The following is a 62,936-nucleotide window of genomic DNA, read 5'->3' on the forward strand; positions in this document are numbered from 1 at the left end:
CAACCCCGCCCTCCCCAACCCCACCCACCTCAACCTCCTCATGCTCTCTCAGGGACAGCATGTCCCAAATTCCAAGCTGCTGTTTTGAGGCATGTTAAAAAAAAATAATGCACTTTGTGACTTCAATAATAAATATGGCAGTGCCATGTTGGCATTTTTTTTCCATAACTTGAGTTGATTTATTTTGGAAAACCTTGTTACATTGTTTAATGCATCCAGCGGGGCATCACAACAAAATTAGGCATAATAATGTGTTAATTCCAGTTGACATCGGAATCGGTAATTAAGAGTTGGACAATATCGGGAAAAAAAGCCATTTTCGGACATCTCTACATAATATGTATCGCACTCAAACGTGGAGTTGGCCACATCGGCCTGTGAAGCCCTGGAGTTCAAACCCTAAGAGGAGCATCCGAGTGCAGTCAACATGCACGCATTCCCAGACCTGACCCTTCTAGTGATTCAGCTGAGAAGCCCGAGACCCCCCCCCCCCCACCCCACCCCCCACTTTTGCAAATGCACTGCCTGTGAGAAAAACAGACGAAGAGAAGGACACGAGCGAGAGAATAGTGGAGTGAAAACCACAGTGGAACTCGGTCACGGTCAGCCAGGCCCACCACGCCTCAGCCATGTGTTTGTCCAAACCTGTTATTTCTGGCACTGCACCGTCTCAAAGAGATCGGCGTATTCTCACAAAGGAATGCAGCCGCTTTAAATAGCACGCAGACGAAGGACGGGGAATCAGAGAATTTGTCTGCAAATTACAGAGCCCGAGTGGAACCCTTCTGTCAGGGTTCATTTTTCATCAACCTCTGTCTCCACCACTGTCTGACCAAGGTAAAAGGTTCAATTTCTCTGTGAGAAACGCACGGCTGGCTGAAAATGTGTCCCGTATTTCTCTCGTGTCTGTATTTTTTCAGACTTTAAAGCAGTCAGTCTCAAATAGTGGGGCTGGCCCCCCTCGGGGGGGTGCGTATGACCTCTGGGAACCTGCTTTATCAGTATCATGCTTTAAACAAAACGAATAGCTGTGCTCTGCAAAACATGCTCATTTTGATTGATTGATTGAAACTTTTATTAGTAGATTGCACAGTACAGTACATATTCCGTACAATTGACCACTAAATGGTAACACCCGAATAAGTTTTTCAACTTGTTTAAGTCGGGGTCCACGTTAATTAGACTTAGAGACTTAGACTTCCTTTTTATTGTCATTCAAATTTTGACTTTACAGTACAGATAAGAATGACATTTTGTTGCATTAGCTCATGGTAGTGCAGGATAAAAAAGCAATAAGGTGCATATATAAATAAATAAATAGATTACTGTACAGATAAATATATTGCACTTTTTCATATGCATCCACGTTTATGGATGTATGTTATATTGTCTTTTTATTCCAGCGAGTTAATCCATTTTGGGGGGAATTGTGGGGATTATTATGATGCGTTCAAGAGTCTTACGGCCTGAGGGAAGAAGCTGTTACAGAACCTGGAGGTTCTGCTTCGGAGGCTGCGGAATCTCTTTCTAGAGTCCAGCAGTGAAAACAGTCCTTGGTGGGGGTGGGAGGAGTCTTTGCAGATTTTCTGAGCCCTGGTCAGGCAGTGGCTTTTTGCGATCTCTTGGATAGGAGGAAGAGGAATCCTGATAATATTTTCCGCCGTCCTCACTAATCTCTGGAGAGACTTCCAGTCTGAGGCATTGCAGGCTCCAGTCCAGACAGAGATGCTGTTGGTCAGTAATCAATTCATTGTAGCTGTTAATCCTGACTTCCTCATTTGTATTTATATAAAATTGTTTTATTCATTGTTTTTTTGTTTTGTTTTAAGTTGGTTCTTACAGTACCAGTAAAATCAAGGGTTGGAATTGGGGGTTAAATCACCAAAATGATTCCCGAGCGCAGGCATCGCTGCTGCTCACTGCTCCCCTCATCTCCCAGGGGGTGGAACAAGGGGATGGGTCAAATGCAGAGGGTAATTTCACCACACCTAGTGTGTGTGTGTGACTATCAGTGGTACTTTACCTTTCACTTTCAAATGGAAAAACAAGTTGCCTCTATATTGAAGCTATTATCATATATATATCTGATTTATGACACCAAAAGACTTCCAAAGTTTATGATCAAGATAGCAGCAATATCCCGGAGATTCCCAAGCCATTTTGAGAAGATAATGAGCAAGTCAGCTACGTGATCCGTGACGCAGTGCTCGGAACCACAGATCCCTTCCCCATCAACAACAATGCTAATCAGGCAGACTTTGTGAGAGCCAAAAACGATTACTTTGGGAAAAATTATGATCAGAACCTTGTATTTTTGAGCCCGAACACAAGGAGGATGAGCAATAAGTTTTAGACTACTTAGACAAACGTTATTGATCCACAAGGGAAATTGTTCTTTTTAGAACCGTTTAGAAGCCGATTGCTAAACGGATGCAGCCTTATTGAAACATTATAGCATCAGCAGCATTTTTAGGTGCTAAACATACAAACCAACCATAATAAACCATAATAGACGAACACTTACTGTAACGTTTCCACTCACGCTGGGATGCTGACCGACGGGACACTCACATAATCATAAATGAATGATCAATAACAATCCTCACGAGGGGTTTAAAAAAATAGTTGTGACTGGTAAACAGCAAATTTATTTCCAATGTTTGTATATTTCTAGTACGACTAATCTGATAATATGGTCAGAGTGCAGAAGCAGAACCTCCAGTGACGTCATCTGACCTCTGACCTCGGAACTACGGAAATTGCCAAAAATATTCAGGACAGAAAATTCAAAATGAACGTCTGAAATTGTGGGTTTTTGTGATGTTTAGACCTTATTTTCAAATACTTTGCGAATTATATATGGCGGGGGTCGGCAGCATGCGGCTATTTAGCGCCGCCCTAGTGGTTCCATGGAGCTTTCTCAAAAATGTATGAAAATGAAAAAAGATGAGGGAAGAAAAATATATATTTTTGTTGTAATATGGTTTCTGTAGGTAGACAAACATGAAACAACCCTTCCTAATTATTAGAAATTAATCATGCTTCACTGATGAGAGTATTGGGCGGTCCTTGAACTCACCGTAGTTTGTTTACATGTACAACTTTCTCCGACGCTGCCACAGAAACACTTGTTTTATGCCACTCCTTCTTTGTCTCATTTTGTCCACCAAACGCTTTATCCTGTGCGTGAATGCACAAAGGTGACTTTTGTTGATTTTATTGACTTGTTGGAGTGCTAATCAGGCATATTTGGTCAGTGCAGGACTGCAAGCTAATCGATGCTAACATGCTATTTAGGCTAGCTGTATATACATATTGCATCATTATGCCTCATTTGTAGGTATATTTGAGCTCATTTAGTTTCCTTTACTTATATCCTCTGTGTATTTAATTTATATTTGTATGTCTTATGACACATTATATGTATGTTATATTAGCTGCATTTCTGATAGTTGTTTGTGTGCCATGTTGTTCCAGATCACAGCAAACATTACCCAGCTTGCAAAGATTGTAATAAATCCATTACAAAAAGACAGCTTGTCGTTTCCTTAAACTTGGACACACACATCTATACCTTTGGCCATTCTAAGACAGTAATTTCCAGGAGTTTTCTCACCCTTTGAGAAGCCTCTGTTTTACTAATGTTTTCCAATGTTGTAAAAATGTGTAGAATAAATATTACATTTCAACATTTCTGTCAGCGTAGATTTGTGTCAGCCTGTGACACACAGTAATTTTGATAGTAGGCTAATATAGACACTTACATCATGTGTTGCCTTCATTATAAAACTTATATAAGGCTTTTAATTTTTTGCGGCTCCAGACAGTTTTTTATTATTTTTTTTGTATTTATGGTTTGATGGACAGAGTAAAACACAATTAAGCATATAAAGTAAACTTGTTTTTCCATTCTACTGGTACTTTAACCTTTTTGACCTCGGCGCCCAATTTTTCCACTACAGAGGTGCCCGGGCCTAATCATATATTAACTTTGAATTAGTAATCTTAATTATATCTAACTTATATACAGTTTAACAGGGTTAACCTTGTCAAATGATATGAAAGCATTGTTAATCACAAACAATTTGATCAAGGCTTAGGTCAGGCTGATTACAAAAAACTGTAAATCAAATATACTGTATCAGAAGTGGCAAACTGATGAAAAATAATTTTACATACAAGTATGCAGTGCTAGAATAAATAAATTCTAACAAAATTAACAATAATAATAATAATAATAATATATGTTTCTTCAATAAACGGTCCATAAAATCAAAGTGCAAATAAAAATACAGCGTCACCAATTTAGTCATAATTTTGGCGCATAAGAAACTTCTCTATGACTTTAGCTCCAGACTTCTTCTGTTTGTTTGATATTGTCAATACTACCACATGTGGTGAGAAAGTGTATTACAACTTATTATGGCTGGAGTCCATACGGACCACAGCTGTAAAAACGGCAATCTAGGGGGCGCTGGCAGCCCAACTATGGGCCCCAACCCTACAGTTAAAAACACTGGGTGAGTGGTTTATACATTGTGTTCCTAAATTATTTTGCCAATCAATTTGAATTTATCATCATTTTTATTTTTATTTTTCAGTATCAAATGGTTCAAGTCTGTCAAAAATACTTACAGTTTTTTTTTTCCAGGCAAATCAAGGCACTTTAAATATTTTCTGTTACACACTTTAAACAATTCAATAAATGGATTATTTGTTATAAATTGATCTATATTACTTTTGTCTTTTTTTGTTTTCTTCAATTTTAATAAGGATACAAATGTTATGCAGAGGTGTACTTATACCAATTTTATAGACAAATGATTATGATATATAGTACATTTATAGAGTGGGGGGAGGGGGGGTGCAAACATGTGTTTTCTTCCTGGGGGGGTGTAACAAAGTAATTGGAAAGCACTGCTTTAAATTAACACACATGTTAGTGTTTGAGTAGTGTGTGGACAGGTGCAACTTAATCTACAGGGTTAGTGCTTCGAGGGTGCAAGTGGGATTTAAGATTATTATTAATTTTCTGTCATATGTACAGCCTTTAATTAAACTTTGCAAAGAAACTATTATTATGCCAGTTTACCTTCACATGAATAAATAGATAAACACACAAAGTTTTTTAATGGATCTTTCTCTCTGGGTTGTATTCTTTTTTTGTGTTAGCCCAAATATCCATTCATCCATGTTTTATTTACGTATTTGTTGTCAAATAATGCAAAAAGTGGCACACTATGTTAAAATTCGGGACCGGAAGTATGTAAGGAAGCTTGCGCTCTTATTTTGATATGAATTGGCCACACTATAGTGTTCACACCATTGATATAACGCACAGGCACATGTAATGTGATGTAAAGTAAAATAACGCCCCCGTGTGGCAATTTTGTGTAAATGTCACGTTCCCAAGCAACGCGCGCACACAGGATAGGAGGGAACTATACCTGCTTTTGAATGTTGTTTTGTGTGTTCCTCCGCTTTGTTGTCCGCCTTCGCGGTAATTTGATACATGTATGGCGAGTCAATTTAATCACTGGCGACTAATATAGGATGAAACATCCCAAAAATAAATGTAAAAGTTAACGCACACACATACAAACGCGCACGCACACACATCGGGATTGAAGTGCTGCGGTCGGAAATAGGACCCGAGATTCATGCGCCAACTTCCGTAATGGGTGCAGACTAGAAAAAAAAACTTTGCAACAGTCGCGAATTAATGTACAGAAATTGATCCAGATTTATTTGTCATTGTTATAAACCATTCATCAAAACGCCAGCTTTGAGGGATTGCAGCCATGGCGGACTACTGCCAAAACGTGAGTTTAAGCGCCACTTCTGTTTTTGTCTTAAGCCACTTGTTAGCATGTATGCTAACTGGTAACACGCTAATTAAAAAAATAATCGTAAAAATATTCTTTTTTTTATGTTTCCCTTCTAATATGCTGCCTTTTGACTAAAATTTGATTGTGCATTGTTTGTTAAAAATAAGCAAGCTACTATCTTTTAACTACATTTATTAACTGACCTATAAATATCTGTAAAAAAAAAATGTATGCAAATGTTGAACATTGGTTGTAAATATATTAACTAAGTAAATGCTGTTGGATAAACAACTTAACGACCTGTTTACAAGGAATGTGTTTAAAGTTAAACCCCAGACTGTCACAAACTCGCATGGCTGCAGTTGTGACCCCAAAATGCAGGAACCAGGAGGACGAATATCAGGTAAGAGGATTTTAATAGGATAAACAGAGAGGAAGCAGTCTTGCATGTAACAGTTCAAACATAAATCAATCCTCGAGCACTGAGGAGCGGGCGAGACCGGCATAAATAGGAACATGCTGATTGGCAGCAGGTGTGGACCGGCTGCCAATCAACAGCAGGTGAGGGGGAAAAACACAGCGCTCAGCGGGACAAGCAGGAAATGGAAACAAAATAAGAGCACTGATAGGAAGTAAATACAAAAAAAAAAAGAAGCACAAACAGAAATGAAGTGACAGATCGTCACAGGACCCCCCTTTAAAGACAGATTCCAGATGGCCCCAGGAAACAAAACGGAAAGAGTTCAAAAGTCATGGGAGGGCGGAGGGTCGCCAGGCCAAGTGTCCCTGCAGCCAGCGAGGGAGAGTCACGAGGCGGTGACAGGTTGAACGCCGGCGCATCTGGCGAGGCGGGCGACCACAGAACGGCCACATTAGTGGCCGACGAGGAGGAGAAGGTCCGTGTCAAAGCGGGAGGTCGAGAGCCAAGAGGCGGTCAGGGAAGCAGAGAGAATAAGGAAAAGACGAGACACACAGCTCATCACGCGGGAGCGGAGGTCTGTGTACAGGACAGGTAGCTACGTTCTGGCACGGGATAGCAGGTTGCGCAGGCTTATGAAGGCGGGCCTCTGATCAGCTTCAGGTGTGCTGATTGCCGGTGATTGATGGCAGCTGCCGGCTGCAGCAGGACTGGAAGTGCACTCTTGGAGGTGCGCTCATCGGAGCGCACAGATGAGTGCGCATTGACATGTGCCCGGGCCGTGACACAGACCCCTTAATTGAACTTAATATTTCTAAATCCTTGTCATCATTTCAATATTCACAATGATCAATTATTATATTAATATGATATAATTTCCTCTGCTTCAGTTGTCAGGTTCAGCTCCAGGTATCAGTGAGATCCAGGTACCCAGCCAGGACAGCTTCCCGGAGGGTACTGTCATCCCAAACCGGATTTTTATCGCAGGATTTGACAACAATGTGAGAATACAGAAACTCACACATTCAAGTCGCAGGAAACATTTGCAACACAAATACAGTTTCACATGTAATACTATAGAGCCAATACACACCATTCATTCATTTCCCCCTTGTGAATGTTTACAGGTGCACATTTTAAAATGTATCTCACATTTGTAATTGAACACATTCCAGCAAACTTTTTATCATATGCTATAAATATGACACTTGGATATACTTTAGAGTATTCAGTGTACAGCTTGGAAAGCAGTATACCTCAACACACAGCCATTATTGCCTCGATTACTTTATATCTGCTTTTAATCTTTATTACTGGAATCTTCCTCCATGATAATAATAATAATAAGCTTTATTGTCTCCGAGGAGAAATTTGTCTTGGACATCAAGACACATCGTTTTACATACATACATACATACATACATACATACAGTTCCCCTCAATTCCCCCCCAAAACAGATTAAACTCGCTGGAATATAAAGACAATACAACATACTTCCATGAACGTGGATGCATATGCAAAAGTGCAATATATTATCTGTACTGTAATCTATTTATCTATATCTGCACCTTATTGATCTTTTATCCCGCACTACAACGAGCTAATGAAACAACATTTCGTTCTTATCTGTACTCCATCCATCCATCCATCTTCTTCTGCTAATCCGAGGTCGGGTCTAAGCAGGGAAGCCCAGACTTCCCTCTCCCCAGCCACTTCCGGGGCATCCCGAGGCGTTCCCAGGCCAGCCGGGAGACATAGTCTTCCCAACGTGTCCTGGGTCTTCCCCGTGGCCTCCTACCGGTCAGACGTGCCCTAAACACCTCCCTAGGGAGGCGTTCGGGTGGCATCCTGACCAGATGCCCGAACCACCTCATCTGGCTCCTCTCGATCTGTACTGTAAAGTTCAAATTTGAATGACAAAAAAAGGAAGTCTGAGTGTAAAAAACAGTTAATCCGACAACACAGTGACGACAGTTAGTTATGATATCACACATTACACTCCCCCCGTATTGCACACGTCCCGTATTGCACTATCCCAATATTGCACTCCTTATTATTGCATGCGGTTATTACAGTAGTTTTCTGTTGTTAAGTGCTTTGATTTCCAGTGGGACAAAGGAAAATGTATACCTGTTGAGTTTGTACTGTTCTGTACCGTTTACCATTTGGCATCAACACAATTTCACTATGAAGTATGTGGCGTAAGTTACGGGTGATTTTAAGACCCTGCTTCCTCACGGTCTTGTCGAATATTTCTTGAAGGGAACAGTGATGACATCACTGGTGGACATCTCTAACTTCCGCTTGAGGATGCCCTTTAATTGGGTTCCAGTCTGGAACCCAACTTATTCACTCGATCACCCGCGCCTTCCTCAGCAAGGCACATTTGGAGGCGTGTTTGGGGTTGTTACTTCTGAATCGAGTGGACGATGCTGTGCTTCACACACTACATATTGAACCATAGCTCCTCGGTGCATGCATCCCCAGAACCTGATTCTACAGCACTCGTGCTTTACAGTCGGCAAGACACAATCATCTTGATACCCGTGTGTTGCCAACTATTTAGTCAGTAATGGCTGTGTTGAGTCACTTAGAAACTGTACCCTGACTACGCTAATGGAGTCTGTTTTCTCTCGCCCTGATTTTTGTCATTTTGACGTGAAATTGCACTTAGCAAACTAGTCCATTTGCCCTCATACCACTCAATCAAGTGCCAAAGCACAGAATCCCACGTGTTGGTGACTCGACTATGTGCTTTTTTAAATGAATACGACTGCAATATAAGCCATCATGGGGCCTAAGGAAGATGTTATTAAAAAAAAAAGGTGCGATACTAAGGGTGTAACGGTACACAAAAATTTCGGATTGGTACGTATCTGGGTTTAGAGGTCACGGTTCGGTTCATTTTCGGTACAGTAAGAAAACAACAAAATATACATTTTTTGGTTATTTATTTACCAAATTTGTAAACAATGGCTTTATCCTTTTTAACATTGGGAACACTATAATAATTCTGCCCACGTTAATCAACATTAAACTGCATCAAGTTGTTGCTCAGATTAAATAAAATGACAAAACTTTTCTTCTACATATAAAAAGTGCAACATTAAACAGTTTGTTAAGACTTTAGCTTAGGCGGCTACTTTATGTCATGTCTGTGTTGATCATGTTTTTGTTTGGCCATGTGCGGTTTGTTTTTTGGACGCTTTTTAGTTCCTGGTTTCACTCTCTTGTTTTGTCACCATAGCAACCATTAGTTTTCACCTGTCACGTCACGCACCTGTTTCACGTTTTGAGTCACGCACCTGTTTTCACTAATCATGTCACTATTATTTAAGCTTCGAGTTGCCAGGCTGTCTTTCTGGCAACATCACACTTTATGATCACTCTTCTTCATGCCATGTTCACAGTTCCATGCCAAGTAAGTTTATGTTTCTTGTTCATAGTCTTTTGCCTTTGTGCAAGTCTTTTGTTTTCATTAGCCAAGTTTTTTACCTCCGCCCTTGTGTGCGCCTTTCGTTTGTTCTTTTTTGATAGTGTTTAATAAATCAAGTACTCACATTCCCGTCTCGCCCGAGCCAACTTTCCGTTGCTTTCCGGAAAAACAAAGCCCAAGGACCAAGTCCTGACACTTTATATGTTTGTGTGGAAACACGTTCGGTACACCTCAGAACCGAACCGAATCCCCCTTACCGAAACGGTTCAATACAAATACACGTACTGTTACACCCCTATGAGAAACACTTTTTAATTCAAGACAGAACTTGCAACAACGTATGAACAAGAAAAAAGGGATTCAGTCAAGATCTCATTCATCATTTAAATGTATCTCACATTGTTTTCTGCATATATAACTATAATTATTCTCTATTGAATATGTTTTGTGTTATTGTGTTGGCCTTGCGATGAGGGGGAGACTTGTCCAGTGTGTACCCCGCCTTCCACCCGAATGCAGCTGGGCTCTAGGCTCCAGCCACCCCGAGAGGGACAAGTGTTAGAAAATGGAAAGATGGATGTTTTGTTTTTTAAATTAGATTTCTATTATTTCTTATGAGCCAAATTGCTTTGGTTTTTGTACCTTTCGGTCTTCATCTGGCCTTTTGGAACAGATTACTAACAAAAACCGTGAAACTGTGAATCTTTGGGCACCACACGATTCGATATAATTCTTGGGGGTAACGATTCGATTCAGAATCTATTCTCAATTCAAAATCTATACCTTTTTAATAAAATTGGACGCCAGTTCTATGATTAACTATGTTTCTCCTTAAAAATAGATAAACAGCTTTAAACAATATCTATATTACTTAAAATAAAAGTGGTTTTCCATCCATCCATCCATCTTCTTCCGCTTATCCGAGGTCGGGTCGCGGGGGCAGCAGCCTAAGCAGGGAAGCCCAGACTTCCCTCTCCCCAGCCACTTCGTCCAGCTCCTCCCGGGGGATCCCGAGGCGTTCCCAGGCCAGCCGGGAGACATAGTCTTCCCAACGTGTCCTGGGTCTTCCCCGTGGCCTCCTACCGGTCGGACGTGCCCTAAACACCTCCCGAGGGAGGCGATCGGGTGGCATCCTGACCAGATGCCCGAACCACCTCATCTGGCTCCTCTCGATGTGGAGGAGCAGCGGCTTTACTTTGAGCTCCCCCCGGATGACAGAGCTTCTCACCCTATCTCTAAGGGAGAGCCCTGCCACCCGGCGGAGGAAACTCATTTCGGCCGCTTGTACCCGTGATCTTGTCCTTTCGGTCATAACCCAAAGCTCATGACCATAGGTGAGGATGGGAACGTAGATTGACCGGTAAATTGAGAGTTTTGCCTTCCGGCTCAGCTCCTTCTTCACCACAACGGATCGATACAGCGTCCGCATTACTGAAGATGCCGCACCGATCCGCCTGTCGATCTCACGATCCACTCTTCCCTCACTCGTGAACAAGACTCCGAGGTACTTGAACTCCTCCACTTGGGGCAGGGTCTCCTCCCCAACCCGAAGATGGCATTCCACCCTTTTCCGGGCGAGAACCATGGACTCGGACTTGGAGGTGCTGATTCTCATCCCAGTCGCTTCACACTCGGCTGCGAACCGATCCAGCGAGAGCTGAAGATCCTGGCCAGATGAAGCCATCAGGACCACATCATCTGCAAAAAGCAGAGACCTAATCCTGCAGCCACCAAACCAGATCCCCTCAACGCCTTGACTGCGCCTAGAAATTCTGTCCATAAAAGTTATGAACAGAATCGGTGACAAAGGGCAGCCTTGGCGGAGTCCAACCCTCACTGGAAACGTGTCCGACTTACTGCCGGCAATGCGGACCAAGCTCTGACACTGATCATACAGGGAGCGGACCGCCAAAATCAGACAGTCCGATACCCCATACTCTCTGAGCACTCCCCACAGGACTTCCCGAGGGACACGGTCGAATGCCTTCTCTAAGTCCACAAAACACATGTAGACTGGTTGGGCAAACTCCCATGTGATCCCACGATAGTTAGAACACACCCTCTGGTTCCCCTTCTTAAAGAGAGGAACCACCACCCCGGTCTGCCAATCCAGAGGTACCGCCCCCGATGTCCACGCGATGCTGCAGAGTCTTGTCAACCAAGACAGCCCCACAGCATCCAGAGCCTTAAGGAACTCCGGGCGGATCTCATCCACCCCCCGGGCCTTGCCACCGAGGAGCTTTTTAACTACCTCAGCAACCTCAGCCCCAGAAATAGAAGAGCCCACCACAGATTCCCCAGACACTGCTTCCTCATAGGAAGACGTGTTGGTTTTGTTTAATAAAATGCTTCCCAAACATTTAATAAAGTCAAATACAAATAAGGCAACAGGAGAAGTATTCAACACTTCACGGGCATCTACATGAATATGATTTGCCTGAGTGGCTAGACAGGACAGATTGAAAAAAAAAAAAGATTTTTTATATTTTTGAATCGGTAAAGAATCCTGATTTTTTTTTTGACACCCCTAAAAACCGAGGCAGAATACAACTGTTTATTATTGACATTGTCTTGTCGCTTGAGAGTATATGGTGTAATAAAAGGGGTTGTACTTACTTAAATGAGACACAGTATGTTCGGTATTTAAAGGGTAACATTATCACCAGACCTATCTAAGCGTCAATATATACCTTGATGTTGCAGAAAAAAGACCATATATTTTTTTAACCGATTTCCGAACTCTAAATGGGTGAATTTTGGCGAATTAAACGCCTTTCTAATATTCGCTCTCGGAGCGATGACGTCACAACGTGACGTCACATCGGGAAGCAATCCGCCATTTTCTCAAACACCGAGTCAAATCAGCTCTGTTATTTTCCGTTTTTTCGACTGTTTTCCGTTCCTTGGAGACATGCCTCGTCGGTGTGTTGTCGGAGGGTGTAACAACACGAACAGGGACGGATTCAAGTTGCACCAGTGGCCCAAAGAAGCGAAAGTGGCAAGAAATTGGACGTTTGTTCCGCACACTTTACCGACGAAAGCTATGCTACGACAGAGATGGCAAGAATGTGTGGATATCCTGCGACACTCAAAGCAGATGCATTTCCAACGATAAAGTCAAAGAAATCTGCCGCTAGACCCCCATTGAATCTGCCGGAGTGTGTGAGCAATTCAGGGACAAAGGCCCTCGGTAGCACGGCAAGCAATGGCGGCAGTTTGTTCCCGCAGACGAGCGAGCTAAACCCCCTGGATGTCTTGGCTCACACCGTCCCTTATGCCACCGAAGATGATCAAGAGAAGAATATCGACCCTAGCTTCCCTGGCCTGCTGACATCAACTCCAAAACTGGACAGATCAGCTTTCAGGAAAAGAGCGCGGATGAGGGTATGTCTACAGAATATATTAATTGATGAAAATTGGGCTGTCTGCACTCTCAAAGTGCATGTTGTTGCCAAATGTATTTCATATGCTGTAAACCTAGTTCATAGTTGTTAGTTTCCTTTAATGCCAAACAAACACATACCAATCGTTGGTTAGAAGGCGATCGCCGAATTCGTCCTCGCTTTCTCCCGTGTCGCTGGCTGTCGTGTCGTTTTCGTCGGTTTCGCTTGCATACGGTTCAAACCGATATGGCTCAATAGTTTCAGTTTCTTCTTCAATTTCGTTTTCGCTACCTGCCTCCACACTACAACCATCCGTTTCAATACATGCGTAATCTGTTGAATCGCTTAAGCCGCTGAAATCCGAGTCTGAATCCGAGCTAATGTCGCTATAGCTTGCTGTTCTATGCGCCATGTTTGTTTGTGTTGGCATCACTATGTGACGTCACAGGAAAATGGACGGGTGTATATAACGATGGTTAAAATCAGGCACTTTGAAGCTTTTTTTAGGGATATTGCGTGATGGGTAAAATTTTGAAAAAAACTCAGAAAAATAAAATAAGCCACTGGGAACTGATTTTTAATGGTTTTAACCCTTCTGAAATTGTGATAATGTTCCCCTTTAAACAGTAGCAATACATTACCTGAAGCAAATCAATCTAAAGCCAATCCTGTGTGTGTGAAGGTGAGTGCGGAGGACCTCCAACGCGTCTTCTCCCAGCATGGCACTGTAACAGAGGTGAAATTCAAAGTAGATTTTACAGGACTGTCAAGGGGGTGAGTTTCTTTGCAATAAACGGATTGTTCCCCTGAGTATGTCCGTTCTTCAATCTTTTGAGCTCTTTGCACAGGTATGGCTTTGTTACATTTGAGCACAAAGAAGAAGCTGTGAAGGCCCTTCATGATGTAAGTGTGCGTCTTTTTTTAACACGTTGCTGGCCAGCTGCTGGATGAGTCTTCTCTTTAGGAGAACGGAATCAACGTGAACGACAGAAAGCTCACCATCGCGCCAGCTGTTCTCAAATACGGTAAGTGACACTATCTTTATGTCGGGGGCTGGAAAATGTTTACAGTTTTGTTCTTCTGTCAGCGTGTTCTACTAAACTCAAGCGACAAAGCGTGATCTGCCCAAGAAACCTCCACAAGAACTACAACAGTGTGGCCTACCTCCAACCTCACCCATATCAGGTTGGTTCTTATAGCAGGTTCACTTCAACCATTTCTACACCAGAGGTGATCATAGGGACTACATTTTATATATATTTTAGGGGTGTCCTGATCTGATATTTATATTGGATATAGGCTCAGTATCAGCAAAATAAATAAGTATCAAATGGTATCGGCTTGCATTGTTATCCCATTTGGTTGAGTTTTTTCTTGCCCTGATGTGGGCTCTGAGCCGAGGATGTCGTTGTGGCTTGTGCAGCCCTTTGAGACACTCGTGATTTAGGGCTATATAAGTAAACATTGATTGATTGATTGATTGATTGATCATTTAAAGTACCAGTAGAGTGGAAAAACAATTTGACTTTATATGCTTAACTGTGTTTCATTGTATCCATTAAACCATGTTCGATTGTACAAATCCCGTTTCCATATGAGTTGGGAAATTGTGTTAGATGTAAATATAAACGGAATACAATGATTTGCAAATCCTTTTCAACCCATATTCAATTGAATGCACTACAAAGACAACATATTTGATGTTCAAACTCATAAACTTTTTTTTTTTTTTTTGCAAATAATAATTAACTTAGAATTTCATGGCTGCAACACATGCCAAAGTAGTTGGGAAAGGGCATGTTCACCACTGTGTTACATGGCCTTTCCTTTTAACAACACTCAGTAAACGTTTGGGAACTGAGGAGACACATTTTTTAAGCTTCTCAGGTGGAATTCTTTCCCATTCTTGCTTGATGTACAGCTTAAGTTGTTCAACAGTCCGGGGTCTCCGTTGTGGTATTTTAGGCTTCATAATGCGCCACACATTTTCAATGGGAGACAGGTCTGGACTACAGGCAGGCCAGTCTAGTACCCACACTCTTTTACTATGAAGCCACATTGATGTAACACGTGGCTTGGCATTGTCTTGCTGAAATAAGCAGGGGCGTCCATGGTAACGTTGCTTGGATGGCAACGTATGTTGCTCCAAAACCTGTATGTACCTTTCAGCATTAATGGTGCCTTCACAGATGTGTAAGTTACCCATGTCTTGGGCACTAATACACCCCCATACCATCACAGATGCTGCCTTTTCAACTTTGCGCCTATAACAATCCGGATGGTTCTTTTCCTCTTTGGTCCGGAGGACACGACGTCCACAGTTTCCAAAAACAATTTGAAATGTGGACTCGTCAGACCACAGAACACTTTTCCACTTTGTATCAGTCCATCTTAGATGAGCTCAGGCCCAGCGAAGCCGACGGCGTTTCTGGGTGTTGTTGATAAACGGTTTTCGCCTTGCATAGGAGAGTTTTAACTTGCACTTACAGATGTAGCGACCAACTCTAGTTACTGACAGTGGGTTTCTGAAGTGTTCCTGAGCCCATGTGGTGATATCCTTTACACACTGATGTCGCTTGTTGATGCAGTACAGCCCGAGGGATCGAAGGTCACGGGCTTAGCTGCTTACGTATAGTGATTTCTCCAGATTCTCTGAACCCTTTGATGATATTACGGACCGTAGATGTTGAAATCCCTAAATTCCTTGCAATAGCTGGTTGAGAAAGGTTTTTCTTAAACTGTTCAACAATTTGCTCAGGCATTTGTTGACAAAGTGGTGACCCTCACCCCATCCTTGTTTGTGAATGACTGAGCATTTCATGGAATCTACTTTTATACCCAATCATGGCACCCACCTGTTCCCAATTAGCCTGCACACCTGTGGGATGTTCCAAATAAGTGTTTGATGAGCATTCCTCAACTTTATCAGTAGTTATTGCCACCTTTCCCAATTTCTTTGTCATGTGTTGCTGGCATCAAATTCTAAAGTTAATTATTATTTGCAAAAAAAAATGTTTATCAGTTTGAACATCAAATATGTTGTCTTTGTAGCATATTCAACTGAATATGGGTTGAAAATGATTTGCAAATCATTGTATTCCGTTTGTATTTACATCTAACACAATTTCCCAACTCGTATGGAAACGGGGTTTGTATTTACAATCCGCAAAGTATGTGAAAATACTAGGGGTGTAACGGTACACAAAAATTTCGGTTCGGTACGTACCTCGGTTTAGAGGTCACGGTTCGGTTAATTTTCAGTACAGTAAGAAAACAACAAAATGCAAATTTTTGGGTTATTTATTTACCAAATTTGTAAACAATGGCTTTATCCTTTTAACATTGGGAACACTATAATAATTCTGCCCACGTTAATCAACATTAAACTGCCTCAAGTTGTTGCTCAGATTAAATAAAATGACAAAAAGTGCAACATTAAACAGTTTCAAGTCAACTCATCATGCTTAATTTATTACAGCATTTGGGAAGCCTGTAGTTTATTTATTATGTAAATGTTATATTTTTATCAACATGTGATAGCAGTGACCCTGCCATTTAAAACTAGGTTGCTGCATTACTTATGATTAATGTAACTATAGCTGAAAAAATGGTACAATAGCAATAGGAGAGACTATTCATCCCTGAACACCATGGAGTTCATGTAGGCTTAATGATGCAGTTACATTATTATATCAACTATCAGAGACAGAAACTCTTCATTTAACATAATATCCTTTTTTTGCTGCTTCAACACAGCTCAATCAACACAGAAAAAGGTCAAGTGAAATAACAGACAGACAGGGCTTTGTTGTCCGTAACACACGCACACACACACACACCGCAAAATGAGCTAACGTTACGCTAAATGCGAATTAGCCTTCACCTCAAGCCAGGACTGCGAGCGAGCTGAGCTGCCTTTTATATTTCTAGAAGGTCAACGGGCTCATAGTGATGTTACTAGTAGTTGACTGGGAGGTGTTTATTATAATTTGGGGAGAGTCACCAGATCAAGGGTCCTCCATTGCGCCCATAAACCCTCCATTGTTGTAACACTGAGCCGGCGGTTGCTTTTGTTGTGCTTCAAACTTGCTAAAAGTTAATTGTAGATTATAATTTATGCATCTCTCACCTGGTAGTAGACACATTTGGCCATGTACGGATAGGCTGGTCGACTTAGACATCCCCCAAGATGGCAAAAAAGAGGCAGTTGTGGCAACTTATTTTTAACCCTTAGTGAGGATTGCGATTGAATCTTCATCTACACGGAATTATGTGAGCGCCCCGTCGTTCGACATCCCAGCGAGAGTAAAAACAGTACAGTAAGTGTTTGTTTAATTATGGTTAGTTTGTATGTTTAGTACCTAGCAATGCTGCTGATGCTATAATGTTTCAATAAAGCTGCATTCGTTTAGCACTCGGCTTCTAAAACGTATTGCTCATCCTCTTTGTGTTTGGGCTCAAAAATATAAGGTTCTGGATCATAATTTTTTCCAAAATAATCGCCGTTGGCTCTCACAAAGTCTGCCTGCCTGCTATGGTTGTTGATGGGGAAAGGATCTGTGGTTCCTAACGCTACGTCACGGATCATGATACTATTTTGATCATATCAATTTATTTTCAAACTTTGGAAGTCTTATGGTGTCATACATCACATAAGTATGTTAATTGATATTTCCACTCTAGTGGTACTTAAAAATTTCGATATGATATCCAGTACAGGCAGTCATGCCCCGCGTTTACTTGTCTAAATGTCCTCCAATAAACACACAAAGTTTTAGTCAAGTCATTTTAAAAGGTGAAGATGGTAGGCTATAGGCTACTAGGAGTAAGCAGCTACACAACAGCTAAACACACAAGCTAGACTTACGTAACAAGTCTCCTTAATTTAACAAAACTGCAGTCCAAAACACAACATTCGTTAATAAAAGTATCAAATAGTTATAGTTTTCTATTACTCAGCCAACTCTGAAAAGCCAAAATACTGATCGTTGTCTTGTGAGTGCGACCACAGCTGAAGGGGAACAAGTGTATATTGACATGACCGTGATCATTTAATTATGTGACTATTCCATAGTAAATACACATAATGTAGTGTCTGTAGTGTGATTGGATTGATTTTTTTGACAGTTAATGTTAAACTGGCAGCTGTCATTCTTCAACAAATACAAACACATAAATTGCTGTCTAAGCCCCTGTGAAGTATTTTTACTAGACAGAACTCTTAACATCACAAATAACACCAGGGCGGTTATAATAAAGCGGATCAGGCCCGCGAACAGGTTCAATCCGGCCCGCGAGAGGAGTCTTCTAAGTGTAAAATTGAGCTGCATTTTTAAATTAAAGAAACTGCTGTTTTAAATGTGTCCACATCGCAATAGCAATTCTGTTAGGCAAGCAAATAGTTTATATCGGGGCGAGCAAGAATACCAAGCAAGAGGTACACAGTAAAGCGGGGCTGCAACTCCTCCCCCTCGACCCAATGTGAAACAAACAGGAGTAAAATAAACAATTGTTAACCCTACTTAAAATGCAGCATGAGACACTCCACATTGATATAGTTCTGTGAAAATGTATGTCTTCTGTGCAAATTTAAAGAAAGTGAACAATGGAAATGACAAACGAGGTAATAGAAGCGTTTTTATTTATGCTTTATGATATAGATAAATGGACATTTAAGATCACTTTTACCTTTATTAAAGACAATGATCTTCCTTGAATTCAGTCAAAGTGCATGTTTTTGCATGCAAACTTGCATGTTTTTTTGGCCCCACTATGTATTATTTTCCAGCAGAACTCAATAAAATGCTCAAAGTCTGAGTCACTAATGCGAGGGATTCTTTGGGAACTCAAGGAATGATATGCGGGCAGAAAGACTACTTTGTAACAATAACGGACTTATGTCAAAAATGTGTGTTGAAAATTGAGTCCTACGAAAACTTGAGTGTAGGAAAACCGATATACTTAAAGTCATTCTGCCCCCCATCGAGACTTTAAATGTCATTGTTAAATTGTTAAACTGCTTGGTGAAAAAGTGGAGGAGTTCAAGTACCTCGGAGTCTTGTTCACGAGTGAGGGAAGAGTGGATCGTGAGATCGACAGGCGGATCGGTGCGGCGTCTTCAGTAATGCGGACGCTGTATCGATCCGTTGTGGTGAAGTAGCTGAGCCGGAAGGCAAAGCTCTCAATTTACCGGTCGATCTACGTTCCCATCCTCACCTATGGTCATGAGCTTTGGGTTATGACCGAAAGGACAAGATCACGGGTACAAGCGGCCGAAATGAGTTTCCTCCGCCGGGTGGCGGGGCTCTCCCTTAGAGATAGGGTGAGAAGCTCTGCCATCCGGGGGGAGCTCAAAGTAAAGCCGCTGCTCCTCCACATCGAGAGAAGCCAGATGAGGTGGTTCGGGCATCTGGTCAGGATGCCACCCGAACGCCTCCCTAGGGAGGTGTTTAGGGCACGTCCGACCGGTAGGAGGCCGCGGGGAAGACCCAGGACACGTTGGGAAGACTATGTCTCCCGGCTGGCCTGGGAACGTCTCTGGGTCCCACAGGAAGAGCTGGACGAAGTGGCTGGGGAGAGGGAAGTCTGGGCTTCCCTGCTTAGGCTGCTGCCCCCGCGACCCGACCTCGGATAAGCGGAAGAAGATGGATGGATGGATGGATGCTTGGTGAAAATGTGGACAATTCAAAGAGCATATCTTTTCTTGCAGCCTCCCCCAATGATGATGCCTACGCTGTGTGACTGCTGTGGTTACTATCACTGTTACCCTTACCACTACATGGTCAGTTCATTCATCTTTTCTCCGAGTGTAGCACATGTTTTAACATTGCCTCACATTCTCAGCCGCCTCTTAAACACATAGATCCCATACAACTGCAGTGAGGGAGGGGACTTTTGCCTTTTAACCACCAGAACACAGCCAAGCGGGGTTGTGTGCACTTTCTCACAATAAGATAATGCGATGTGTGACATAAGCCCATCGGCTGGTGTGGCTTATGAAATACTGAAGAAAAATCCGCAAATAACTTCAGCTGAAATACAGGACTATCTGAAAAATTGTGGTGTGGCTGTTTCAAGATGCACAATAAGGAGGCACTTGAAGAAAAATGGGCTGCATGGTCGAGTTGCCAGAAGAAAGCCATTTCTGTGCAAATGTTGCAAAGTATCCCGCTTACATTACGCCAAACAGCACAGAGACAAGCCTCAAAACTTCTGGAACAAAGTAATTTGGAGTGATGACTTTCTTCTGGCGACTCTACCATGCATCCCATTTTTCTTCAAGTGCCTCCTTATTGTGCATCTTGAAACAGCCACACCACAATTTTTCAGAGAGTCCTGTATTTCAGCTGAAGTTATTTGTGGATATTTCTTTGCATCTCGAACAATTTTCCTGGCAGTTGTGGCTGAAATCTTTGCTGGTCAACCTGAATCCCTCATTTCCCACTTCTTAATCAATGTTTGGTGCTGATTGGCATTCCTAATTTCTTGGATATCTTTTTATACCCCTTTCCTCTTTTATGCAGTTCAATTACCTTTTCTCGCAGATCCTTTGACAATTATTATGCCTTCCCCATGACTCAGAATCCAGAAACATCTGTGTAGCACTGGATGAAAGATGCAATGGTCTGTCAGAAGCCCAGAAACTCACTGACCTTTTATACACACACATTAATTACAAACAAACAGGTCACAGGTGAGGATTGGAACCTTGATTAGCCATTCACACCTGTTTGCGTCAACTTTTGTGCATGTTATCAGATCAAAGTCACTGGGGTATGTAAACTTTTGATCAGGGTCATTTGGGTACTTTCTTTTGTCATTTTGATTTAAAAAGAGTAAACACAGTTGTTTGCCAATGAATAGCTTCACACAACCATTAAGCATGAGTGGAAGAAAGGTTTTTGTGTTATCATTCATATGACCAAGAAATCATAAATTTTCCCAGGGTATGTAAACTTATGAGCCCAACTGTATATGTATATATGTACTTCAGTTATATAACACTGGTTGCTGTATTTACACGGGACTTTTGTTTCCATAAACATGCACACATATTTTCATGCACTGTACACTGGCGTTGCGAGTGTTCTTTTTTTAACAAACTAAAGATCTGTGATATTTTTGTTTGGTCATAATTGTCTAAATAAATGGTAGACCTGCATGATAAAATGTACAAATTACATTTTAATGATGGGACGGAAAATAGTTACGATGTTATTGAACATAATAGTTCGAATATGATTTCACTCCAAATTGCCAACAGTTCATGTATACAACTATGTGCATGTAAATCATGTAACACTGTACTATAGCAGTTCTCATTACATTCTTAATGTTAAGATTTAAGCTTTAAAAAAATGTGTATGTTCCGTTTCCATTATTTCCTGTTAAATAAATACAATTATTTTAATACAAATGCGCATAATTTCCTCACACACTCCGCTTAGACTATCTGTTTCGTTGGATACTACACTCTATTGAATGCACGTTCGGAAATTAACAGAAAAACATTCTGAGGCTTTAATGAGTTTCTTAGTCTTAGTTCTTATTCAGATTTATTCAAATGCATCTGCATATGCTAAGTTATGCAGTGTTGATTTATTACATCTTACAGTAATTGTAATAACCTTAATCAACGTGGTATCAACACAACTTAAAAGATGCGTTACCCTTTATACTTTATATATTAGTCGACAGAATTTACTGTGATTTTAGTCGGCTAAATGTTGAGCAATTTAGTCGACGAAAACGAGACTAAAATTAAAATACTCTTTCTTCAAAAGACTATGACTAAAACTAAATAAAAAACGGCTGTCACAATGAACACTGCTATTGAGGAAGCTGAACTATGAACTGCTCCACAGGTGCCTTCGCCTCTGTCCACTCCCATGCAGACTTCTGTGAATCTGTCTCATGCCACTGATTGCGGCCCGGTCCATAACTTCATGAAGGAGGTATCGCCCCTTTTCCACCACACAATGTATATACTCTTTACCAGGGCTGTGCTCACTATTGACACTAGGGCTGGGCGATATATCGATACACCCGATATATCGCGGGGTTGTCTCTCTGCGATATAGAAAATGACTATATCGTGATATCGAGTATACGTTCTCACCCAGTTGCTTTTAGCTGCGGGCATTACACTACATGCTCTCCTCACTCTTTCCTGATGGGTGCTGGTTAGCGCCTTGCATGGCAGCTCCCTCCATCAGTGTGTGAATGTGGGTGTGAATGGGTAAATGTGGAAGTAGTGTCAAAGCGCTTTGAGTACCTTGAAGGTAGAAAAGCGCTATACAAGTACAAGTACAACCCATTTCCTGTCTCTCCTTCTCACAGACAGCAAGCGCACCTTCTTACACACGTCACATACTGTCACGTCATAAGTCACATACGTATACGCCCTCCCCAAGCAGAGAGGTAGCAGCATGGCTAACGTTAGCTGTGATGCTAGCGGTAATACGAGAGAAAGAAGGTGCGAATCTGGTAACAAATGAAGGAATAATTAATTCCTAAGAAAAACAGTAGAGGGTCCATCGTCTGGCGGTGGTTTGTCTTCAAGTGGGAATATGTCGAACAGGCAACCGTAATTTGTCAAGTGTGGGGCGAAAGCGTTGCTATAAAAAGTAGCATTACTGCGGTAACAAACAGTTCAGGGTGTTGTTAAGGAGGAGGAGTTTTGTCCCTCCAGAGTTGCTGCCGTAGGGCTGTGACGTAGGGTGTGTGTGGTTGTGGAAGGAGGTATGTGATGTTGACATTAAAGAAGCGGTGGCTACCGAACCTGCTCTAATGTCTCCCGTTTATTATTTCATTAGATAAGTACACTGTATAGGCGAACCCAGGACACTCGGCTACACTGCTAATATGTAGCATCAGTTGAAAAGTCACCCGCTAGACAATGAAGAGTGCTCACTCCGCACGTAAACATCGTTCGGTGCCACACGTCCACACCATCAGAATGCAGAGGCAAACATTTCCAGATCAACACCGTATGAAAAAAATAGTGATTTTTTTAGTTGTGATTTCCTTCTCTGCATGAAAGTTTAAAAGTAGCATATATTAATGCAGTATGAAGAAGAATGTTTTAAAGTAGACACATAGAATCATCATACTGCTGTAATTATATACATCAAGTGTTCATTCAAGGCTAAGGCAAAATATCGGGATATATATCGTGTATCGCGATATGGCCTTAAAATATCGCGATATTAAAAAAAGGCAATATCGCCCAGCCCTAATTGACACATTTCCATAATCAAATCCATGTACTACCCATTAGATTTGGTACTACCTGGTTATCTGGGGTTCCGAGCCAAGCTGGTCGCTCGTCAAGCAAATTCGTAATGGCCACATACGCATAAGGGTAACATTAACGCATTTAAAAATGACAATAAACACACAAGGTGTAAATAGCTTACCCTGTCGGCTTTAGTGTTGTAACGATACCACAATTTTGGTACCGTTACCGGTACTAAAATTATTTTGGTACTTTTCTAAAAAAAGGGGACCACAAAAAAATTGCATTATTGGCTTTATTTTAACAAAAAATCTTAGGGTACATTAAACATATGTTTCTTATTGCAGTTAAGTCCTTAAATAAAATAGTGAACATACTACACAACTTGTCTTTTAGTAGTAAGTAAACAAACAAAGGCTCCTAATTAGTCTACTGACGTATGCAGAAACATATTGTGTTATTTATCATTATGTTATTTTGTCAACATTATTAAGGACAAGTGGTAGAAAATGTATTAATAATCTACTTGTTCATTTACTATTAATATCTGCTTACTTTCTCTTTCAACATGTTCTATCTACACTTCTGTTAAATTGTAATAATCACTTATTCTTCTGTTGTTTGATACTTTACATTAGTTTTGGATGATATCACAAATTTGGGTATCAATCCGATACCAAGTCGTTACAGGATCATACATTGGTCATATTCAAAGTCCTCATGTGTCCAGGGACATATTTCCTGAGTTTATAAACATAATATACATTTTAAAAAAACAAAAGATGTTGTGATGCCAAAATACAAACCCCGTTTCCATATGTGTTGGGAATTTGTGATAGATGTAAATATAAACGGAATACAATGATTTGCAAATCATTTTCAACCCATATACATTTGAATGTGCTACAAAGACAACATATTTGATGTTCAAACTGATAAACATTTTTTTTTTGCAAATAATCATAAACTTTAGAATTTGATGCCAGCTTCACGTGACAAAGAAGTTGGGAAAGGTGGCAATAAATACTGATAAAGTTGAGGAATGTTCATCAAACACTTATTTGGAACATCCCACAGGTGTGCAGGCTAATTGGGAACAGGTGGGGGCCATGATTGGGTATAAAAACAGCTTCCCAAAAAATGCTCAGTCTTTCACAAGAAAGGATGGGGCGAGGTACACCCCTTTGTCCACAACTGCGTGAGCAAATAGTCAAACAGTTTAAGAGCAACGTTTATCAAAGTGCAATTGCAAGAAATTTAGGGATTTCAACATCTACGGTCCATAATATCATCAAAAGGTTCAGAGAATCTGGAGAAATCACTCCACGTAAGCGGCATGGCCGGAAACCAACATTGAATGACCGTGACCTTCGATCCCTCAGATGGCAATGTATCAAAAACCGATATCAATCTCTAAAGGATATCACCACATGGGCTCAGGAACACTTCAGAAAACCACTGTCACTAAATACAGTTTGTTGCTACATCTGTAAGTGCAAGTTAAAGCTCTTCTATGCAAAGCGAAAGCCATTTATCAACAACATCCAGAAACGCTGCCGGCTTCTCTGGACCCGAGATCATCTAAGATGGACTCATGCAAAGTGGAAAAGTGTTCTGTGGTCTGACGAGTTCACATTTCAAATTGTTTTTGGAAATATTCGACATCGTGTCATCCGGACCAAAGGGGAAGCGAACCATCCAGACTGTTATCGACGCAAAGTTCAAAAGCCAGCATCTGTGATGGTATGGGGGTGCATTAGTGCCCAAGGCATGGGTAACTTACACATCTGTGAAGGCACCATTAATGCTGAAAGGTACATACAGGTTGTGGAACAACATATGTTGCCATCTAAGCGCCGTCTTTTTCATGGAAGCCCCTGCTTATTTCAGCAAGACAATGCCAAGCCACATTCAGCACGTGTTACAACAGCGTGGCTTCGTAGAAAAAGAGTGCGGGTACTTTCCTGGCCCGCCTGCAGTCCAGACCTGTCTCCCATCAAAATGTGTGGCGCATAATGAAGCGTAAAATACGACAGCCGAGACCCCGGACTGTTGAACAACTGAAGCTCTATATAAAACAAGAATGGGAAAGAATTCCACTTTCAAAGCTTCAACAATTAGTTTCCTCAGTTCCCAATCGCTTATTGAGTGTTGTTAAAAGAAAAGGTGATGTAACACAGTGGTGAACATGCCCTTTCCCAACTACTTTGGCACGGGTTGCAAGCCATGAAATTCTAAGTTAATTATTATTTGCAAAAAAAAAAAAAAGTTTATGAGTTTGAACATCAAATATCTTGTCTTTGTAGTGGATTCAATTGAATATGGGTTGAAAAGGATTTGCAAATCATTGTATTCCGTTTATATTTACATCTAACACAATTTCCCAACTCATATGGAAACGGGGTTTGTATATCGACGTAATCATAGTAAAAAAGGAAGTTATCCTTAACACAGAAACAGAAGCCCCGCTTTGTGAATATCTATTGTTTGTCAGCACAACTTAATGATAGAAGATAAGACATGTAATGTACCGCAATACATATGACTTAATTTAGCCCCAAATTCGCAAAAGTTGCTCCTAAAAGCCTCATTTAAAGTGCAACATGGCGAGGGATGTCTGTAGTCTGTCCTGTGTCAGTATCGCCATACGCTCAAGTGGGGATGTGGTAAATGTGCTGCGTTTTTCCCGTAACATAATTCAAAAGGGCTAAGATTCTGCTTTGTGTCATTTACTGTATGTACAGTTTGCAGACCCTACAGTGCCACACGTTTGTGCTGCATATCCACCAAGTCCTGCAGGAGTGCCACCCGGTTTCCAACAACATAACCCTTAAGAGGCAGTATTCACCCATCAGTCGCATCGACAAGCATTGAAAACTAAACTACTTCCTGCCAGATGTTCCAAGTCATTATACAAATGTCCTCACATGCTAATTGTGTGTATTTGGAGGACATTGTTGACTGAGATTATGTTGAGTTGCAATGGATTAGTTAAATTAGCAAGTGTTAAATTTTTGCAATGTAAGATTCCTTACATTGGTTGCTCAACATCATGTTTGTTTTATGTCGGTGCAGTTCTTTGCTACGTTTTACTCCATTTTGTTACTCTGCTGAAGTAAGATTTTAGTAGAATGTGTGTTGTACTTGATAATTACAAAAGTTCAATTGAGTAGAACTAATTTGTTGCTTACTCAAATCAAGTGTAAAACTCTCATTCTTTTAGGAACAAAATAAATAATTACAGCACAGCGCAAGTCTACTGTCAACAACACTGTACATCCATCCATCATATAACATAAATTAATAATAACTAGATGAGGCAATTACTGAAGGAATTGCGTGTGAATGCTCCAATGCTGAAGTCGAACTGAAATCCTGGAAAAAAAATTTTGAATTGTTGAAGTAGAGCACACAATTCCCAAACAGGCGGAATATTTTGAAGTTGGAACAGTTTTTGAATCGGATGAAAAATGTGGTAATTGTGGAACTTTTAAGAATGTCCCATTGATTTAAATGGGAATTTCCCAAAAATTTGGAAATTTCGGGAAAAGCGGGAATTTTTTAAAAATGGTATTAAAACTTGAATGGTCTGAATAAAATGGTTGGTGTTGGAATTTAAAAAATCGGTTGAGAAATGTTGAAGAAGTAACATTTGAATTGAGAAATATTATTACGGAATTCCTGGAATTTAGGGAAAACCGGGAATTTTTCCAGTTCAAAAAACAACTTCATTTTTTTCCCTAATTAAGAGGAATGTTTTGACGGTGGAACAGTTGAAGTGGGTTAAAAAATGTGGAAGGAGTAGTCCCAGAAAAAAGGGTGGAAATAGGGCTTTGGAAAACCAGGAATTCTGGAAAATCCTGGAATTTTTTTGAACTTGGAAAAAGGGTAGTTTAAATTTCCAGAATGGTGGAGTGTGTTGAAGGTGGAATGGTTTGAATTGGTTGAAAAATGTGGAAATGGTGAAAATGTCCCGGAAAGCCCGGAATTCTGGGAAATCTGGGAATTTTTGGAATTTGTCAAGGGAAAGCCAGCGATTCCCGAATAGGCTGAACAGTTTGAAGTTGGAACGGTTTGAATCGGATGAAAAATGTAAAAGGTAGAGCGCGCCAAAACTGGAAAAGAAGAAGAAGAAAGAAAACCATATGTGTGAATGCTTTGGAGCATTCAAGATTCAAGATGATTTATTGTCAATTCTTAACATGCACAAGACACATAAGAACTGAAAAGTATATCTTCGGCACAGTCCCACTAAGAGCAGACATACATTACAGGGAGACAAGACGAGATCGCCGACGGCGCAGCCATTTTTACGGCGCTCCTTAAAAAAATAATAATAATAATAATTAAGTAATTAATGTGCCACGTTAAGCATTCGGACCCACAGGTTTTAGACTTGCCTCAATGAACATGCCGGAGTACCCTAAACATTGGTGCATTTTATTGTGTGTTGGCTGTAACGAGCGAAAACATTGAAATGTTTTGTGTGTGCCTGAATGCCATGCTAATTCGGCAGTACAAAGGTGTTTTATTAAATCATTAAGTATTCTGATAGTTAATTACTGTACTGAATAAGAATGCTTTGTACGAGAGAAAAATCAACTGAAAGTTGTATTTTCAGTGGAAATAATTTGCAGCTTCAAATTTCAACAAAAATATTTTTTTAACAATTTGTTGTCGAGTAATATGTTCATATTATGTGTACACAAAGGTTGTAATGGCCCACTGTCTGAGAAAACAGACATTGTGGAGCTGGGATATCATGAGTGGCCACAGGGTGGTGCCATCCAGTCAACAATTTGTGAACATGCTGAGTTGTACCGACTTTGAAGAGAAACCATATTATGCCATATCATTCATATTAGCCATTCCTGATAGCTTGAAGCAGTAGGTCGTGTTGCATATTTTGGTTTTGATTTGATGCCAAGTAAATACAGGACCAGTTTTGCTGATGCCAATGTCACAATAGCGCATGGTAGATGATGACATGACTGCAGGATGCAGGGATGTTAGGCGACGTGCAAGTAAAAATATCTTTTAATGAATAAAACTCAGGTAGCACCAGAGTGGTCGCAGTAGCGCACCAAGGGTGAGTACTTAAAACTCTCAAAATGAACATATTGCCTGAATGTTTTCAACTTTAAATCTGGCTAAAACACATATTGAACAAGTCCAAATGTGTATTGGCTTATCTCAGGCAATCCTTTTTATTTTTTTAAAAGCATCCTAAGATGAAGATGACTAATTCGAGTAACAGGATTGAAAATAAGAGAAATCCTGAATCCTGGAGGTTTTGTTACGGATGGGTTGCAGCTTACTGCGCGGTTCGTTCTCCCGGGATGCAAACGGACGACTCCGGACAGGACTTGCAGGTAGGAACATGATTTAATCTTGAAAAACTGTACAAAAACAGAAAACAACCTGATGGGACAAGGTGTCGATCGCACTTGAAGCTAAGTACTTAGCATGGGCTAGGAGGCAAGCAAAACTTACGTAACAGTAGCGTGAAGCAAACAAAGAAGCCAGACCGACTGACTGTCAAAGGCAGGCTTAAATAATGTCTCTGATTAGGAACAGGTGAGCGTCCCGAACACAAAAGGCAAGTGAAAATAATACGTAGCCATGGTAACAAACTCAGAGGTGCACAAACAAGAACTAAAGAAGTCCAAAACTAACAGAAAACACAAAACATGATCCGGACCACGGATCATGACAGGTTTTTGCAATCCAAGCATAGGTAAGGGTCAATAAAACCATTCTACTGGTAGCTGAATCTCTTCTTGCTCTGACCCAATGGGTCACAATATCTTCCTCCAGCATTTACAGTTCAAGTTTGTAGTGGTACTGCTCAAAAATTATTTTATATATCTTGCCGACAGAACCTTTTGCGTACATTTTGCTGAATCCTCCTCTTCTACTCTGACCTGGGGTGCCTCAAGGCTCCGTTTTAGGTCCAATGTTTTCCTGCTTTATTTACCTCCTCTGAGTTGTATATGACATATAAAGTAAAAGGATGTATATAGTGTTTCTTTGTCTAGTGACTCAAAGCGTGTTACACTGAGAGCTAGGGATGTATACCGAGTACCAGTATTTTTAGGTACCGGTTCCTAATTGAGTCGGTCGAAACGGCCAGTAACAATTCTAGACTAATGATACTGTTATCTGTACTTTTTTTATCCAGCTAACTGAGGTAGATATGAGACGCGCGCTGAAACATTCATTCAGGTGCCGCTGCAAAGCATAGAAAAAGACACGGCAGAACAGCCAATCGGGGTCGACCTTTTACCGTCCCACTTCCGGGTAAACGGACGTAAACAGAATTATAGGTTTACGTGTCTTCGGAATTGCCGATGGATTCAATGTTTGCCAAATATATAATCTAAATGTGGAAAGTGGCGGAAATGGCCAAAATGTGACTGGGATGATCTAATTGAGAGAAAAAGTGGAAATCATGCTGTCAGGTTCAAACGCTGATGACATTTATTAAACAAGACAAGAAGCAAGAAATTAAACCGAGACAGAATTAAATTTGGCTCAATTGAGGAGAGACGTCTAGACCTGTACCCTTGTACAGTGTCTCACCGCGCTCTGACGTAAGATTGTACGTCTCCTCTTTTATTTGGACTTTCCCTGATTACATGGCAACAGCTGTTTCTAATCTTTCTGTGGATTACAATACATCAAAGAAACAGAACACCTTCATGTTGCTTCCCATCCTACACAGTGGAGTTTTACAAGCCTTCTTCTTGGTAGGATCAAAGACAGCTTTTGTCTTCTCGCCGGGAACTCATGGCAACAAAAAGTTTTGTGATAACTTAGATTCAAATATTATAACACATGCATTTTTAAAATCTTTATTCACACCAAATACATATATTATCGATAAATACCGGTATCGATAAGGGTATTGTATCAATAAAATCCTAACGACATACATCCATACTGAGAACCCATCATTCATTCACTTCACATTCAACCTAACGAACTGAGATGACATCATAACGGTCTATACACTGCAAAAAGTCAGTGTTCAAAAACAAGGGAAAAAAATACAAAAAGGAGGGGTATTTTACTTGAACTAAGGAAAATTATCCGCCAATAGAACAAGAAAATTGGGCTTGTCAAGACTTTCCAAAACAAGTCAAATTAGCTAACCTCAATGAACCCAAAAATAGCTTAAAATAAGTATATTCTCACTAATAACAAGTGCACTTTTCTTGATAGAAAAAAAAAAAGACCTTTTTGCTCAATATGTTGAAAAATATTCTTAAATGAAGTAAATGCTAGTGCCATTATCTTGACATAATGATATGCGCTTGGCATTACATTTCTTGAAACCAGCAAACTTATACTAAAAACTAGTTTATTGTTTTTAATGGAAAGGCAACCGCCTGTTACTCTCGGGGTCTCCTAGCCGCTCAGGCAAATCATATGGTCTAAAAATGCATTTTTCCATCGATAACACGACATCATCGCGCCAAGTGCGTGCTCTTTCAATCAATTAAGTGCGCATATATACAGCCCGGCCCCCGGCCAAAAAATGTTTTATTGTAATTTTGAAGAATTCATCTGCATGTGCATGAACTATTTCTGTTCAAAATAGTTTGAAATGTCACATGTTAAATGTTTAAATATTAACTGTCTGTTTACTGTACTGTGCCAAGTGTACTACTATATGAGTACGTACGTTCTATTGTTTCATTGAAAATATGAGACACAATTGTGTCAAAGTCATGATTTTTTTTTTCATGCTTGAAGTAAGAAATTATTACTTTAAAAAGGTAGTTTTATACTTGTGAGTGTTGATGACACAGCTTTGCAACACTTGATATTCTCGTTTCAAGCATGTTTTACTCAATATAGGTCAGTGTTTTTCCACCTTTTTTGAGCCAAGGCACATTTTTTTCATAAATAAAATACGGAGGCTCACCACCAGCAGAAAAGGTTAAAAAATGAAACTCCAGCAAGTTGTCGTGCCTTATTTTGAGTTTGTTGTTGTTTCCTGTGTGTAGTGCTTTAGTTCCTGTCTTGCGCTGTTATTTTGGTAAGACCCTTCCTGTTTTGTTGGTGTTCTCCTGTAGCAGCTTCACGCTTTCCTTTAAGTGCTATTGCACGGACCTGCTTTGTTTTCGCAATCAAGACTATTTAAGTTGTGCGTACGCTATCTTTCTTTGTGGGGACATTGTTGATTGTCATGTACGGATGTGCTTTGCGGACGCCGTCTTTGCTCCACACGCTGTAAGTTTTTGCTGTCGTCCAGCATTCTGTTTTTGTTGACTTTGTAGCCAGTTCAGTTTTACTTTTGTTTTACATAGCCATCCCTCTGCTTCAGTGCCTTTTCCTAGCGGGACTTGCCTTTTGTATTAATTTTTGGTTTAAGCGTTACATACCTTTTTACCTGTCTCCCGCTGTGCTCTGCATATTGGGATTGCCAAGCTCTACACAGTGCAGGCACTAGACAGCGGCACATTATTATGATTATTGATTTGCAAAAAATATTTTTTGGACCAATTAGGTGAAGTGGCATAATTAAGAATCAGCACCTCCAAGTCCGAGTCCATGGTTCTCGCCCGGAAAAGGGTGGAGTGCCATCTCCGGGTTGGGGAGGAGACCCTGCCCCAAGTGGAGGAGTTCAAGTACCTCGGAGTCTTGTTCACGAGTGAGGGAAGAGTGGATCGTGAGATCGACAGGCGGATCGGTGCGGCATCTTCAGTAATGCGGACGCTGTATCGATCCGTTGTGGTGAAGAAGGAGCTGAGCCGGAAGGCAAAGCTCTCAATTTACCGGTCGATCTACGTTCCCATCCTCACCTATGGTCATGAGCTTTGGGTTATGACCGAAAGGACAAGATCACGGGTACAAGCGGCCGAAATGAGTTTCCTCCGCCGGGTGGCAGGGCTCTCCCTTAGAGATAGGGTGAGAAGCTCTGTCATCCGGGGGGAGCTCAAAGTAAAGCCGCTGCTCCTCCACATCGAGAGGAGCCAGATGAGGTGGTTCTGGCATCTGGTCAGGATGCCACCCGATCGCCTCCCTCGGGAGGTGTTTAGGGCACGTCCGACCGGTAGGAGGCCACGGGGAAGACCCAGGACACGTTGGGAAGACTATGTCTCCCGGCTGGCCTGGGAACACCTCGGGATCCCCCGGGAGGAGCTGGACGAAGTGGCTGGGGAGAGGGAAGTCTGGGCTTCCCTGCTTAGGCTGCTGCCCCCGCGACCCGACCTCGGATAAGCGGAAGAAGATGGATGGATGGATGGATGGCATAATTTCCCACGGCACACCAGACAATATCTCAGGGCACACTAGTGTGCCGCGGCACAGTGGTTGAAAATCACTGATATAGGTCATAACATCTCAGCAACAAGCTGTAATATCTTACTGAGATCATTTAGGACCAAAACCCTTAAAACAAGTACAACACTAACATAAAATCTGCTTAGTGAGAAGAATGATCTTATCAGACAGAAAATAAGCAAATATCTCCCTTATTTGAGATATTTAATCTTACTTAGATTTCAGTTTTTGCAGTGTAAGAACTGCTTCCCGGGAAAGAGCAATACCATTTGGACAGATTCTCCCCAAAAGTATACGTATTGCTGGAGCTGCTGTGGTGCCCGCTTGTCAATAAAGTAAGCTTTGTTCAACGATCATTACCTGCGTCTTCCTTGATCTTTTCACACACCCACGCCGGGAGAAGGTGGTAAGGCCAGAGACAAACAATAGTATTTAACATGTTATCAAAAAGAAAATATGTTTACGTTAGTGGCTTAAGCTTGTTAAGTGGATTAAAAATACTTTATTAACTGATGTTAAAGGTCTTTTTCACGTTCGCTAGCAGTATTTAGGATCTTTGTGAATGAAAAGGCAGGGCATAAAGGCCGCTGTTGTTTTGCTGATACCGGGAGCGCTGCCCCGCACTCTGCTGTTTTGATCAATAGTGATGAACATGTCAAAACGGGACAACAATAAAGTGACCATCACACTTGGGTGATAAAACCAATTTGTATGACAATACATTGTGCTGTGCCATCATACAGCTAGTTAATATAAAAGGACAACACAAACCAAGAGCTCCCACTGAGCATCAGTCGGGCCCCCACCAAGAGGACAATGGGAAAGGTAAGTTCAATACGCGCTTGCGAACCGAACCGTTGTGTGAGCTGTGCGTGTCCCGACATTTTGCAGATCATTTTCTATGAAGACAGAAACTTCCAAGGTCGGCACCATGAGTGCATGAGCGACTGCGCCAACCTGCACCCCTACTTCAACCGCTGCAACTCCATCCGGGTGGAGAGCGGCTGCTTCATGGTGTACGAGAGGCCCCACTACCTGGGCCACCAGTACTTCCTCCGCAGAGGGGAGTACTCGGACAACCAGCGTATGATCGGCATTAACGACTGCATCCGCTCGTGCCGCATGATTCCGGTGGTAAGTGCGGCGGGGTCTGAGCAGAAGTTGGGTCGTAGGGAAGCAGCGATAAACGGCATTAATAACGACCGTGGTAAAACTAGTGATCGATAGAGTCTGGCGCCAGCTTGCTACCTTAAATGCCAACATGAAAACAAGACATTACCATCTTTCCCCATTAAGAAACAACATTTCCTAATCTAAACATTATAGAAAGTCACTGCTCTCTAAGCCAGCGTTTTTCAACCTTTTTTGAACCAAGGCACATTTTTTGGGTTGAAAAAATGCGGAGGCACACCACCAGCAGAAAAAAAAAAAAAAACGAAACTCAGTTGACAGTAAAAAGTCGCAATTGTTGGATATGACTTTAAAGCATAACCAAGCATGCATCAATATAGCTCTTGTCTCAAAGTAGGTGTACTGTCACCACCTGTCTCATCACACCCTGACTTATTTGGACTTTTTTTGCTGTTTTGTGTAGTGTTTTACTTCTTATCTTGCGCTCCTATTTTGGTGGCTTTTTCTCTTTTTATGGTATTTTCCAGTAGCAGTTTCATGTCTTCCTTTGAGCGATATTTCCTGCATCTACTATGTTTTAGCAATCAAGAATATTTCATTTTTTATCCTTCTTTGTGAGGACATTGTTGATTGTCATGTCATGTTTGGATGTACGTTGTCTTTGCTCCACAGTAAGTCTTTGCTGTCATCCAGCATTCTGTTTTTGTTTACTGTGTAGCCCAGGGGTCGGCAACCCGCGGCTCTTTGATCAGTCTGATGCGGCTCAGCCGCATACTGGGTATTTGTTCTGTTGTGTTTATGTTGTGTTACGGTGCGGATGTTCTCCCGAAATGTGTTTGTCATTCTTGTTTGATGTGGGTTCACAGTGTGGCGCATTATTAGTAAGAGTGTTAAAGTTTTTTATACAGCCACCGTCACTGTAACCTGTGTGGTTGTTGACCAAGTATGCCTTGCTGTCACTTACGTGTGCAAGCAGAAGCTCCATACAACGTGTGGCTGGGCCGGCACGCTGATTTTAGTGGGCGCTAAATGCTGTACCATCACGGCAAGTTCGAGAGAACAGTTGCCTTGACAATCATAGTCTGCCGGAAAAATCGGGAGGGTTGACAAGTATGACGCTGTCACGCGCCATTCATATAAAACCCGCGGGCCGCACTAACATTCAATATTCATATTAAGGTGTGGGCCGCGTGTCTGAGACTCTTGGTTTATACATAGCACAAAGCAAGAAAAAAACTTTGTATGCAGTGTTATTTCATTTTAAATTTCAAAATAATTGTGTGGCTCCCATTGTTTTCTTTAATTTGTGAAACTGGTCAAAATGTCTCTTTGACTGGTAAAGGTTGCCGACCCCTGGTGTAGCCAGTTCAGTTTTAGTTTCGTTCTGCATAGCCTTCCCTAAGCTTCCATGCCTTTTCTTAGGGGCACTCACCTTTTGTTTATTTTTGGTTTAAGCATTACACCTTTTTACCTGCACACTGCCTCCCGGTGTTTCCGTCATCTACAAAGCAATTAGCTACCTGCTGCCACCTACTGATATGGAAGAGTATTACACGGTTACTAGTGGTTGAAAAACACTGCTCTAAGCAACTATGCTTTCCCACTAGGCACAAGACATTGATACAACCAACGTTGATTATTAGACTTAGACTTCCTTTTTATTGTCTTTCAAATTTGAACTTTACAGTACAGATAAGAACGACATTTCATTTCATTAGCTCATGGTAGTGCAGGATAAAAAAGCAATAAGGTGCATATATAAATAAATAAATAGGTTTTTGATTGATTGATTGAGACTTTTATTAGTAGGTTGCACAGTGAAGTACATATTCCGTACAATTGACCACTAAATGGTAACACCCGAATAAGTTTTTCAACTTGTTTAAGTCGGGGTCCACTTAAATTGATTCATGATACAGATATATACTATCATATATACTATCATCATAATACAGTTATCACACAAGATAATCATCAGGGTGTATACATTGAATTATTTACATTATTTACAATCCGGGATGTGGAGGGGGGGAATGGTAGGTTTGGTTGTTATCAACAATTGACAACAGAGAAATTGATATTGAAACAGTGTAGGTCTGACTTGGTAGGATATGTACAGCAAGTAGTGGACATAGAGAGAGAGAGAGAGATCAGAAGGCATAAGAAAAACTATCTACATTTGATTGTTTACATTTGATTCTTAACAATCCGGGGAGGGTGTTAGCTTAGGGTTGAAGTTGCCTGGAGGTGTACCTTTATTGCGGTTTTGAAGGAGGATAGGGATGCCCTTTCTTTTACATCTGTTGGGAGTGCATTCCACATTGATGTGGCATAGAAAGAGAATGAGTTAAGACCTCTGTTAGATCGGAATCTGGGTTTAACGTGGTTAGTAGAGCTCCCCCTGGTGTTGTGGTTATGGCGGTCATTTACGTTAAGGAAGTAGTTTGACATGTACTTCTGTATCAGGGAGGTGTAGCGGATTTTATAGACTAGGCTCAGTGCAAGTTGTTTTACTCTGTCCTCCACCCTGAGCCAGCCCACTTTGGAGAAGTGGGTAGGAGTGAGGTGGGATCTGGGGTGGAGGTCTAGAAGTAATCTGACTAGCTTGTTCTGGGATGTTTGGAGTTTAGATTTGAGGGTTTTGGGGGTGCTAGGGTACCAGGAGGGGCATGCGTAATCGAAAAAGGGTTGAACGAGAATTCCCGCCAGAATCCTCATGGTGCTTTTGTTGACCAGAGAGGAGATTCTATAGAGAAATCTCGTTCGTTGGTTGACCTTTTTGATTACCTTGGTTGCCATTTTATCACAGGAAAGATTAGCCTCTAGAATGGAACCTAGGTAGGTGACCTCATCTTTCCTGGTGATAACAATGTCACCCACTGTTATAGTGAAGTCACTGACTTTCTTAAGGTTGATGTGGGACCCAAACAGGATGGATTCCGTTTTACCCAAGTGTATGGATAGCTTGTTGTCAGCGAGCCAGGTGCAAGTTCTACAAGTTACTGTACAGATAAATATATTGCACTTTTTCACATGCGTTCACGTTTATGGATGTATGTTATATTGTCTTTTCTATTACAGCGAGTTAATCCATTTTGGGGGGAGTTGAGGGGATTTTTACGATGCGTTCAAGAGTCTTACGGCCTGAGGGAAGAAGCTGTTACAGAACCTGGAGATTCTGCTTCGGAGGCTGCGGAACCTCTTTCTAGAGTCCAGCAGTGAAAACAGTCTTTGGTGGGGGGTGGGAGGAGTCTTTGCAGATTTTCTGAGCCCTGGTCAGGCAGCGGCTTTTTGCGAGCTCCTGGATAGGAGGAAGAGTTGCATCTGTAAATCGAGATGTCTAACGTTGGATCCACGTTGTTGGCTGAGATATGACGAGATTTCAATGGTCAAATCAACGTTGCCAGAAAACATGTTGTTTCAACGTTGTGTTTGTGTTGTAAAAATATTGGTGGCGAAATGACCAAAATTTCAGTGGTCAAATCAACGTCAGAACCCAACATTGACTGAACGTCGTCAGAAAGCATGTTGTTCCAACGTTGTGTTTGAGTTGCTCAACCTAAGGACCTGATTCAACAGGTTCTCAAGGTTGTTTTAATGTCTTGTGCCTGCTGGGATTCTATTTTGCACATTGAACCAACAAACAGTGCTCTCTTAAAGGGGAACTGCACTTTTTTATCGTTCACAATCGACGGATGGATTTTAAAAAATGCATTCTAAATATTAAATTAACGTAAAGCCAATGGGAGTTCCACTATTTCGCCCATAAAATCCAATAAATAACCATTCAAAAAGCGCCAACAATTCTCCATTTACATTTCGGGATTAGAATATTGACCGATTATTAGTGATATTGTTATTATAAGAACTAACAGATAATCACGACTAGTCCCTATGTTTAAATAATCAACTGATCTGCTGCTTTCTCGCTTCCTTGGCCCCTCTAAGTTGATTGTAGATCATAAATCATGCATCTCACCTGGACAGAAGGTGGCTGCAGTGGCCTAGTGGTTAGAGTGTCCGCCCTGAGATCGGTAGGTCGTGAGTTCAAACCCCGGCCGAGTCATACCAAAGACTATAAAAATGGGACCCATTACCTCCCTGCTTGGCACTCAGCATCAAGAGTTGGAATTGGGGATTAAATCATCAAAAATGATTCCTGGGCGTGGCACCGCTGCTGCCCACTGCTCCCCTCACCTCCCAGGGGGTGAACAAGTGCACATTTCACAACACCTCATATGTGTGTGACAATCATTGGTACTTTAACTTTAACTTAAGTTGGGACTCTTTGACAGCCACTTAGGACCTGGAACTGGCGAAAAGCTTGCCTCCCAAACCTTGTTTCATTGCGAGGATTATGAGACAGTTTTCATCTAAATGGGAATATATGAACTTTCTGAGCACGTTCAACACCCTCTGCAATATTTTTGGTAATGATAACCTTGATATGGATTTTTTATATCATCACATCTGCAGTTGGGTTCAAGTTTTTTAGTTTTGTCCAAAAAACTTTTTGTTGACAAAGCAGTGTTTTTTCGCTCACTCCCTTCACTGCAAAAAACTGAAATCTAAGTAAGATTAAATATCTCAAATAAGGGTTATATTTGCTTATTTTCTGTCTGATAAGATAATTCTTCTCACTAAGCAGATTTTATGTTAGAGTGTTTTACTTGTTTTTAAGGGTTTTGGTCCTAAATGATCTCAGTAAGATATTGCAGCTTGTTGCTGAGATTTTATGGCCTATATTGAGTAAAACATGCTTGAAACTAGAATATCAACTGTTGCAAAGCTGTGTCATCAACACTCACAAGTATAAAACTACTTTTTTAAACTAATAATTTCTTATTTCAAGCATGAAAAAAAAAATCAACAATTTTGAACAGAAATAGTTCATGCACATTCAGATAAATTCTTCAAAATTACAATTAAAACGAATTTGGCCGGGGGCCGGGCTGTATATATGCGCACTAATTGACTGAAAGAGAACGCACTTGGCGCTATGATGTCATGTTATCGATGGAAAAAAGCATTTTTAGAGCATATGATTTGCCTGAGCGGCTAGGAGACCCCGAGAGTAACAAGCGGTTGCCTTGTTGCCTTTCCATTAAGAACAATTAATTAGTTTTTAGTATAAGTTTGCTGGTTTCAAGAAATGTAATGCCGAGCTCATATCATTATGTCAAGATAATGGCACTAGCATTTACTTTATTTAAGAATATTTTTCAACATATTGAGCAAAAAGGTAAAAATTTTCTCTACCAAGAAAAGTGCACTTGTTATTAGTGAGAATTTACTTATTTTAAGGTATTTTTGGGTTCATTGAGGTTATGTAAGCCAAATTTTCTTGTTCTATCGGCAGATAATTTTGCTTAGTTCATATAAAATATCCCTAATTTTTTTTTGTTTTTTTCTTGTTTTTGAACACTGACTTTTCGCAGTGTTGACTGCTGAGTATTGAAAGAGTTTTGTTTCTTCTCCAGCACCGCGGCTCCTTCAAAATCCGCTTGTACGAGCGGCCGGACATGAGCGGCCAAATGCAGGAGGTGAGCGACGACTGCCCCAACGTCCAGGACCGCCTGCGTATGTCTGACATTAACTCGTGCAACGTGGTCGATGGCCACTGGCTGCTGTACGAGCAGCCCAACTACAAAGGCCGGACCTACTACCTGAGACCCGGCGAGTACCGCAGATTCAGCGACTGGGGCGGCGCCAGTCCCAGGATCGGCTCCCTCAGGCGGATCGTTGATTCCATCTAGGACCTTCTTCCTCTCTCTCTGTTCACAATAAAGATGCTTGGCTTAATAAAGGGTGTGTTTTCCTTTTTAATAATAATTTCTCCTCACTTTCTGTCAGAGTTTGTTGGTGACGAACCCCAAGATGCAGAGATGACGGCAGGCATTGAGCGAGAAAACATGATTTAATTAAACACTATGGCAAAAAAACAAACAAAAGGGTAACAACAAAAGGTGCGCACAAGGCGGAGAACAAACTTGGCTATGAACTAAAATAGCAAAAATGCTAACTGTGGACAAGAAACAAAAACACTTACTGTGACACGAAGGAACTATGACATGAGCAGAGTGAACAAAAGTAGACAGAGCTACAACGACAAGTATTATGACAACAGGTATTAGCGACAATGACAATGACAATAATCCAGCACTGACTGGAGGGGAAGGCAGGTTTAAATAGCAGCTGGCTGATTGACACCAGGTGTGGCCAGGTGCCAATCAGCCACAGCTGAGGGGAAGCAGCACTCAGGGAGACAATCAGGAAATGAAGACAAAATAAAAGCGCTGACAGAAAACTACGACAAATGCAGAGGAAAAACTAAAACACAGTCAAACTGTCAGGGACAAGCCTGACACTTTCAAAGCCATCCATAACCTCTCCCCATCATATCTCTCTGACCTGATCCATGTCGCCACGCCCTCACGTTCCCTAAGATCCTCTTCATCCATCCATCTCACTGTCCCTTTATTTAAACTGTCCACCATGGGTGCCCGAGCTTTCAGCCGCTCTGCCCCACATCTTTGGAACTCTCTGCCACCAGACCTTCGCAACTTAGATTCAATATCCCTCTTCAAATCAAGACTCAAAACACACCTATTCCTGACTGCTTATCCATTGTAATCATCTTTTCTTTCCTCTTTGTTGTTGTTGTTTTTATCCAATTTGATTTTATCGTTGTGATTTTTTCCGGGGTATCGGACTGTCTGATTTTGGCGGTCCGCTCCCTGTATGATCAGTGTCAGAGCTTGGTCCGCATTGCCGGCAGTAAGTCGGACACGTTTCCAGTGAGGGTTGGACTCCGCCAAGGCTGCCCTTTGTCACCGATTCTGTTCATAACTTTTATGGACAGAATTTCTAGGCGCAGTCAAGGCGTTGAGGGGATCCGGTTTGGTGGCTGCAGGATTAGGTCTCTGCTTTTTGCAGATGATGTGGTCCTGATGGCTTCATCTGGCCAGGATCTTCAGCTCTCGCTGGATCGGTTCGCAGCCGAGTGTGAAGCGACTGGGATGAGAATCAGCACCTCCAAGTCCGAGTCCATGGTTCTCGCCCGTAAAAGGGTGGAGTGCCATCTCCGGGTTGGGGAGGAGACCCTGCCCCAAGTGGAGGAGTTCAAGTACCTCAGAGTCTTGTTCACGAGTGAGGGAAGAGTGGATCGTGAGATCGACAGGCGGATCGGTGCGGCATCTTCAGTAATGCGGACGCTGTATCGATCCGTTGTGGTGAAGAAGGAGCTGAGCCGGAAGGCAAAGCTCTCAATTTACCGGTCGATCTACGTTCCCATCCTCACCTATGGTCATGAGCTTTGGGTTATGACCGAAAGGACAAGATAACGGGTACAAGCGGCCGAAATGAGTTTCCTCCGCCGGGTGGCAGGGCTCTCCCTTAGAGATAGGGTGAGAAGCTCTGTCATCCGCGGGGAGCTCAAAGTAAAGCCGCTGCTCCTCCACATCGAGAGGAGCCAGATGAGGTGGTTCAGGCATCTGGTCAGGATGCCACCCGATCGCCTCCCTCGGGAGGTGTTTAGGGCACGTCCGACCGGTAGGAGGCCACGGGGAAGACCCAGGACACGTTGGGAAGACTATGTCTCCCGGCTGGCCTGGGAACGCCTCGGGATCCCCCGGGAGGAGCTGGACGAAGTGGCTGGGGAGAGGGAGGTCTGGGCTTCCCTGCTTAGGCTGCTTCCCCCGCGACCCGACCTCGGATAAGCGGAAGAAGATGGATGGATGGATGGATGTGATTTTGTACGGTGTCCTTGAGTGCCCAGAAAGGCGCCTTATAAATAAAATGTATTATTATTCTTATTAAGTAAAAAACATGAAAGATCTTTCAGCACAAACAAAAACACTCATAGGTCGGTTTTCAGGGTGTTTATTAACAGTCATGTGAAGACGTGTTTCTTACAAAGTGATCCTTTTGATGGAACCCACCCTTGGACTCAAGCTCCCCCATTGGTTAAAAAGCCCGTATTTCCCAGGGCGTACCAGATACTGGCGACCTCTGTAGTGGGGATGCTCGAAGAGAATCCAGTGACCCTCAATCGCGTTGCAAGAGTGGATGTCATTGAGACGGAAGCGTTCATACAGAGAAGGGCAGTCGTCACTGAGCTCCATTGTCTGGCCTCTGAACTCAGGGCGCTCGTAGATGACAAGTCTGTGAGAACCTTGATGCTGAGGAAGGAGGTCATGTGTTAGGACTAGTGAGGGATGAAGACAAGACACAGATCACAAGATCTACCTTAGGGATCATGCGGCAGGACCGCACGCAGTCGTTAAATCCCATCCAGCGTTGGTAGTCCGAATAATCGCCTTTCCTCAGGAAGTACTGGTACCCGGAAAACTCCGGCTTCTCGTAGACCATCCATTCCCCGCTGTCCACCCTGATGGAGTTGCAGCGACTGAAGTGCGAATGCAGGTCAGGGCATTCGCCGCTGCACTCGTAGGCGCGACCCTGGAAGTTTCTGTCCTCGTAAAAGACGATCTAGAAGCAGAGAGAGTTAGGGTGAAGTCCAGAATGAGGTTCCAGACTGGATGGTATTGCATTGACTGGTGGGTGACCCACAGAGACGGGACATGTGGTCTCACCTTGCCCATTGTGTTGGCTAACCCTGGTCACGCTGCTTGCAGGCGCTTCTGGCCTTTATAACCCGCAAATGACCCGAGGCTTTGTAGGACAGAACAATGAGCCGAACGGTCAGCACTTTTTCTCCGACAATGCATATTTTTTCGGTTTTGTGAGGCTGTAGATTTGGTTTTGTTTTCCTGTCAGCAAAGCACTGACCGTATACCTCAACGTATACAGCGCATACTTTATTTTACTTAGTATGGATTACAATTTTGATACCAAGGGTGGTGGGTTTTTACAAAAATGTACAACAATTATGTGAAATTATTTGTAACAAAAGATGATAAAAAATACAGTTGAGCCTTTTTGCATTACATGTACAATAACAATATAATATACCTACAGTACAGGCCAAAAGTTTGGACACACCTTCTCATTTCAGTGCGTTTTCTTTATTTTCATGACTATTGGAGATTGTCACTGAATGCATCACAACTATGACACCTGTGAAGTGAAAACCCTTTCAGGTGACTCCATCTTGAAGCTCATTGAGAGAATGCCAAGAGTGTGCAAAAAAGTACAAACCCTGTTTCCATATGAGTTGGGAAATTGTGTTAGATGTAAATATAAACGGAATACAATGATTTGCATATAATTTTCAACCCATATTCAATTGAATGCACTACAAAGACAACATATTTGATGTTCAAACTCATAAACTTTTTTTTTTTTGTGCAAATAATAATTAACTTATAATTTCATGGCTGCAATACGTGCCAAAGTAGTTGGGAAAGGGCATGATCACCACTGTGTTACATGGCCTTTCCTTTTAACAACACTCAGTAAACGTTTGGGAACTGAGGAGACACATTTTTTAAGCTTCTCAGGTGGAATTCTTTCCCATTCTTGCTTGATGTACAGCTTAAGTTGTTCAACAGTCCGGGGTCTCCGTTGTGGTATTTTAGGCTTCATAATGCGCCACACATTTTCAATGGGAGACAGGTCTGGACTACAGGCAGGCCAGTCTAGTACCCGCACTCTTTTACTATGAAGCCACGTTGATGTAACACGTGGCTTGGCATTGTCTTGCTGAAATAAGCAGGGGCGTCCATGGTTACGTTGCTTGGATGGCAACATATGTTGCTCCAAAACCTGCATGTACCTTTCAGCATGAATGGCACCTTCACAGATGTGTAAGTTACCCATGTCTTGGGCACTAATACACCCCCATACCATCACAGATGCTGCCTTTTCAACTTTGTGCCTATATATAACAATCTGGATGGTTCTTTTCCTCTTTGGTCCGGAGGACACGACGTCCACAGTTTCCAAAAACAATTTGAAATGTGGACTCATCAGACCACAGAACACTTTTCCACTTTGTATCAGTCCATCTTAGATGAGTTCAGGCCCAGCAAAGCCGACAGCGTTTCTGGATGTTGTTGATAAACGGTTTTCGCCTTGCATAGGAGAGTTTTAACTTGCACTTACAGATGTAGCGACCAACTGTGGTTACTGACAGTGGGTTTCTGAAGTGTTCCTGATCACATGTGGTGATATCCTTTACACACTGATGTCGCTTGTTGATGCGGTACAGCCTGAGGGATCGAAGGTCACAGGCTTAGCCGCTTACGTGCAGTGATTTCTCCAGATTCTCTGAACCCTTTGATGATATTACGGACCGTAGATGGTGAAATCCCTAAATTCCTTGCAATAGCTGGTTGAGAAAGGTTTTTCTTAAACTGTTCAACAATTTGCTCACGCATTTGTTGACAAAGTGGTGACCCTCGCCCCATCCTTGTTTGTGAATGACTGAGCATTTCATGGAATCTACTTTTATACCCAATCATGGCACCCACCTGTTCCCAATTTGCCTGTTCACCTGTGGGATGTTCCAAATAAGTGTTTGATGAGCATTCCTCAACTTTATCAGTATTTATTGCCACCTTTCCCAACTTCTTTGTCACGTGTTGCTGGCATCAAATTCTAAAGTTAAAGATTATTTGCAAAAAAAAATAAAAAATTATCAGTTTGAACATCAAATATGTTGTCTTTGTAGCATATTCAACTGAATATGGGTTGAAAAGGATTTACAAATCATTGTATTCCGTTTATATTTACATCTAACACAATTTCCCAACTCATATGGAAACGAGGTTTGTAATCAGAGCAAAGGGTGGCTATTTTAAGGAGCTAGAATATAAAACATGTTTTTAGTTATTTCACCTTTTCTTTGTTAAGTACATAACTCCACATGTGTTCATTCATAGTTGTGATGCCTTCAGTGACAACCTACAATGTAAATAGTCATGAAAATAAAGAAAACGCATTGAATGAGGAGAAGGTGTGTCCAAACTTTTGGCCTGTACTGTACATGCATGCCAACATAAACAAAAGCTACATACTACACTTTTGTATTTGCACTGTTATGGGTATACTTTTAACATTTGAAACAAAAAAACTACCAATTCCCAATACCTGCAAATCGATTGAACTCAACTGTACCATTTTTTTGGTGCTTCCGTGTGTGTTCATGTGGTAATAAATCTTGATGCGTTTAATAATAAGATCTCTTTTTTATAATTTGACATTTCACACTGATCTGATAATGACAACTGTGCTGTCCATCTTGTTTTTTTACACTTCTGAGTCTCGTTTGCAAGTATGCATTCATTTCAGTTTGTCAACGCTGCAGTCAGGGAGTAGTCTTTGCCATTAAGTTGAAGTTAGGAAGTGAAGTCCTACAAAGTGTTGATACTGCAAGTGTATTCCAGCTGTTTAATTGCATCTTAGTTGTTGTTTACATGACCAAATTTGGAGGTGGAGCTCGTCAGGTAAACTCGCTAATACTGATGAAAAACATGTATATAGCATATCCAATATACTGTAAATTAGCATCAAGCTAACACATTCTGTCACACATGTCATGCCTTGTTTTGGTTCTGTCCAGTTCTCCTATTTACTCGGTTCTATGGCTGTCTATCTTTGGGCACCAGACGATTTAATTCGGTTTTTGGGGGTAACGATTCAATTCGGAACCGATTCTGGATTTAAATTCAATACTTTTTGAATACTATTTGGTGCCAGTTCTATGATTAACTACATTCCTCCATAAAATAGATAACAGCTCTGATACATTTTGTTATAAAAAGTGTATCTAAGTTATCACAAAAACTTTGTGTTGCCATGAGTTCACGGCGAGAAGACCAAAAGCTGTCTTTGAACCTACCAAGAAGAAGGCTTGGAAAACTCCACTGTGTAGGATGGAAAGCAACATGAAGGGGTTTCTGTTTCTTTCATGTATTGTAATCAACAGAAAGATATTGTCTGACCCAAGAACTACAAAGCGGAGAGGAAGCAGGACCAGACTCCCCTCCAGGCACCGCTTATTTGAACTCTTTTACGAACCTCTTTTTGAACTCTTTGACGACCTCTTTTTTGAACTCTTTAAGAACCTCTTTTTTGAACCGACCTTTTCTTTTGAACGGTTTTGTAATCAAAGGCGATGGCTGTTTACGACCCCGTCCCTTTGGAAGCAGCTGTTGCCATGTGGTCAGGGAAAGTCCAAATAAAAGAAGGAAGCGTACAATCTTTTGGCAGAGCGTGCTGAGACACTGTGCTAGGGTACAGTGTCCAGGCGTCTCTCCTCACTGAGCCAAATTGAATTCTGTCTCTGTTTTAATTATTTGCTTCTAGTCTTGTTTAATAGATGTCATCAGTGTTTAAACCTGACACATTTCTATAGTACTTAAAAGAAAACTGGTTTTGTTTAATAAAGTTCTACCCAAACATTTGATAAAGTCAAATACAAACAAATCAAATCTGTACAGCAGATATGATCATCTACATCAGTGGTTCTTAACCTTGTTGGAGGTACCGAACCCCACCAGTTTCATATGCGCATTCACCGAACCCTTCTTTAGTGAAAGAAAAAAAAAATTCAAATTCAAATTCAAGACAAAGTTATATGTTTTTGGTAACACTTTAGTATGGGGAACATATTCTAAGTAACAAAGACTTAATTTAGAGTTATTTGGACACTAGGAGAACATATTCTAAGTAACAACGACTTAATTTAGAGTTATTTGGTTAGGGTTAGGGCATACTTGCCAACCTTGAGACCTCCGATTTCGGGTGGGGGGGCGTGGTCGGGGTGGGGCGGGGGCGTGGTTGGGGGCGTGGCTAAGAGGGGAGGAGTATATTTACAGCTAGAATTCACCAAGTCAAGTATTTCATATACATGTATATACTGTATATATATATATATATATATATATATATATATATATATATATATAGTAAAATATATATATATATATATATATATATATGATAAAATAAATATATATATATATATATATATATATATATAGCTAGAATTCACTGAAAGTGAAGTATTTTCTTATATATATATATATATATATATATATATATATATATATATATATATATATATATATATATATATATATATATATATATATATATCAAGAGGGACAGAGACAGCGCACAGTGCATATGGATCACATGTTACCATGGCGAGAAAACATGGAGAGACTGGAATGTAATAGAGTGATCTATGTTTGTCTGTTGCCATCTCCTGGTGAATGTTGGCTATAGCGTACTGTGGTTACTTTTTGGTTGGCCAACGATTTACGTGGTGTTGCGCACCTGACGTCAAGTGTGTGAATCTGTTCTGAAGTCTACAGTAAAGAGACGTACTTCATCCCCTTGCCTGTTTATTGCCTCCAACTCAATATATTACAACAACATTGCTCCATGCAGACCTGGAGGGGGCGTGGCCTCCAGGTCCGCCTGAATTTCGGGAGATTTTCGTGAGAAAATGTGTCCCGGGAGGTTTTCGGGAGAGGCGCTGAATTTTGGGAGTCTCCCGGAAAATCCGGGAGGGTTGGCAAGTATGGGTTAGGGTCAGGGTTAAAGGGTTAGGGTTATAATAAGGCCATGCCGAATAAGGCATTAATAAGTACTTAATAATGACTAGTTAAGAGCCAATATGTTACTAATTTGCATGTTAATAAGCAACTAATTAATGGTGAATATGTTCCCCATACTAAAGTGTTACCAAGGTTTTTTTACTCGTGCACAAAATGAACCGTGCATGAACATCACCTTGTTCAAAGAACAAAACCAACACAGTGCATAAACTCACAACAAATTACACACCTGCAAATCAGTCAGCTGTTGCCGTATCCGTAATACGCCGATAGGGAGAAGTTTGTATTTACACGACGAGTCGGGTGTGTTTTGACCTCCGCCGAACCCCTGAGCCCGACTCACCGAACCCCTAGGGTTCGATCGAAGCCAGGTTAAGAACCACTGATCTACATCAACGATGTGATTTACCTGAGTGGCTGGACAGGATAGATTAAAAAATAATAATAATAAAATAATATATACATATTTTTTTTAATCGATTAAGAACCATTACAAGTAAGGATCGCGATATATTCGAAAATGTATTTTTTGACACCCGCTTCCTGTTTGTTATGCAGCCCCTTTACTTTGCCTGCCAGCGCACCTGTTCTTCGTTTGTAATCTTGTTTATTCCGGTTCAGCTCTTGCTGCGGTCTTTGTTGGAACGTTGCTTTTGAAAGATTACTCCGTTGATGATGTGTAAACTGTTGCTGTCTTCCAGCATTCTGTTTCGTTTAGTCTCTCTTTTAATTTTTTTAAATATATGTATTGCATAGCGTTCACTCTGCTTCGAGTGCACTCCCAGCTGCACAAGCCTTTTGTTTTTTCTTATATTAAATACCTTTTACCTTGCATGCTTTTTGCATACTGGGATCACAATAAACCACCGCTAATATGCGCCCACATCGTCACAATTTTAAATAGTGAAGGCTTACTTATGAGTGTTTTCTATCAGGCATGCTTTCTTTGTTGGAAAACTGCAACAACCTCGAGAACACGCCTGTTTATAATTAAGTCGTTGTCGAGTCTGCAACCGCATCTTATGTGAATCGGTACTTGTTACTGTACTGAATTTTTTACCTCTCCCTATGCACTGCAGATTCATACATTATATTGCCAAAAATATTTGGCCAACCATCCAAATGATGAGAATCAGGTGTACTAATCACTTGGCCTGGCCACAGGTGTATAAAACCAAGCACTTAGGCATGGAGACTTTCTACAAACATTTGTGAAAGAATGGGCCGCTCTCAGGAGATCAGTGATTTCCAGCGTGGAACTGTCATAGGATGCCACCTGTGCAACAAATCCAGTCGAGAAATTTCCTCGCTCCTAAATATTCCAAAGTCGGCTTTATTATAAGAAAATGGAAAAGTTTGGGAACAACAGCAACTCAGCCACCAAGTGGTAGGCCACGTAAACTGACAGAGAGGGGTCAGTGGATGCTGAAGCGCATAGTGCAAAGAGGTCGCCGACTTTCTCCACAGTCAGTTGCTACAGAGCTCCAAACCTCATGTGACCTTCCAATTAGCCCACGTACAGTAGGCAGAGGTTTCCATGGCCGAGCAGCTGGATCTAAGCCATACATCACCAAATCCAATGCAAAGCGTCGGATGTCGTGGAGACGCGTTCTCTGGAGTGATGAATCACACTTTTCCATCTGGCAATCTGATGGACGAGTCTGGGTTTGGAGTTTGCCAGGAGAACAGTACATTTCGGACTGCGTTGTGCCGAGTGTAAAATTTGGTGGAGGAGTAATAATGGTGTGGGGTTGTTTTTCAGGAGTTGGGCTTGGCCCCTTAGTTCCAGTGAAAGTAACTTTGAATGCTCCAGGATACCAAAACATTTTGGACAATTCCATGCTCCCAACCTTGTGGGAACAGTTTGGAACGGGCCCCTTCCTCTTCCAACATGACTGTGCACCAGTGCAAAAAGCGAAGTCCATAAAGACATGGATGACCGAGTCTGGTGTGGATGAACTTGACTGGCCTGCACAGAGTCCTGACCTGACGCCGATAGAACACCTTTGGGATGAATTAGAACAGAGACTGAGAGCCAGGCCTTCTCGACCAACATCAGTGTTTGACCTCACCAATGTGCCTTTGGAAGAATGGTCGAAAATTCCTATAAACACACTCCGCAACCTTGTGGACAGCCTTCCTGTAATAGCTGCAAAAGGTGGACCGACATCATATTGAACCCTATGGGTTAGGAATGGGATGGCACTTGGCAGGTGGCCAAATACTTTTGGCATTATAGTGTAGATTCTAAACAAATGTAAAGACTTTATATTCAAATTGTCCATTCATGGGCAACATTTTTTTCCATGTGGGCTACAATGCATTCTGAAATTTAAAGCAGATGGATGGAGTGTTAGTGTGAACAACAACAAAAATACAAAACATTTGGCACGTATTAAGTTTGGTACCGTGTTATATTGCACCATCCATTCATCCATTTTCTACCGCTTGTCCCTTTTGGGGTCGCGGAGGGTCGCTGGAGCCTATCTCAGCTACAATCGGGCGGAAGGCGGGGTACACCCCGGACAAGTCGCCACCTGATCGCAGGGCCATATTGCACCATATGAACTTTAATACAGTGAACACCAAATAGTGTGGATGTGTACAGTATTGCTCTCTTTGAGACAGTATTTCTTTTTTTGGAGAAACCCATCAATATTATTAGTAAACATTTTTATACATCAGCAGTGCAAAATGACTCAAAATCCGTGAAACGTCTCTGGCAAGGCATTGAGGGCAGTTGTAGCGTAGCGCATGCACAAAAAGTCTGTTGACTTTAGCTCTTTAGCGCCGCCCTAGTGGCTCCCTGGACCTCTTTCAGAGATGTGTGAAAACGGAAAAAGATGTAGAAAAATATATATTTTTTGTTGTAATATATTTTCTGTAGGAGAACAAACATGACACAAACCTTCCTACTTGTTAGAAATCCCACTGTTTATATTAAACATGCTTCACTTATCGGAGTATTTCGCGAGCGCCATTTTGTCCTACTAATGTCAGCAATCTTTGAACTCATCACAGTTTGTTTTCATGTACAACCTTCCCCGACGCTGCCACAGAAAGACGTGTTTTATGCCACTCCTTCTTTGTCTCACTTTGTCCACCAAACGTTTTATACTGTGCGTGAATGCACAAAGGTGAACTTTGTTGATGTTATTGACTTGTTGGAGTGCTAATCAGGCATATTTGGTCAGTGCATGACAGCAAGCTAATCGATGCTAACATGCTATTTAGGCTAGCTGTATGTACATATTGCATCATTATGCCTCATTTGTAGGTATATTTGAGCTCATTTAATTTCCTTTACTTATGTCCTCTGTGTATTTAATTTATATTTGCATGTCTCATGACACATTATCTGTATGTAATATTGGCTGCATTTCTGATAGTTGTTTGTGTGCCATGTTGTTCCAGACCACAGCAATCGTTACCCAACTCACAAATATTATAATAAATCCATTAAAAGAAGACAGCCTGCAGTTTCCTTAAGCTTGGGAACACACATCTATACCTTTGGCCATTCTGAGCCAGTAATTTCCAGAACTTATCTCATCCTGTGAGAATCCTCCATTTTACTAATGATTTCCAATGTTGCAAAAATGTGTAGAATAAAAATTAAAATACAACATTTCTGTCAACGAACATTTGCGTCAGCCTTTGATAGTAGGCTAATATAGCTAATATAGACACTTACATCATGTGTTGCCTTTATTATAAGACTTATATAAGACTTTGAATTTTTTGCGGCTCCACACACATTTTTTTTTTTTTTTTGTATTTTCGGTCCAATATGGCTCTTTCAACATTTTGGGTTGCTGACCCCTGCTGTAGTGCAAGCAAAACAAATAAAACATGACCGAATAGTCGACCAACCTAACCTTTTTTATGCACACTCTGCAGTAAGGAGTGTTTGTTTAACTTTAACATTTTTAAAAATGGGTTTCAATAAAATACTTTATTTTTTATTTTTTATTAAATGCTCTATTTTTTTCAATTTTGTCAGAAAACAATTCAAAATATTAAAAAAAATTATTATCCGATCATGCCAATTATATTATCATATACTGTATTGCAAAACTATTTTTGTGAGACAAAAACAAAGAGTTAAATATCTGCTCGTCACCTTTATTTATGATTTTAAAGCAAGTTATACATAACCTGAGCTTGGTAACATGCTAACTTTAGCATGCTAACTTTTTGAGCTAGATTTGAAAAAAAAAAAAAAAAAAAATCTAATAATCAAATGCATTTCGATTAATCATGATTAATCACAGGTTATTACCCGCATGCATAATGTAAATACATTTTTTTAAATCGGCCCTCTGAAGGCTTTTTGAGCTAATTTTGCAACCGTTTACCCTACAGTCATATAACATGGTATGTGACACTTGTTAACTGTTAGCGTGCTAACGCTAGCATGCTAACATTAAAGTGCTAACTTTTTAAGCAATTTTTACACTTTTTACTTGAATTCCCCAGCCATACACCTTAGAGCCATATACCTTGGTATGTGACACAGGCTAACTGTTGGCATGCTAAACTTAGCTTGCTAACATGCTAACTTTAGCATGCTAACTTTTTGAGCTAGTTTAAAAAATATATATATTAAAAAAAAAATCTAATAATTGAGCTAATTTTGCAACCGTTTACCCTACAGTCATACAACTTGGTATGTGACTATTGTTAACTGTTAGCGTGCTAACATTAGCACACTAACAGTAAAGTGCTAACTTTTTTTTGCGATTTTTACGCTTTTTTTGTCTAAGTACGCAGCCATACACCTTACAGTCATATAGCTTGCGATTTACAACATGCTAACTGTATGCATGTTTACGTTAGCCTGCTAGCATGATAACATTAACCTGCTATCTTTTTGAGCTAATTTTGCAAACGTTTACCCAACAGCCATATAACATGGTATGTGACACTTGTTAACTGTTTGCGTGCTAACGTTAGCATGTTTACATTAAACCTTTTTTTTTTTAGCTATTTTTACTTTAATTCCCCAGCCATACGTTGTGTCCTTGGGCAAGACACTTTACCCATTTGCTCCCAGTGCCACCCACACTGGTTTAAATGTAACTTAGATATTGGGTTTCACTATGTAAAGTGCTTTGAGTCACTAGAGAAAAGCGCTATATAAATATAATTCACTTCACTTCACTTCACATACACCTTAGAGTCATACAACTTGGTATGTGACACAAGCTAACTGTTAGCATGCTAACCTTAGCTTGCTAACATGCTAACTTTCTGAGCTAGTTTTGCAACTATATATATATAACTTATATAACTTGGTATGTGACTTTTTTTTTTACCTGTTAGCATGCAAACGATAGCATGCTAGCAAGCTAACTTAAGCCTGTTAAACTTGTCCATCTAATTTTACACTTTATTTTGTATTTCCGCAACCTTTGAGTCATATAACTTGGTTACCAGACCTTCGTAACTTAGATTCAATATCCCTCTTCAAATCAAGACTCAAAACACACTTATTCCTGACTGCTTATTCATTGCAATCATATTTTCTTCTCTATCTTTGTTGCTGTTGTTTTTTTTGGTTTTTTTTATCCAACTTGATTTTATTGTTTTGATTTTGTACGGTGTCCTTGAGTGCCCAGAAAGGCGCCTTATAAATACAACTTATTATTGTTATGAAACATTCGGACTGTTATAGTGCTATCGTTAGCACACATGCTAAGTGTTAGCATTTTTATGTAAACATGCTACTATTTTTGGCTAGCTCTGTGGCTCATTTTGTACAGTTACACCTAAAACTCACGCATTCAGACGCTCGGCACCATCTAATAAGTACGGCGGCTTCCGGTGGGAATTTTCTAGTTTGAGATACTAATGTAATCCGTGCTGAATTAAAAAGCACAGTGGGCAGTGTATGGCCCATGGGCCGTAGTTTGCAGACCTTTAGCCCCAGAGACACAATGGCACTGCTAGTCGCTTCTCCACTCTCCATGCACCAGGAAGCAGCCGAGAACAAACTGACTTTTGTTACCAATTCAACCGAGAGACATTTCCGTACCATACTCTACTTCGCACAACATTGTTCGGTTTGTAATGCTTTGCTGCCTTTTTTTGAAGGAAACAAGAATCCTGCTTAACCAAAGCAGCAGGTTTTCATACGCGGGACGCCGTTCTGTTATCCCGTGTCAGCACGACGCCGCTCGATTCATACATCATTGGTGCGCTTCCTTTTGTTCGCCGTCAATCCCCCATTGTGACCGTCACTGTGAGCTGCGCTCCGCCCGCGCAACACAGAATGATGACGGCGTCACTTCTCGGCAGCACACAAACATGTTCACCTGGAAAGACTTTATAGAGAGAGGAATGGAAAAAATGGAGCTTAACATAGAAGTAGTGCAACTTTCCAATACTCAAATTTATAATGTTGATTTTATGAGAGGAAACCGTTTCCACTGGTAAATGTGCAACTTTTTTTTTTAACCGTGTGTGACTAATATGTCCATTTAAATCAAAGCCAGACATAATAATGACTAACATCTAAAGCAGAGGTTCTGGCTTCCTACGCTAAAGAAATATTGAAACACAGTGTTACTGTTCAAACTGTATGTAACATTACATTGGCCAAAGTGTTAAATAAAGGTTGTATTAAATGAATACTTGGGCCTATTACGCTACTGTGTTTTAATGTTGGTCATTATATATTATATTACCTACTCAGTGGCCTAGTGGTTAGAGTGTCCGCCCTGAGATCGGTAGGTTGAGAGTTCAAACCCCGGCCGAGTCATACCAAAGACTATAAAAATGGGACCCATTACCTCCCTGCTTGGCACTCAGCATCAAGGGTTGGAATTGGGGGTTAAATCACCAAAAATGATTCCCAGGCACCCACTGCTCCCCTCACCTCCCAGGGGGTGATCAAGGGTGATGGGTCAAATGCAGAGAATAATTGTGCCACACCTAGTGTGTGTGTGACAATCATTGGTACTTTAACTTTAACTTTTAACTTTATTATGGTGTTTTCTGAGGTGGTGCCTGGTGAACCAAAGCGTGGGAGCCACTGCTCTGAAGTACAAACAAAGAATGATTGTTATCGTTGACTTTATTTTGATTGACAGTTTATGACATGACTGGTAATCAGCACATGTCCATGATGCGTTTGATGGAGCTGATCCTCATGATGTTGCTCATGCCGCTCTCCCGCAGGCTCCTGTGCTCCCCCGGCCTCACGTAGATCATGCGGCCTCGGAAGTTGGGCTGCTCGAACATCAGCCAGTGGCCCTCCATCACGTTGCAGGACTGGCAGTCGGACATGTACAGGCGGTCCTGCAGCGACTCGCAGTCCTCCAGCAGCTCCTGCGTCTGACCCGTGAAGTTCTCCAGCTCGTAGATCTTCATCCGGAACTGCCCCCTGTGCTGCAGGGCCGACAAAGATACAGGTCGGCGCCACGCCTCAGATGGGAAAAACCCCCAAAAGTTCTTACCATGGGGATCAGGCGGCAAGAACGGACAGTGTCCAGCATCACCGCCCCCATGCCCGTGGTGCTCCCGATGCGCATCAGGTCGGAGTACTCGCCCCGTCTCAGGAAGACCTGGTTGCCCATGAAGTTGGAGCGGTCGTACAGCACGAAGCAGCCATTCTCCACCCTGCAGGAGTTGCAGCGGTTGAGGTGCTGGTGGACGTCGGAGCAGTCGCTGCTGCACTCGTAGGTGCGGCCCTGGAAGTTCTTCTCCTCGAAGAAAACGATCTGCGGAAAAGACACAAACTTGAAGCGGTTTTTTTTTTCTTTCCCAGGCTGGTTAGCAGTCAATGCCGGTGTGTTACCCTGCCCATGGTCATGATTGTAGTTCTTGCAACATTGCCAACAACCGAGCCCCTTTTATACCGACCCTCGCCCTCAGACACCCTTGCACACCTTTGTGTGAACATCATGACTCATCACAAGTGCACATAGGCCTGCATTCTTTTGCTCTTTTTTTCTCTCTTTTTTTTTTTTTTTTTTACAGCAGACCTCTATAGCCGTTATTGTAGGCTGAATGCATTTAGGAGAGGCAGTGCAACGTCATCACAGAAGCAACGCGTTCCTCAGATGACCGCTTATTAATTGCGCGTGTATTCAATGGAGGTGCTTCCAGCTCGTTTAAGGCCTTTTGTGTCTGCTCGCCACGTAGATTTGGTGATTTTTGCAGCATTAAACATCCAGTGGTGACAAAGGCGTACATTCTGACGTACAGTGTCAGCCTATAGTGATGACTCCAGGGCTTTGACTCCAGCATTATGACGGCGCAATGTATAAAATGGGCCCCGGCTTGATGCCGAAGCCGTGCATCTGCAGTTATCTCACAAATACCATGACCATGGGGAGGGTAAGTGCGAAGTGCGCGCTTGCGCGACCGGCGCCAAGGGCCGAGCGCTCACACGAGTTGTTCTCCCGCAGATCATCTTCTACGAGGACCGCAACTTCCAGGGGCGCTCCTACGAGACCAGCAGCGACTGCCCCGAGCTGACCACCTACCTGAGCAGGTGCAACTCCTGCCGGGTGGAGAGCGGCCTCTTCATGGTCTACGAGAAGCCCAACTTCAAGGGACACCAGGTGCTGGTGCGCAGGGGCGAGTACCCGGACAGCCAGCGTTTGATGGGGATCAACATGAGCGACTGCATCAGGTCCTCCCGTATGATTCCTCTGGTAGGTGCACGCTCTACTTCAGTGCTTCTCCAACTTCTTTCAACAAGGACCACCTCAGAAAAAACTCCAAGTGCCACCATAACGACCAATATTAAAATACGGTAGCGTGGTAGGCCTAAGTATTCATTAATGAGGTTTTATTTAACAAGTATATTTAATTTTTTTGGCCCACTTTAACATTACACACAGTTTGAACAGTAACACTGTGTTTGAATATTTAATTAAGGGATTTCTTTCAACAAGTACCACCTCAGAAAAAACTCCAAGTGCCACCATAATGACCAACATTAAAATACAGTAGCGTGGTAGGCCTAAGTATTCATTAATTAGGCTTTATTTAACAAGTATATTACATTTTTTCTAGCCACTTTAACATTACATGCAGTTTGAACAGTAACACTGTGTTCAAATACTTAATTAGATGATTTCTTTGAACAAGGACCACCTCAAAAAAAACCTCCAAGTCCCGTCATAATGACCAACATTAAAATACAGTAGCGTGGTAGGCCTAAGTATGCATTAATTAGGTTTTATTTAACAAGTATATTTCATTTTTTGGCCATTTTTTGAACAGTAACACTATGTTTTAATATTTAATTAAGTGATTTCTTTCAACAAGGACCACCTCAGAAAAAACTCCAAGTGCCACCATTACGACCAACATTAATATACGGTAGTGTGGTAGGCCTAAGTATTCATTAATTAGGTTTTTGGCCATTTTTTGAACAGTAACACTATGTTTGAATATTTAATTAAGTGATTTCTTTCAACAAGTACCACCTCAGAAAAAACTCCAAGTGCCACCATAATGACCAACATTAAAATATGGTAGCGTGGTAGGTCTAAGTATTCAATAATTAGGTTTTATTTAACAAGGGTATTTAATTTTTTTGGCCACTTTTAGTTTGAATATTTAATTAAGTGATTTCTTTCAACAAGGACCACATCAGAAAAAACTCCAAGTGCCACCATAATGACCAACATTAAAATACAGTAGCGTGGTAGGCCTAAGTATGCATTAATTAGGTTTTATTTAACAAGTATATTTCATTTTTTGGCCATTTTTTGAACAGTAACACTATGTTTTAATATTTAATTAAGTGATTTCTTTCAACAAGGACCACCTCAGAAAAAACTCCAAGTGCCACCATTACGACCAACATTAATATACGGTAGTGTGGTAGGCCTAAGTATTCATTAATTAGGTTTTTGGCCATTTTTTGAACAGTAACACTATGTTTGAATATTTAATTAAGTGATTTCTTTCAACAAGTACCACCTCAGAAAAAACTCCAAGTGCCACCATAATGACCAACATTAAAATATGGTAGCGTGGTAGGTCTAAGTATTCAATAATTAGGTTTTATTTAACAAGGGTATTTAATTTTTTTTGGCCACTTTTAGTTTGAATATTTAATTAAGTGATTTCTTTCAACAAGGACCACATCAGAAAAAACTCCAAGTGCCACCATAATGACCAACATTAAAATACAGTAGCGTGGTAGGCCTAAGTATGCATTAATTAGGTTTTATTTAACAAGTATATTTAAATTTTTGGCCATTTTTTGAACAGTAACACTATTTTTGAATATTTAGTTAAGTGATTTCTTTCAACAAGGACCACCTCAGAAAAAACTCCAAGTGCCACCATAACGACCAACATTAATATACGGTAGTGTGGTAGGCCTAAGTATTCATTAATTAGGTTTTTGGCCATTTTTTGAACAGTCACACTATGTTTGAACATTTAATTAAGTGATTTCTTTCAACAAGTACCACCTCAGAAAAAACTCCAAGTGCCACCATAATGACCAACATTAAAATACAGTAGCGTGGTAGGCCTAAGTATGTATTAATTAGGTTTTATTTAACAAGCATATTTAATTTTTTGGCCATTTTTTGAACAGTAACACTATGTTTGAATATTTAACTAAGTGATTTCTTTCAACAAGGACCACCTCAGAAAAAACTCCAAGTGCCACCATAATGACCAACATTAAAATACAGTAGCGTGGTAGGCCTAAGTATTCATTAATTAGGTTTTATTTAACAAGTATATTACATTTTTCCTAGCCACTTTAACATTACACACAGTTTGAACAGTAGGACTGTGTTCAAATACTTAATTAGGTGATTTCTTTCAACAAGGACCACCTCAGAAAAAACACCAAGTGCCACCATAATGACCAACATTAAAATACAGCAGCGTGGTAGGCCTAAGTATTCATTAATTAGGCTTTATTTAACAAGTATATTACATTTTTTCAGCCACTTTAACATTACACTCAGTTTGAACAGTAACACTGTGTTCAAATACTTAATTAGGTGATTTCTTTCAACAAGGACCACCTCAAAAAAAACCTCCAAGTCCCACCATAATGACCAACATTAAAATACAGTAGCGTGGTAGGCCCAAGTATTCATTAGTTAGGTTTTATTTAACAAGTATATTTCATTTTTTGGCCCACTGTAAAATTACACACAGTTTGAACAGTAACACTGTGTTTGAATATGTAATTAAGTGATTGCTTTCAACAAGGACCACCTCAGAAAAAACTCCAAGTGCCACCATAATGACCAACATTTAAATACGGTAGCGTGGTAGGCCTAAGTATTCATTAATTAGGTTTTATTTGACAAGTATATTTCATTTTTTTGGTCACTTTTAAGTTTGAATATTTAATTAAGTGATTCCTTTCAACAAGGACCACCTCAGAAAAAACTCCAAGTGCCACCATAATGACCAACATTAAAATACGGTAGCGTGGTAGGCCTAATTATTCATTAATTAGGTTTTATTTGACAAGTATATTTCATTTTTTTGGCCACTTTAACATTACACACAGTTTGAACAGTAACACTGTGTTCAAATACTTAATTAGGTGATTTCTTTCAACAAGACCACCTCATAAAAAACTCCAAGTGCCACCATAATGACTAACATTAAAATACGGTAGTGTGGTAGGCCTAAGTATTCATTAATTAGGTTTTTGGCCATTTTTTGAACAGTAACACTATGTTTGAATATTTAATTAAGTGATTTCTTTTAACAAGTACCACCTCAGAAAAAACTCCAAGTGCCACCATAATGACCAACATTAAAATTCAGTAGCGTGGTAGGCCTAAGTATTCATTAATTAGGCTTTATTTAAGAAGTATATTACATTTTTTGGCCACTTTAACATGACACACAGTTTGAACAGTAACACTGCGTTTGAATATTTAAGGAAGGGGTTCTTTAGCGTACCACTATAGGAAGCCAGAACCACTACTTTAGATGTTAGTCATTATTATCTCTGGCTTTGATTTAAATTAACATATTAGTCACACACAATAAAAAAAAGTTGCACATTTTAAACATGTTTAAGCACCAGTGGAAACATAGTTTCCTCTCATAAAATCAACATTATAGATTTGAGTCAAAGTATTGATTAATGTATCAGAAAAAACTCACCATAATGACCAACATTAAAATAAAGTAGCGTGGTAGGCCTAAGTATTCATTAATTAGGTTTTATTTAACAAGTTTATTTCATTTTTTGGGGCACTTTAACATTACACACAGTTTGAACAGTAACACTGTGTGTAAATATTTTCTTTTTTTTTTTTTTTCTTTGTCACATGACTTGTTGTGCCTCTCCGACCACAGCACAGGGGACCCTTCCGGGTGAGGATCTACGAAAAGGAGAACTTCGGAGGCCAGATGCACGAGCTGACCGACGACTGCGACAACGTGGACCGCCTGCGCATGTCCGACTGCCAGTCGTGCAACGTGATGGAGGGCCACTGGCTGATGTTCGAGCAGCCCAACTTCCGAGGACGCACGCTGTACCTGAAGCCCGGCGAGCACCGCAACCTCCGCGAGATGGGCGCCAGCAACGTGGTGAGAATGAGCTCCATCAGGCGCATCATGGACTCCTGTTAGCGCCCACGACAACGGTTGAATAAAGCAAGATGAAATTGGGACTACTGACCTCCAATTCTTCTTTTATCGTTTTTTTTTTTTTTTTTACAATGGGGACATTTGATTTAAATGAGCTTTAGGACCAAACATAAAAGTCCTACAGTTTAAGGGCATTAAAACATTTTAGAATTTCTCTTTTTTTTTTTTTTTTTTTTTTTACTTTTTTTGCTTAAAATTCTTAGTCCTATTCAAAAATATCAATAATGTATTTTTTTTAACCTTTTGGAAGTGTTTTGATCAGAATCAGGAATCAGTATCAGAAGTGCTTTATTAATCCCCCGAGGGGAATTAAGATTTAAATTTAATCATGGGACCCTGGAGAGGGGCTCCAGACTGAGGCCAAGGGGGGAAAAAAACTCATAGCCATAGCACACATAAACATGTGTGTAATAGGGAAAGATCAAAGAACACAAAGGACATTAAAGACATGAAAAGAGCAGAGCTGATGCAACCAGCTGCCACTCCAGCAGTGCCACTTCTACACACAGCCACAAAAGTAAAACAACAACAACAAAATAATAATCAACCAATAATCATCATCATCGGCGGTCACTCGAAGAGAGTATGACAATCCTCCTGGTGGGGGTGTATCCCTTTATGGAGGATGCCTGTGCGTGACTTTGTTTAACGTGGGGAGAAATGAATGTAGGTAAATGGAGTGGAGTAAAAGTAGCGTTTCTTCTCTATAAATATACTCAAGTAAAAGTAAAAGTATGTTGCATTAAAACTACTCTTAGAAGTACAATGTATCCCAAAAGTTACTCAAGTAGATGTAACGGAGTAAATGTAGCGCGTTACTACCCACCTCTGCCTCCCAGGGGCTGAACAAGGGGTTGGGTCAAATGCAGAGGACAAATTTCACCACACCTAGTGTGTGAGTGTGACAATCATTGGTACTTTAACTTTAACTTTAACTTCAAATTTAACACGCAAAAAAACTATATTCGGACAAATGATATATAATGGAGTAACACAACAAAAATTATGGCCCAATAGCAGCAAAGGTTTTTTTGAAAAAACAGGAAAAGTCAGCAATTTTTGCTCTGATTTTCGTATATCGTCTCATTTATTGAAATATTCAGTGTAACAAAGTACTCTAATCTTAGTGTGTGTGTGTGTGTGTGTGTGTGTGTGTGTGTGTGTGTGTGTGTGTGTGTGTGTGTGTGTGTGTGTGTGTGTGTGTGTGTGTGTTTTCTTGTATTTCTACCCTTCTTGAGACATCGACAAGGAAAAGTACCTTCCATATGAGGACCGGTGAACAAGTTGGGACATAAATCATGGTCCCAATAAGGAAAACCATGGCATCTAATAGACAATGTCTCATTTGCACCCCTGGTGGTGAAATCTATCATAATTAGGGCGGTCCCAAAAGGGAGGGACTTTTCAAATTGACTGTGTCGGTTTTAAAAGTGCTCCCCCTCTGGTCAACATATGAAATAACAAGTGTGTGTAAGAAATTGAAATGCGCCCCCTTTGGCCAAAGTTAATTAAAAAAATAAAATAAATATGTATATAGAGACATACTGTAATAACTTGAAGTAAATAATGAAGATTAAAAACCAATTACAAACAAAAAATAAATAAATAAATACATTAACTAAAAGCATTCTTTTTTCCCAAAATGTGTCGACTTTTTTTCTTATAAAATTGGGCGCAAAAAATAATCCATTCACATCCAAATATGGATTCTTATTTATTTATCGATCCATATTTAAAAAATATCTACAACTGCGATAGTCTATGGCTATCCCAGTCCTCGAGAGGGACAAGCGGTAGAAAATGGATGGCTGGATGGATACATAATAATAACAATATTGTCTTAAATTAATTTTAAAATTATCAATATCTTTTAATGCAATGTCCATCCTTATTGTTACATATATACATCATACGTCAGCAGCTCAGCGGCGCTTTTGTAACCTGTGACCTCTTTTGTAAAGGTTATATTAGAAATTTATACCAAAATAATACATGTGAGAATCAAATTGAATCGGGAATCAATTCTGAATCGAATCATCACCCCAAGAATCGGAATGGAACCGTGAGTTTTTGTCCGAGTTTCATCCCTACAAATGACAAAGAGAAACCTGTACATTGCTCTGATGTCAGTGCTTTGTTATTTACAGTATGTATCACGACTATAACCACGAGGGTAGTGAACATTTTGGCACCACACCATTCGATTCGATTCAATTCCTGGGGTTAACGATGCGATTCAGAATCGATTCTTGAGTCAAAACGATTCTCGATTCAAAATCGACACTTTTTTTTTAATAACATTGGGTGCCAGTTCTATCATCAACAACATTAGTAGAAGCATTTAAGTCCCATCTTAAAACTAATTTGTATACGCTAGCCTTTGAATAGACCCCCTTTTTAGACCAGTTGATCTGCCGTCTCTTTTCTGCTTTGCCCCCCTCTCCTGCGTGGAGAGGTTATTAGGAGACCACAGATGAAGCGCTAGCTGTTCAAAGTCAGGACCCGGGGTGGACCACTGGGGACGCCTCTGCGCAGCTGACTAGTCTCCACTCAAGATGATCCCCTGCTGGCCCCACTATGGACTGGACTCTCACACTATTAAGTAGATCCACTCGACATCCATTGCACCGGTCGCCCAGAGGGGCGGGGGGTGGTCCCCTCCAAGGTTTCCCATTGTATCCCATTGGCTTGAGTTCTTTTTTGCCATGATGTGGAATCTGAGCCGAGGATGTCGTTGTGGCTTGTGCAGCCCTTTGACACACTCGTGATTAAGGGCTATATAAATAAACTTTGATCAATTGATTGAACATTCCTTTATAAAATAGATAAACAGCTCTGATAAATGTCTATATTTTGTTTACTAAAATTCTACCCAAACATTTAATAAAGACAAATACGAATAAGGCAACCATTGATTTTTTTTTATTTTTTTTTTTTTAACCCTTGTGTAATGTTCATATTGTTGTTACTCAGCCAGCGTTTGTGGGTCTGATGGACCCGTTGCATTTTGTGGCTTTTAATGCCTCACAATCAAACACTTTTATGTTAAAATACTGAACAGATGTTTACCTTATCC

General features: G+C 40.9%; 5 protein-coding genes across 6 annotated transcripts; 3 read left to right on the forward strand and 2 right to left on the reverse strand.

Annotated features, from left to right (window-relative positions):
• Nucleotides 1-5,647: 5,647 nt before the first annotated feature.
• LOC133622437 (protein boule-like) lies at nucleotides 5,648-26,552 on the forward strand. Of its 2 annotated transcripts, XM_061985182.1 has the most exons (9): nucleotides 5,648-5,822; nucleotides 7,137-7,247; nucleotides 13,749-13,840; nucleotides 13,915-13,969; nucleotides 14,031-14,091; nucleotides 14,154-14,251; nucleotides 19,776-19,847; nucleotides 21,931-22,020; nucleotides 26,048-26,552. In XM_061985182.1, the coding sequence occupies exons 1-9, from the start codon at nucleotides 5,802-5,804 to the stop codon at nucleotides 26,135-26,137; spliced, it is 690 nt and encodes a 229-aa protein (XP_061841166.1). In that variant the 5' UTR covers nucleotides 5,648-5,801; the 3' UTR covers nucleotides 26,138-26,552. The 2 variants fall into 2 exon arrangements, with proteins under 2 accessions (XP_061841166.1, XP_061841168.1); XM_061985184.1 differs by lacking the exon at nucleotides 19,776-19,847.
• Nucleotides 26,553-33,277: 6,725 nt separating this feature from the next.
• Nucleotides 33,278-39,531, forward strand: LOC133622440 (gamma-crystallin M2-like). Its single transcript, XM_061985187.1, has 3 exons — nucleotides 33,278-33,419; nucleotides 33,486-33,728; nucleotides 39,206-39,531. Exons 1-3 carry the CDS (start codon nucleotides 33,411-33,413, stop codon nucleotides 39,479-39,481), a joined length of 528 nt encoding a protein of 175 aa, XP_061841171.1. The 5' UTR covers nucleotides 33,278-33,410; the 3' UTR covers nucleotides 39,482-39,531.
• Nucleotides 39,532-41,590: 2,059 nt separating this feature from the next.
• Nucleotides 41,591-42,368, reverse strand: LOC133622441 (gamma-crystallin M2-like). Its single transcript, XM_061985188.1, has 3 exons — nucleotides 42,320-42,368; nucleotides 41,973-42,215; nucleotides 41,591-41,905 (listed from the first exon to the last, which is right to left on the reverse strand). The coding sequence occupies exons 1-3, from the start codon at nucleotides 42,326-42,328 to the stop codon at nucleotides 41,636-41,638; spliced, it is 522 nt and encodes a 173-aa protein (XP_061841172.1). The 5' UTR covers nucleotides 42,329-42,368; the 3' UTR covers nucleotides 41,591-41,635.
• An 11,946-nt stretch (nucleotides 42,369-54,314) lies between these two features.
• On the reverse strand, nucleotides 54,315-55,182 carry LOC133622438 (gamma-crystallin M3-like). Its single transcript, XM_061985185.1, has 3 exons — nucleotides 55,056-55,182; nucleotides 54,715-54,978; nucleotides 54,315-54,646 (listed from the first exon to the last, which is right to left on the reverse strand). The coding sequence occupies exons 1-3, from the start codon at nucleotides 55,161-55,163 to the stop codon at nucleotides 54,368-54,370; spliced, it is 651 nt and encodes a 216-aa protein (XP_061841169.1). The 5' UTR covers nucleotides 55,164-55,182; the 3' UTR covers nucleotides 54,315-54,367.
• A 247-nt stretch (nucleotides 55,183-55,429) lies between these two features.
• On the forward strand, nucleotides 55,430-59,883 carry LOC133622439 (gamma-crystallin M3-like). The gene is made up of 3 exons (XM_061985186.1): nucleotides 55,430-55,597; nucleotides 55,669-55,917; nucleotides 59,567-59,883. The coding sequence occupies exons 1-3, from the start codon at nucleotides 55,520-55,522 to the stop codon at nucleotides 59,840-59,842; spliced, it is 603 nt and encodes a 200-aa protein (XP_061841170.1). The 5' UTR covers nucleotides 55,430-55,519; the 3' UTR covers nucleotides 59,843-59,883.
• Nucleotides 59,884-62,936: the final 3,053 nt, after the last annotated feature.

This window comes from Nerophis lumbriciformis, linkage group LG23 (assembly GCF_033978685.3).
Source record: "Nerophis lumbriciformis linkage group LG23, RoL_Nlum_v2.1, whole genome shotgun sequence".
In the NCBI taxonomy this organism is placed as follows: Eukaryota; Metazoa; Chordata; class Actinopteri; order Syngnathiformes; family Syngnathidae; genus Nerophis; species Nerophis lumbriciformis.

Coding starts and splice junctions, on each gene's coding strand:
- LOC133622440 (XM_061985187.1), top strand. Junction 33,729..39,205: donor CGTGCCGCATGATTCCGGTG/GTAAGTGCGGCG, acceptor TTTCTTCTCCAG/CACCGCGGCTCCTTCAAAAT.
- LOC133622441 (XM_061985188.1), bottom strand. Junction 41,906..41,972: donor CCTGCCGCATGATCCCTAAG/GTAGATCTTGTG, acceptor CTCCTTCCTCAG/CATCAAGGTTCTCACAGACT.
- LOC133622439 (XM_061985186.1), top strand. CDS start 55,520: ATGTATAAAATGGGCCCCGGCTTGATGCCGAAGCCGTGCATCTGCAGT. Junction 55,598..55,668: donor ATACCATGACCATGGGGAGG/GTAAGTGCGAAG, acceptor GTTCTCCCGCAG/ATCATCTTCTACGAGGACCG. Junction 55,918..59,566: donor CCTCCCGTATGATTCCTCTG/GTAGGTGCACGC, acceptor CTCCGACCACAG/CACAGGGGACCCTTCCGGGT.
- LOC133622438 (XM_061985185.1), bottom strand. CDS start 55,163: ATGATGTTCACACAAAGGTGTGCAAGGGTGTCTGAGGGCGAGGGTCGG. Junction 54,979..55,055: donor CAATCATGACCATGGGCAGG/GTAACACACCGG, acceptor TCTTTTCCGCAG/ATCGTTTTCTTCGAGGAGAA. Junction 54,647..54,714: donor CTTGCCGCCTGATCCCCATG/GTAAGAACTTTT, acceptor TCGGCCCTGCAG/CACAGGGGGCAGTTCCGGAT.
- LOC133622437 (XM_061985182.1), top strand. CDS start 5,802: ATGGCGGACTACTGCCAAAAC. Junction 13,841..13,914: donor TTTACAGGACTGTCAAGGGG/GTGAGTTTCTTT, acceptor CTCTTTGCACAG/GTATGGCTTTGTTACATTTG. Junction 22,021..26,047: donor TCCATAACTTCATGAAGGAG/GTATCGCCCCTT, acceptor CTGTATGTACAG/TTTGCAGACCCTACAGTGCC.